Source organism: Leuresthes tenuis, unplaced genomic scaffold, assembly GCF_036924035.1.
Source record: "Leuresthes tenuis unplaced genomic scaffold, fLeuTen1.0.hap1 SCAF_4, whole genome shotgun sequence".
Lineage (NCBI taxonomy): Eukaryota > Metazoa > Chordata > Actinopteri > Atheriniformes > Atherinopsidae > Leuresthes > Leuresthes tenuis.
In genome coordinates this window covers 33,374,019-33,444,717 of record NW_027325358.1, presented here as the reverse complement: position 1 = coordinate 33,444,717, position 70,699 = coordinate 33,374,019, and the positions used below count along the sequence as shown (strand labels likewise).

Below are 70,699 nucleotides of genomic sequence, written 5' to 3'. Positions count from 1 at the left end.
GTCAGAAAGTGCTGAGAATTTATTTATGAGTGTGATCGTGTGAGTGAGAGACGTTTGAGAGTTCTGAAGGAAAAGTAAAACATCATCAGCATAAAGACTTATTTTATGCTCAATATTTTGGGGTTGGATGCCTTTAATATTTCTTTCTTGTCTGATAGCAGCTGCTAAAGGTTCGATGAAAATAGCAAAAAGTGAGGGAGAAAGTGGGCAACCCTGTGTTGTACCTCTCTGCAGACTGAAGCTTGGAGAGGTTTGATCATTTGTCCTGACACACGCATTTGGGGAGCTATATAATATCCTTATCCAGTTGATGAAGTGTGACCCAAACCCAAATTTGTTTAATGCTGCGAATAAAAATTTCCAGTTCACTCGATCGAATGCTTTTTCTGCATCTAGAGAGACTATTGTGGTTTCCAGGTTGTTGATGTTAGAATAGTCTATGAGATTAATTAGCCTGCGAGTGTTAGTGGATGAGTGTCTACCCTTTATAAAACCTGTCTGGTCAGGATGTATTATAAGTGGAGTTATTTTTTCTATTCTTTTGGCGAGGGCTTTACAAATTATTTTGAGGTCTGCATTTATTAGAGATATTGGGCGGTAGCTGGATGGAAGTATGGGGTCTTTTCCTTGTTTCTGTAGCAAGATAATGTTAGCAGAGTTCATGTGTGGGGATAATCTGCCATTCTGCTTAACTTGTAATACCATTTTGTGAAATGCAGGTGCCAAAACAGTCCAAAATTCTTTGTAGAACTCTGCTGGAAAACCATCTGGTCCCGGGGCTTTGTTACTAGGCATATGTTGAAGGGCTTCATGGAGTTCTCCTATTGAAAGAGGTGAATCCAGAGCCATTGCCTGTTCGGTTTGTAATTTTGGAAGGTTGATATTACTAAGAAACTGATCTATGTTACTGTCTGATGGATCATTTTGTGATGAATACAAGGTTTTATAGAAGTCCCTAAAAGCATTGTTGATTACATTGGGGTCATGGGTGACATTTCCTTTTGAGTCTTTAACAGAAGTGATTGTTGTTTTCTCTTTGTTTCTCTTTAGTTGGTTAGCTAGGAACCTTCCAGATTTATTGCCGTGCTCAAAGTTCTCCAAGCAAAGTCTTTGTATCAGAAACTGTGTTTGTTTATCAATAATTTTGTTTAATTCAAGTTTAGCTTTTCTTAGTTAATTCAGTGTGTGTTCCTCTTTGGAGGTACTGTAGACAATTTCTAATGATTTAATCCTGAGTTCTAAATCTGATATCCTTGAACTTTCCCTCTTTTTCTTATTTGATGAAAAAGAGATTATTTTGCCTCTCATAACTGCTTTTCCGGCTTCCCAAAGAGTACAAGCTGACATTCATGAAATATCCCTCATCAAGGAACTGCTAACTAAGAAATAATCTATTCTTGAATATGAGTGGTGTACCGGTGAGAAGAAGGTGTATTCTCTAAGAGTGGGGTGGTGGTAGGGCCAAGCATCACAAAGACCAAAATCTTTCATATACTGTTTAACAATATTCGTGGACTGCCAGTTCCGCTGACTTCCTGAAGCACTGAGTCTGTCTACTCCTGAGTCTAATACCATGTTAAAGTCCCCTCCTATGATGAGTGTGTTATCTGAGTGATCAGAGAGTGAAGTGAAAAAGGAGTGAAAAAATGAGGGGTCATCCACATTTGGACCATATATATTTGCAATGCATAAATTCATATTTTGAATAGATAAATTAACTATTAGAAATCTACCTTCTGGATCTATAACTGTGTTGTTTACGGTGAAATTTACTCAGAATTTATCAGAATGGCTACACCTCTTTGTCTGGAGTTGTAACAGGCTGAGTACACATGAGGAAACTGTGCTGTGGTGAGAACATCAGCTACAGTCTTTGATAAATGAATCTCCTGTAATAAAACAATGTCCGCCTGTAAATCCTTCAATTTATTGGAGATTTTTAATCTCTTCTCCCTGGACCCAGCTCCATGCACATTCCATGAGATAAACCTCAGCGTGGACATGCTCAGACTAACGCAGTGAGTGCTGGATGCTTGCTAAAAGCATCCCGTGCGTGTGTGTGCATATATGCTTCCATGAACATGCCATTGTTGGTGTTTCAGTTGTCAGTATGAGCTTGCTACAATATGTACTTGCGCTGTCGATGCTGTGTGGAACTTGATTATGTGCTCTGCTCAAAACTCTATGTGCGCCGTGCTTGTTAACATTACTTATTAAGGTGGAAACACAGCGGGTTGGGGAAGAAAGACAAAATAGAAAAACAGTGCAAAAGAGTGGAAATGTGAGATCGAAAAAGGAAAAACAAAAACAAAAAAACATACCCAAATAAACAAATATGAACTGCATACATCCTGTGCTGGTGAGACTGGCAGTGAGCTATATATTTTGCCTTGATAGATAACTTTGACTTGGATAGATTATTTCATCTTACTTATGTCATCTACAGTGAAATGATTCATACAAGTTAACGAATACAGATCACCTGGAGTTTAGAAGAGCCAAGGAGTGGTTTCCTGGTCGCGGTACAGCTGCCCGTTGATGAATAATTTATCCACCGCGATGACAGCTCGGGAGCCTCCTTCCATGAACTTTCTCCGGATGGGGAACAGAACCCTGCGTCTTTCCAGGATTTCTTTGGGAAACTGGTCGTTGATGCTGAAGTCCGTTCCTCTCAGCTCCCTGCCGCGTCCCCTCACCTGGACCTTCTGTTGATAATGCTCAAACTTGGCCACAATCGGTCTCGGTCGGCGGGCATCTGGTCTCTTCCCTCCCAGGCGGTGGACTTGGTGAAAAGTAATGTTTTTCACTACATCTACTGGAAGTTTCAGTTGATTTTGAATGAAGTTTTTCACTGCGAGTTCAGGATCCCTGTTTGCCTGCTCCGGGATTCCAGAAAACACCAGATTGTCCCTCATACTACGAGCCTGGAGATCAATAATTGATTCTTTTATCCTCTTGTTCTCATCAGAGATCCGGCTCATTCCCTCTGTGAGTGTTTTCACCGATCCTCTGACGGCTGCGTTTTCTGCAGCCAGCGTCTGCACCTGTTGCTGGCTGAATCCAACGACTCCCGTAATGCCTGGAACTCTCTGTGTAGAATCTCCAACAGAGACATACGGGCGTCGAAGTTGGATAATTTGTTATCGATCGATGTTAAAATGTCCGTCGAATCATTACCAGCTGGAGACGTCGCTCCGGGTGACTCTTCATTACGACTTCTCTTTGAAGTTGAAGCCTTGCTGCTAGCAGATGGGGTTTGGTTAGTTTTCCCCATGACGATCCTGTCAAAACACTCGTCGATGAAATCCGTGAGGCTCTCCAGGCTTTCTTCACTGTACTCCAGTGTTTTGTTTTTGTTTCACCCGATAATATATTTATTTAAACAGTAGTTATTGGCGTAATTATAATCTTACTATATTGTTTGCTCTATTTGAGGCGCGCCTTGTTTGAATCTGCCGATTGTCTCACACAATCTCGCGACACTACAGCATCACACCCGACACAGCCAATCACCAGTAAAAGTACAGACTTTTAAGATGAATAGTTAGATCAGGTGAAAGCACACAAGGCACTTGACAGGCAGGCAACTCTGGCACCCTGGAGCATTAGCAACAGATTAACTCCATAATGTTAAGACCAGGGCTCTGTGAGAACCATTATTAAGTAATTAAGTATATTAGGTGTTTTATGGTCTTTTTCAACATTCTGGCATCATTTTCTGAGGTCTTATTGAAATATATGAAACAGGATTTGATCAAAGTAACTGTTGGTTAAAGCACACTGTTTCTTGTCAGCCCTGTTTTGAAAATGAAGAATTAATAAAGATATCCCTCCAGTTAATTACTCTATTGAACCAAGAGGAAAATAGCAGTGTAGCTGTATGTTAGCAGCAGATGCTAGTAAAAATGCTTTTTAATCAACTGTGGTAGAACACTGATGTACACTGCTTATTTTGTAGTAATGCATATGTATCGTCAATTACTGCCATTAAACATCTTTTATATATTAACGTTGTGAAGCAATTGTACTTGAAGACCTGCGCCTTTTTCAGAAACATGGCAATAATGTAAGTTCACACACCGAGAGCAGTATGTGGTGTTCTGTGTAGTAATTAGAGCGAGTGTCTATGAAAACAGACCTTAGCTGGGGTTGTCTGAATTACAGAATGGAATAGTACACTAATAATATTATCCTTCAAAAAGTAACAACTATAACACCTTAGAAGTTGGTGTATGTCATCTGTATTACCTGAGGTGTTAGCGTTAGCTACTTCTGAACGAAAAAATAAAATAAAATAAACCATGATAAATTATTTTTAAGAGACTTACATTTCGCTCTTTTGAGTTTCAGGTAATGAGAGTTGGAACTAATCCATCTTTGTGGCTCAGTTTTTCAGTCCATTTTTAAACTGCACCAAATTGTTCTAATAGATGAAAAGTGGTTGCTGCACATACAAAGTGAGGAGGAGCGCAGCTATGAAAGACACACTCTTTACAAACAGAGGCACTATGAAACCTTAACAATTAACTCAAACTCACCTTTAACGGAGGTGACTATGAAAAGTTACAACGAAAAAATCACTCCTTGAAAACGGAGGAAAAACAAAGCTATGAAACTTACTGTGTAGAATAAATAAACTAAAGCTATGAGTAAGAATAAATTACAAAACAAGATAGCACTGCAGGAGGATTGCTCACTGCAGGCTCGTGGAACTATGGTTCAAGGTTCTAGACAAAAGGCTGGTAATGATGCTCATGGGGAGAGACAACATACTGGTACAAGACAAGGGAAACGCAGACTATTTGAACACATGAGGGACCAAGGGGAACAGGTGGAAACACTTGGGAATCAGGGAAGACAATGAGACGCAAGATACCTGAAACGAGAGGAGAAGGTCAGTGCTTTTTCAAAATAAAACAGGAAATGACGAGACAAGACATGGAACGGAACATAAACCGTGACAGTCCTCAGTTCAGCTGACAACATAACATTTCCAAGCACAGCTGGCTTTATCATTCGAGCAGGGTGGATGCAAGCTGGTAGCAGAGGTGGGACTAAGTCATTATTATGTAAGTCACGAGTAAGTCTTAAGTCTAGAGTCCATTCCCAAGTCAGTATTTGCAAGTCCCGAGTCAAGTCTCAAGCCAAGACTGAGAAGTCCAAGTCAAGTACAAATCCTCAACACTGAGTTTCAAGTCATCACGAGCTCTTCATCAAATACAGTTTTTTTTTTTAAATAAACATTTAAATATTAATCTTATTACCATTTATTCAAGCAGAGTATTTCACCAATTAACATACAGAAAGATGATGTTATGTTACTAATTTAATAGCCAACAACTAACACAAATCATGTACAAATCATTTCTCTTCCTGCTCTGTTCTCTCTCCTATCTTCGCTCTCCCTTATCTTCCCTGCTGTTTCTTATGTCTTGTCCTGTCTTGTCTCAAACTTTGGTGCCTCTCTCCACAATGCTCTCAAAATTAAAATCATGGAATTGGTCAACTGGTCCATCCATCCATCCATCCATCATCTGCCGCTTATCCGGGGGTCGGGTCGCGGGGGCAGCAGCTTGAGCAAAGAAACCCAGACGTCCCTGTCCCCGGCCACTTCCTCCAGCTCTTCCGGGGGGACCCCGAAGACATAGTCTCTCCAACGTGTCCTGGGTCTTCCCCGGGGTCTCCTCCCAGTGGGACATACCCGGAACACCTCCCCAGGGAGGCGTCCAGGAGGCATCCTAACCAGATGCCCGAGCCACCTCATCTGACTCCTCTCAATGCGGAGGAGCAGCGGTTCTACTCCGAGCCCCTCCCGGATGACTGAGCTTCTCACCCTATCTCTAAGGGAGAGCCCAGACACCCTGCGGAGGAAACCCATTTCGGCCGCTTGTATTCGCGATCTTGTTCTTTCGGTCACTACCCACAACTCGTGACCATAGGTGAGGATGGGAACGTAGATTGACCAGTAAATAGAGACGACGGGTCGGTGCAGAGCCCGCAACACTGCAGACGCCGCACCGATCCGCCTGTCAATCACACACTCCATTCGTCCCTCACTCGTGAACAAGACCCTGAGATTCTTGAACTCCTCCACTTGGGGAAGGATCTCATTACCGACCCGGAGAGAGCATTCCACCCTTTTCCGGCTGAGAACCATAGTCTCGGATTTGGAGGCGCTGATTCTCATCCCAGCCGCTTCACACTCGGCTGCGAATCGCTCCAGTGAGAGCTGAAGGTCATGGCCTGACGACGCTAACAGAACCACATCATCCGCAAAAAGCAGAGACCCGATTCTGAGGTCGCCAAATCGGACACCCTCAACGCCCTGGCTCCGCCTAGAAATTCTGTCCATAAAAGTTAGGAATAGAATCAGTGACAAAGGGCAGCCCTGACGGAGTCCAACTCTCACTGGAAACGTATCCGACTTACTGCCGGCAATGGGGACCAAACTCTGGCACCGGTCATACAGAGACCGAACGGCCCCTATCAAGGGGTCCGGCACTCCATATTCCCAGAGCACCCCCCACAGGACTCCACGAGGGACACGGTCGAACGCTTTCTCCAAGTCCACAAAACACATGTAGACTAGTTGGGTGAACTCCCATGCACCCTCCAGGATCCTGCCGAGGGTATAGAGCTGGTCCACTGTTCCACGGCCAGGACGAAAGCCACACTGCACCTCCTGAATCCGAGGCTCGATTATCCGACGGATCCTCCTCTCCAGTACCCCCGAATAGACCTTACCAGGGAAGCTGAGGAGTGTGATACCCCTATAGTTGGAACACACCCTCCGGTCTCCCTTTTTAAAGAGGGGGACCACCACCCCGATCTGCCAGTCCAGAGGCACTGTCCCCGATGTCCACGCGAGGTGTGTCAGCCAAGACAGCCCTACAACATCCAGAGCCTTGAGAAACTCAGGACGGACCTCATCCACCCCCGGGGCCTTGCCACCGAGGAGCTTTTTGACCACCTCGGCAACCTCAGCCCCAGAAATGGGAGGCCCCGTCTCCGAGCTCTCCGACTCTGCCTCTTCCGAGCATGTGTTGGTAGGATTGAGGAGTTCCTCGAAGTATTCCCCTCACCGACTCACAACATCCCTAGTTGAGGTCAGCAAAGCCCCGTCCCCACTGTACACAGTGTTGACTGTGAGCCGCTTCCCCCCCCTGAGACGCCGGATGGTGGACCAGAATCTCTTCCAGGCCGTCCGGAAATCGTTCTCCATGGTCTCACCGAACTCCTCCCAGGCCCGAGTTTTTGCCTCAGCAACCGCCGAAGCCGCAGCCCGTCTGGCCTGCCGGTACCTATCAGCTGCTTCCAGGGTCCCACTGGCCAAAAAGGCCCGATAGCACTCCTTCTTCAGCTTGATGGCTTCCCTCACCACTGGTGTCCACCAGCAGGTTCGAGGGTTGCCGGCACGACAGGCACCGACCACCTTACGGCCACAACTCCGATCAGCCGCCTCGGCAATGGAGTCACGGAACATGGCCCATTCGGACTCAATGTGCCCCACCTCCCCCGGGATATGGTTGAAGCTCTGCCGGAGGTGGAAGTTAAAGCTCCTTCTGACGGGGGATTCTGACAAACGCTCCCAGCAGACCCTCACAATACGTTTGGGCCTGCCAGGTCTGATCGGCATCCTCCCCCACCAGCGGAGCCAACTCACCACCAGGTGGTGATCAGTTGACAGCTCCGCCCCTCTCTTCACCCGAGTGTCCAGGACATACGGCCGCAAGTCCGATGATACAACCACAAAGTCGATCATCGAACTGCGGCCAAGGGTGTCCTGGTGCCAAGTGCACATATGGACACCCTTATGCCTGAACATGGTGTTCGTTATGGACAGTCCATGACTGGCACAGAAGTCCAACAACATAATCCAACTGAATCAGAGTGGTGTTATGTTGTTGGTCAACTTGTTTCTCAACGTAATTGAAAGAATTTTCTGGAGGAGAAGCTCTGGTTCGGGAGAACCTGTCTGCCTTGACGAAATGTTGGCCGCTGGTTACATGAGGGACTCCTGGGAGACATGGATGGTCGTTGTCGCGATTCTTTCCGTTGAGGACATCGAGGATCTTTACATATTCAGAACCATGATAACAGGCTATCTGCTGATTGGATTAGGAATTGCCCTGGTGTATCGGAAAATTCGGAAGTCGGAGACAGCGCTCCAAGGCGCTCCATGTATCGTTAATCTAAAGATTAATTTTTGATCAAGATTACTAGTGGCATTGCTAGCATTGGCTTTGAGGTGGGTTACACTCTTGATCTGCACAGAGCCAAACAACCGTTATGTCACCAATGTTTATAAAATTAATTGCAAAAGTCTGTGGTCCTTTGAATTCTGTAACTTCTGTTATAGGATACCTAAATTTGTAAAATATTAGGTGATTTTTGAAAAGTGTAAAATGAAACATTTCTTCTATATTTTATTAAATGCCTTGCACATGTGCCAATATATCCATGTTTTACTTTTTCAAAAGAACCAATAAGGAAATCAGCCTAGTTCTCAAGTTTTTTCACCATGCACGGTCATTACACACATCTTGTAACCAGCAAAGAGTCTTTCCACTCTTCTTAGGCTTAAAGGCTTTAAAACAGTTCTATCTCTTCAAGACATTTGGTCTAAGATCTTTCCAATGGGTTTTTTGACAGTGCTTCGATTGGGGATATTTGAAGTTCACCCAAAGTCTCCGGTTTGTGCCTTTTGAGGTAGTTTATTTGGATACTGTAATTTTAGGATCATTATAATCTTATTAAAGTAATCCTCTATTCTATCTTCCATATCCATATATGTGGTTGAGTCCATTCTTCCTTCTTTTAGTGAAACATTATACATACTCATGGCTGCAACACAAGCTTACTTATGTTGGATCCACCACCATGCTTTGCAGTTTTGTGAAATTCTGCACCCTTTTTGCCTGAAACTGATCGTTTCTCATTACAATAACAAAAATCATCACCATCAGTCGAAAAGATTTGTATTCCATATTAATCAGACTGGTTTAGTTTATCATTTGCAACCTTTTGATGGTGGTTGGAGGAAAGGCTTTCTCCAGACATCTCAGATGTGTAGGTCATATTTGTTCTAAGTACAACAATGTGCCACCATTTGAGAGACTGATCATCTTTATTGATGGTCTTTTCAAATCATACGGGGAATTTATCTTTCAAGCAATCTTATAAACATTTCTTTTTCAGAAAGTTCTTGGTCTATCAGACCTCAGCTTATCAAACAAATAAACTGATGTAGCAGCTACCTCAAAATACTTAGCTATCTTATTTAAGGTCTTCTCTTGCGTTACGCACCATCTGGCCTTACGTAATGATGACTGTGAACACTGAATAAGCCATATCCCAAACAAGATATTTTGCATGTGAGAACTTCATAAGTTTTTTAAGAGCTCTTACATTTTTGGATACCAAAATCTTTATTTTACCAAAGACAGTAATACAATAATCTTGCTTAAAATATTGACAACTATTAAAGATGTTCAATTATATAGTTCTGTGTCCATTCCTGTTTCTCTCACTTATTTTGCCCAGATAGGAACAATTTATCTTTATGAAATACCAACATGAACTTGACAGAACACTTGCAAAACAATAACTTTATTTTAAGTCATATTTTCTTACTTTATGAGTGATGGCAAGTTATGTTTAAAGTTTTTTTTCACATTCCTCTACATAGGACCAAGTATGTATGTTTGTTTCAACTCCATCCATCCATCCATCCATCCATCCATCCATCCATCCATCCATCATCTACCGCTTATCCGGGGGTCGGGTCGCAGGGGCACCAGCTGTAACAGAGAAACCCAGCAGCTGTAACAGAGAAACCCAGATGTCCCTGTCCCCGGCCACTTCCTCCAACTCTTCCGGGGGGACGTTCCCAGGCCAGCCGAGAGACATAGTCTCTCCGACATGGTCTCCTCACGGTGGGACGTGCCCGGAACACCTCACCAGAGAGGCTTCCAGGGGGCATCCTAACCAGATGCACGAACCACCTCAACTCATTAGGACCTATTTGGTAGATTTTTTCCTATGTGGATTTGGTAATGAACAGGTTTAATTAAAGGTGGTAGATAATCTACCACTGGAGTGGCAGAGCCTGACAATTTTATTGAGACGGCTAGCCATCCCTTTCAATAGGATGACACAGAAAATCATGTTACATTATTGTTTAACTTGCACACAGCAATAGGGTCATTAATTTCTTATATTTTTTATTTATTCTTTTGTTGTTATTATTAAGATATGCGGTTAGGATTGCCATTGAGAAGAACACCATGTTTATATCTTCTTGATATGTTTTTTTTAATCAGTGTAATTGTATTTTCAGTCTGGTCTCTGATTTTATTTACTTAACATATTTATTTTCATTGACTTGTTTTACTGTGTATTTATCAGTTTATTTAATCTCTAATGTAGTACATACATTAAATATATTTTTCTTTATATTCTATTTAATGTTATTTATGTTTATGGCCAGTTAGTATCCTTGTAGGAGTTTAGACTCATATCCATTTCTCATAGCAATTCAGTATACAGTCCTTTAGAACTTAAAAGAGGGTTGGAGCTTGGGTATGGTGAGGATGAGGTGCAGGATTGGTATTAGTTTTAATGCATAGACTGGCCCCTTCCTCCAGTCAAAAAGAGATTTCCCCACTGCTTGCCTCACAAATTATTTTACAATTCTATTATTTGTTTTGGTTATTACATTTAAACAAGTCTTAGCTTTACCAACCATGCCTGCTTATACAGATCACCACATCATTAAAACCACCGTCTGATAAAGGGTGCAACACTGTTCATCTCCTTACAATGCAATGTTTTGCTTGGAAAGTCTGCATCCTTGCAATCACATGGATGTTACTGTGACTCCTGCCATCCCCATATATTGGGATCTGATGGCATTGTGAGAAGCAAACACAATCTACCAAAACCACCAGAATCCAAAAGCCCAAATGATCAGTTGCCCATGTCGTGATATCAGACACTCCAAAACATGCTCAGATGTTCAATGTCCACACAATATGTTGAATAACTGGCTTGTTTTGACGTAAAAGGGGAGCCTACTGAATATTGTGAGAGAGGTCATAATTATATGACTAATCAATTCATATTAGCAGTTTCCATTTGTTTAATATTCTAACATGAACACTCATTTCTGACCTGCCTTTTTATTAGAACTTCAGCAGAACTTCCTGGGTATTTTTAGAAAGACATGGCTTGATGGTCTGTGATGTGTAATGAAGATGGAACCCAGTTTTTTTCTGTGTGAAACAGACATGTTATTGGGCTTCAGTGAGATTATCATGAGGGAGAAGGCTGAATGATGGAATATATTGTGGGGATAAAGAAAGCCATTTTAAAGTATAAATCATAGATTAATGAAATATAAGATCCAACATAACTACAATGACAGGAATGATTATAGTGACCGATCACTCTCTTTGCATCAACAAAGGTGAGTGTTGCATTGAGACTGTATTAAAAACGAGAACTCATTATTTGTCATTGTGTCATATAGAAGCGCAGACACAGAAAACCTTTTTTTTTTGTGGAACCTCCCATGGGAAATGGGTCATCACAAAAACATCCAGTGTTTTTTTAATACCATGATTGAGGACTTTATGGACTCATGCTGCAACACATACACATGTACAGTGGAACACAACACACAATAAGTGCTGTTTGTTTTACGGGTGGCAGGATTTAAGATTTGTTTTTTATTTTAGAGCTTCTGTGTGCATGAGTTTGTGTGTGTGTGATGATAAGCTGTTATGTAGGCTTATTCTTACTGCTGCTGATGTCATTTTAATCTTCCCTTTGAGTCAACGTGTGTGTGTGCATGTTGGGCTTTATCGCTTCATGGACACAAATTGCTGAACCCCATGTTTGAATGGTTATGTCAGGGTTATAGGCCGTGAGGTGAAGGCTGTTTTCGTTTCATCTCATCCATCCATTTTCTATACCGTCAATACGTTGGTCGGGTCACGGGGGGGCTGGAGCCTATCCCAGCAGTCATCGAGCGAAAGGCGGGGTACACCCTGGACAGGTTTAGAGTCACCAATTAACCTAACATGCATGTTTTTGGACGGTGGGAGGAAGCCGGAGTACCCGGAGAGAACCACGCATACACAGGGAGAACATGCAAACTCCACACACAGAAAGGGGATCCTGGATATGGACCGTGAGCCTTGCTGTGCAGTCACGTGGTAATTTTAGACCAATCCGGTTCTTTCTTTTAGTAAACAGACTGTCAGCTGAAAGCTTCCCTGACCTTGTTCAATTTTACGATAAGGAAGACCACCCTGGAAGTTCTCAAAATTGACCCGTCTCGGGCGTAATCAGGGCTACATACATTGTAATGATGATATAGTATCAACAATCAAGAAAAATAGTGTTTAGTGACAAAAAACGTCTTATAGCATGACACATTATCTTCCTGAGACCCCAGTCTTAGTTTGGCTTGCATTTTAGATTTCTTCCAGCTATTTGTGTGTTTGGAGGAACCAACAAATAGAATTTTAAAATATGTACATATTTCTATATATTTTTTTTAAATATTATAAATATTTCATTATATATGATGCAGATAAAAGCATAATTTTAAATAAAGCAAAATCTCTTCCGACACCATCAGATGTCAACAGGTTCCAGTTTTTACAGATTTCAGGATTCAGACAACTAAAAATGTGACCGCCGCGTCTCAGGTTATAATACCTAATTATAATAATAACCCAGTTATTCCAATTGAGTTATCTTTGCCATCTCAAAAAGCATTGTAATGTAATGATGCAGCCCAATTTACATAGAATTAACTTAATATGAAATGGGCTTCCTTATCAATGCCAGACCTAACGTCATTTGGGTATATTTAATTGGCTCTTTTAAAATTTGTACTGCCTTTAGATGTATGCAGAAATGTAACCCCCACCCTCCTTTAACATGAATTTATGTCCAATGAAATTGTGATTGCGTACAGACTTTGCTTGTTCACAATAATGAAGATAACTTATTTTTTTCCTTTTCCAGTCATTCATGTAAGCAATTGAAACGAATGAAACAGCAGCACACATCTATAATTTGGAAACAAATATTGTTCTTCAAATATAAGATATCAAAAGATAAGATTAATAAGATTCCCTTTATTTATCCCACAATGGGGAAATTTTCAGTGTTGCGACAGCAAAGTGTACTGAGCAGAGTTTAAAGTTAAATATACAATAGTAATAAAATATATAAAATGTACAAAAAATAGTATGATATACTAAAAAAAAACAACAACAACCAGTATTTAAAAAAAACAAAAGTATATTTACAAATGTACAAACACACACACAGTTCCATGATGGAGGCCTAATCCTGTGTGTCTGGACAACCTTCCTCTGGTTGGTCATTCGAAGCACCTCTTGGTTGATCATAAGTCTTTGGCAGATGACCTTCTCGCAAAACAACTGGTAACTTAAGACATAAGCTGGCTCATTTCTGAAAACACAAATAAGACGAGAGAATATGGTTATGGTTTATATGCACTTTTGTGTAACGATAATACATATAACAGAGCAGGAAAGTATAGAATGCTTCATTCATTGTGTGTCCTATTCAAAATAGAATAAAAATTAACTTGCCGTTTCAAGTCTCGTGACTCTCGTCTTGCAGGTTGAGTCAAAAAGCGGGTGTACTGTTGGTAACAGCAACGGTGGTACTGCACCTCGAGAGCCACACAATCCTTTTCCTTAATATGCAGTAGGATGCTATGATCCTCTTTCAATTCGGCAGCCTCATGCAACTTGCCTTGAAATAACAAAGGAGAACAATTAGACTGGAAACGTGTATGTGTGTAAGGGGCTTCACTGGTGTGATGCATAGTTCTTCTATGTTCTTTTCAACTTGATATGGCTATGTTTTATGTTGAGCAATCACACTGTGTTGATAGATGAAGAGTAATTTGTCTGTCTGAAGTGAGCCGAATTTTGATAAACTTTCACGATAATACTTATCTTATCTAAAGTCTTTGCACAAAAACATTAGAACACACGGCCTCAGAGCAGGTATGTCCAGTTTGTGAAAGCATAGGAGTTGATGTGACAAAACACCACAACTCTGTTTTAATGTCATTACCATCCCCCACACCTCCCACGTGCAAGCACACAGCTGAGAAATGCCTTACCTGCTGTTAGAGTTTCGGCTTTTGTTAGACTGACCATCTGCCGTTTGCCCGCTTTGGTGAGGTAATTGTCAGCTTTCTTGCAAATGAAGCAGATCGCAGGAAGCACAGAGCCAGAACTTGGAACAGGCAGACTGGTCCTAGAGCGAAGTTTTTTGGTTGGACTGGGGTTCGTCGACGGGAGAACTTCACTCTGGGATGCACTCGCCACATTTCTCCTCTCAGTCTCCCGGACGAGCCGTCTGCCTGCCTTTGACAGTTTTGGTAAGTGTTAGCAACACTATAGACACCATCCAAAGAAAGGCAACTTTCGACGCAAAACATTTAATTTTTCACCCTTCACTGACGCTACATGCATATAGCACTATTTTTACCCGTTTTTTTCCCCGAACTTCCAGCACTTTCTTCGCTGCTACTCGTGGAAGGCGCCATCTTTTCATCTGTGTTGACGAAAAGCTGAGACCGTATTGGTCCAGTTGGTCTTTACGTCACGCCGTGCAACTGCCGATAAACCTACGCTCTAATTTTGCGGTGAAAATATCAAGGCGCAGTCATGAAGCCAGTGCGACAGAAACTGCTTCACTACACGCCTCTTGCGGTGTTACATGCGCCGAACGACTTACTTTCCGACAACTGGGAATATGCATATTATTATGGAAGATCCTGTAGATCTAATTGAGTGGAACAGAATCTTGTTTCTGAAGCTCTTTTCTGTGTTGACCTTACGGCCTATTAAAACTGGATTGGGGTTAGTGGAGGACATAGTGCAATTGTTAGGGTTAACGAATGCAATGTCTCAGTGACAGTGTCCCCAAAAACCGTTAGGCCTACAAGAGCATATGAGAATTTCTTGTAGAAGTACACAATGTGGTTTCAACGTAATGAGAAAAAATGTGCACACAAGTGACCACATGCAAACGCACACGCGCAAACACTTACAAACGTTACTGTGTCAGTGTGTCAACTGAGAGGATAAAGAACTCGTGTGAGAGACAGATTATGTAACAACAACGTGAATAATAATAAAATAAAGCAGCTGATCATCATCAGCTGGCAACTCGTTAACAAGCCCAAAACTGTGCTACATTGTTGGAAATAAATTTAACATAAAATGACGTTCCCTGTTCAGGAGGGCGGGACGTTTCCGTAGAGGCAATAAAGAACGTTGGTATCTTGATTGACACTCATGTCGTCCAATCAGTGTTATTTTTATTACGACAACCGTGCTGTTGGACCTTAGCAGTAGTTTTGTGGTACTGACAAATATGTCGGCCTCAGGGAGTCTCTTGTCCGCCAACGTTATGGGGATGTGAAAAGAGCTTATAACTGTTTTTGATTATTTCCCTTGGTTGGCACTTTGTGAACTTCCGCTTTTCGATACACAGCATTCAGGCAAATGCTTGATGCTCAAGACAGTTAGAAAACTAGATAGCTTCTGACATTAGCTAATAGTTATTAAGCTAGCTGTCTCTTGTGAACAAACGTTAATCGTATCGGTGGCAGGCTAGCCAGAAAGTCATTTATCTGAATTAGCTTAGCGCTTGAATAGCTTTCCACCAGGATGAGACGTGCTTTGTGACACTGTCGAATGATTATTTTATTTATTATGATGGATTTGACCATTCGGATCTGCTGATTATAATCCCAAAAGGACAAAACACGACCAAGACTGACACATCCCATTCAGCTTTTTGGATCCACAGTCATTGTAACTCCTTCTCAGGTGAGATGAATTGTTAGCCTGCTGCTAGCCAGTGCAAGTACCTGAGTAGCTTACGGCTAGTTACTGTTGCACGGAGAGAATGTCATACTGCGGCGTTATACTGAGCCTTAACATCCACACGATGTTGAAAGGATGAATCTGTTTATCTTATATGGAATTCACGTAAATTATATGCAGTAAGTTAACAATTGAAGGCTGAATCCTCTTGTAGAAAATTCCATTATCGGCTTCTGTTGTGACTCGGTAGTATTATCTCCAACATATATTTTTTTCTATTATTATGTTCTCTATTACCAGTTATATAAACGTTAGTGTATACTAATATTTATGCTGTTGCTCCACTTGCTTCTCAGCCCAGTGTAATGTTGTGAATCCCCACCCCGGCTTCTGTACGATCAACGGCCCAGTGTGGGCTGAATGTCGATCTCGTGTACATAATGCAACATTATGCCAAATTTTGGGAAACTAAATTTAGCTTATCGGATATCCAGCCTCTTAAGCCTGTCACGCCCATATGAAAAATGCACCCCACCGCTTTCAGAAACAATTGAACTCATGACGTTTAATTTGTGTTATACTCAGCCCTCACGTTTATTCGTGCAGTTCGGGTGCTGTTGTATATGTCTTAAAAGAACAACCCTGTCGACCGAAACGTGTCCACCGACCTGTTAAAGCGAGCAGTGCTGGGCCGTTTGACTGACTTGGTGACCTGGCCCAGGTATCGGGCATCCTCTTTTCAACACACGATATATAAACCACTCCGACCATTTTGGTTCAGCGATACAAAAATGATAATCCAGACTTGGACACTTAATGTTGAACAATTATATGTTGATATATGTGGGTAAAAGCCATCCTTTTGCCGCCGTGGTGCATACCGAGTAACTACCGTCACTGCTGCGGACCGTACACACCCAGTATTTCTGTATTTACGCGCTGGCAACGCTGTCGATCGTTTTATATGTAAGGATGTGCAAGGGGAATTTCCTACTATTTGAAACATTTCAGAGAGAAGAGTCTTCCCCAGGTGTAAGGTTGCAATGTCTTGCAGATGAAGTGCAGCATTGATCAAATAACATTATCAGGCAATTACTGATATCTCTATGGAGCTTGAATGAAAGGAATTATAACTTTTTAATCCACTGACCACACTATACTCTGAGTGAATTGAAGCATTTTGTAAAGTAAAGATGTGTTATATTGTGATTGATTGAATGGTTCGCACCCCTAAATTGAGTTCTCGGTTTCAGCGCATGTAAAAGTAAATTTGTATGTTAATGCCAATGAATGCTTGTATATGGAATATTGCAATGTTACAGTCCTTAATGTTGCCATTGGCATATCATAATGTTCCCCATGTCCTGACTTGGCCAAGTTTATAAACTTGTTGGCTAATACATTTTCGAAAACAAGGTGCACACCTTTATGTCTAAACAGAGCTTGCAGTTGAAGACTGTTCAAAGATAAACTGCTTGATACAATAAGACATTAGATGATAAATATCATTTTATTTTTTGAAAGGCTCATCAGTAACTGTATGATACATTATTCCTGATTTAAAATGCAATGATAACCTACATTAGAAATAGCATAACAAATTTAGTATGCTAGTTGACAAGTAATAACAATATTGGTGAACATCATGTATATTGTATGTAAAATGCATCTTTAGATCATTTGATGTGAACATTACTGTTACTTCACTCCTGATTTCATAAATGATTTAAGTGTTGTTTTGATGCAACAAAAAGAAAGAGGTCGATTTAGTTTCCTCTTCACTGCGGTGTCCTCTAAACCATTCACCCCTGTCATTTTCCTACTGAGCTGCAAATGAAACATGTCTGTTGGTCAGGAAAACTGGTCTTAATAAGGAGCCTTTTTCTACTAACGGGCAGAAGCGATAACATTTGTTAACTTGGAAGCACCTTAGTCTTCTACCTATGAAAATTCCAAATTAATTGAAAGTTTAAATTACTGACAGCATCGTTGGTTAGCAGGAGTGTTGTGGTAAACAGAATTCACATTTTGGTATGAACTTCACCTTTGGATTTTAAGTAGAGCAGTTTTCAAAAGATGGCAATATTCAGAAGTGCTCAATGCTGTTTCTTGTGATGGATGTAACAGTTAAGCTAGTCAAGTGCTGCATACTGTCAGCTAAGAGCAACTCTGAGCTGGTCACTTTCAAGTGTAGACTAAAATAATTAAAAGTCCATGACGATTTGTTTAAAATTTTCATAATGAAATTCAATAAAGAATGTGTGGCAGAAAGCACTTTCCAGATTTCACTTTCACAAAAGACATTTAAAGCGGAACTCCGGTATTTTTAAACCTAGACCTGTTTCTGTGATGTTTTCCCTCTCCTCATAGAGAGTACAGTCTCCCTGACGTGTGCAAGTATCAAGCTGATAAATGTCGCAAGACCAATCATGTGAAACTTGTCAATGACATTATAAATGCAGATGATACCGACAACTGCATATCATAAAAATGTAATCAAGGATTTTGTTAATTGATATTGAATTTTTTAATTGAAAATAGATTTAAATTGGAATTCTATTTTGTTTTTTATTTGTTAACCCAGCCCTATGTACAGCACATCTGTATGACAATGTGCAACAGGCAGTCAGTTACTTGGCAAAATAATATCTGAAGGAGCTACTGTATTGTGTATGACATGATGAATTGATGTGATCTCAAAATACAATTGTAAATGTGCATTATGTTGTTTTTTTTTTCGGTTTTCATGTAAGAAAAGCTAACAGGGTACACTAAATAGGCTATAGGCTTTCTGTCAGAGCAGATTATATTAATGTTCTGTAACTTTCTTGTTTGTTATGGCTGTCACGTAGTCATGGACATCAATAGCAGCTGAGTTGGTGAGAAAAAGGGAGAGAGGAGCAAAGTAATGATGACGAGAGGTTCCATCTATCATGCTGAGACTGAACTGGTACACTAATCTGTTCTTTGAAACAAGATTGAGAGAAGAGCCAGACAGTAACTCTGTTGAGATTAGTGTTCCACAGCAAAAGTGCTGGAGTTGAAGACATACTGTCCTATGACATCACTGTTTTACATGGTCACAAAATACATGAAGACAGGGTTATGTCATTGTCAAGTTTATACAGTTTACCCTGAACTTGAGCAGTCTTTAAACATTGTAGGTTTTTACTAGACCAGCATGTTCTACAAACGGGGATCAACTTCCCAGACAGTAGCAATTTGCACTTGCAGGAAAAATATGGCTTTACAATGTTTTTTAGGCCTTCCACTTCTTTCATCCTCCATTCTTAGTTTCCTCACATTATTGTTAGCGTACTGCTCACAGTGTCAATATATGCTAAGTTTTAACCTAACAGATTTTTCCCAGTACCCTTTTTGCCACAGTAATGCATTTCAAAGGTTACCATTTTGTCAACTGACATGCTCACTGCTAGTTACATAAATAGAAATAAAGTTGCAGTTTTTTAATTCTGTTTGCATCATAACACAATTAAAGACGAGAATAGAAGAAGAAGAAAAAAAATTACACACAATTTTGGGCCCATCAATGTGACCAAGGAAAAAAAGTTTGTTGCATTGCACACATTTATGGTACCATGTGTAACCAAGCTGGTCTCACTCTAGCCCTGTAAGTTGTCTTTTGGCTGTAGACTCAGCATTGGCTCATTTGTTGACTGAGTTGATTTTTTTATTTTTGTTTGTTTTTGTTTTAATGATTAATTAATTCATGTGTTAATGTTATTTGGTTTAATAACCAAACCACATTCCTCTAAAACTTGTCATTTACAAGGACTGAGCTCAGAATAATTTAACAAGCAGGCATTGTTCAAAAAAATTAAAAGACCTTCAGAAAGCTTGGAGAAGTATTGCTGTACTTAGCAAAGGAAACTTTTAAAAGATTACACAGAAATTCTGGCTTAGAAGCAAAATATGAAGAAAAAGTTATAGCTGAAGACTTTTTCCACTGTACTGTATTAGAGCCTGCTCATCTGTTTTTTTGTTTTTTTTTCTTTCCTTTACTGCTGTAGGTGCAGCATCGGAGTGGAAATCACTTGTTTTCTGATCCCGGACAGCCCACAGAATTCCTTTAACACCTGTTTCATTCACATATATAAATTATCATCATCATCATCAGTAAGGAGACTGATTGGCACTGTGGGGAGGAAAGTGCCTGTATCCTCTTAAGGAAGGATACTCCATAACTTCAAAGCTGAAGATACAACTGCCCTTTGGAAAAACCCTTTGTTTTTACCTTTACGACAACTCCTGATTGATACAGTTGTTATTAGGAATTTGTTCCAGAGAGGCTGTATCCTCCGAGGGATTACAAGAGAGTGTTATCCAAGCCTCAGTGCTTGATTCAGGGGAAGGAGGTAGGGGGAAATCCCTGGAGAAGAAGGTAAAAAAGAAAACTGCCTGTTGCCTGGAGGCTGGCGGTTATGTAACTAATAGTCACTGTCAGCCACTAACACAGTGGAACAAGAAAACTAGTTGAGGATAGGAGTAGTAATCTGCTGCCATTGCTAGCTGATATGAGATAATATTCTTTGTTGGAATTCCAGATCAACACTGTAGTTATACCTATTTCTCAGCAATTTCATGTACATGGATAGTAATGGATGATATACTGGAATTTTCGCTGTTGTATTTTGGAAAGAACCATACAACCACTTCTTGCTCTTTGCCTTCCAATGATATCCGTGGTGCAGGTGAGGTGGTTTAAATCGCCCACTGGCGGGGTTTGGAGATGTCTCGACACAGGAAAACCAGACTACTGCATTGGCCTGCGTACAGACTTCTGTTTCTAATACAATTCCTGGACTGAAACCTTTTTTTCTTTGAGAGAAAGGGTCTGCCATATTTTCCATTTGCAAGACTTTTTCTCAAACTGCCCTGAGGTCTTATCTTGTTAGCTGTTGACTAAACATTTTACTGAATATTTCACTGCAGACTTGGCTACCAACAAATCCAACACCAATATCTGATTCTGATTCTAATCCAAATCAAGGAGAGGAAGGAAAACAGTACCAAGTCAGAATATCATCCCAGCTTTACTCCTCTTTTCATTTATTTCTGCTTCATTTCATTTCGATCTATTGCTTTTGCCTCTTCTCCCATGTCTCCAAGTCATTTACCGGAACAAGTCTACCTCCACCTACATACCTCACCATATCCCCATCTGAAGACCAATCCAGCTAGATCTGTACACATCAGGGGTGATGCTCTTTGGTCCATCTTTGTGCCAGGATTCTATTGGACTTTAATAGTATCAGATCACTGAAGAACTTAACAAGAGGGTCCAAATACATTTTTTCCACATCTATGTTATAGGCATTTTTGTTTTTATTGTACTTTTTAAAAACACAATATTGATTTTTATGATTTATGAAAATAATTTACTTTTGTTTTCGTTATTTAACTTATTTGTAGCACAGTGGTAGGCAACTACATAAAACTAGATCCACTCCAGAGAGTTGTTCAAACACCCTCCTCTGGCTAATAAATGGCTTATGGCTTCCCACCTGTTTTTTTTTTTCTGTCAGATAAGGAAACAAGGCTTTTACAGCAGAGATACTCATAAACTCCTTCTAATCTAACACACAGTAGATGAGGGTTGATGTAGGAATACAAGGGTTCACCCTTACTCTCAATAGAGTTTGGCAATGCGGAGTATTTTCCTATTTTCCACCTAAATGAGGAAAGCCCCAAGTATTTCTTCATTGCCTTGGTATCTGTCCTGTCGTTGTTTTTTTTTTTTTTTTTTTTCCCAACTTATCACTCATTCATTCACACCAGAACATTTATCTTTGAATAACAGATTCTTTGACATAGCAGTGTGTGAGAAATCTCACCAGTAACCCTGCACAGGAAGTGATGCCAGGTAGCAGTAGTAAGAGTGGAGGACGAGGTCCGTCCTCGTCACCTCTCCATCATGCTGTGGTTCCACCCAGCAGACCTCTGCGACCCTCCCGCTATGTTCCGGTGTCAGCAGCCACCTTCTTCCTCGTTGGCTCCACCACGCTCTTCTTCTGCTTCACGTAAGTGGCAAGGTTTCTTTTTTATTACTTTTAGTGGCACTGAGTTACAGGCCAGTTTAGGCGCATCCACGCAACATGTACATGGTCAGGATTGGCACCCCGCAGTATTATATGTACTCCTCTTATACTGTCTGTTTGGAGGTTACGCTTACTATATGTGCAGTAGCAGTAGTCATTCCTCAAGTTTCCTCAAGTTTTTCACACCTTACTGTCTGTCTGACTGTTGAAGACCAATTCTATTGAAATGAAAAAAACTAGGTCTCTGCCTACATTTTAAACCTCATGTGCATTAGCGGCTGGTGTTTACTGTATGATATGCTATATATTGCTGGGTGATAAAACAATCTTAAAGTTGGATTGAAAGTCTGTTTAGTTGGGACAAAGCCAGTAAATTGCTAGCCCATGTTCCCGTGTTCACAATCGGCATCACAACAGATCCCAAGGATCCGTACGTCTCCATGAGTGACTTTTGGCCCCAAGGTAATTAATAAGGAGTTTAGAAATTTTTTCCAATCTCTCTATTCCTTTGAAAATGAGACAGAAACTTCAGAATTACACGTTTTTTTCAACTCACTCCCTATGCCTCTGATTAATCAAACATTAATGAGACAGTTAGAATAACCGATCTCTCTTAAAGAATTTTCTAATGCTATAAAATCCCTCCAATCTGGTAGAAGTCTTGGACCTGACGGCTGTATAGCCAAGTTTTATTTAAAAAAAAACTTTTTCCCAAAATTGGCCATACTCTACTTGACATGTATAACGAATCATTCGCTAATGATATTTTCCCGGCAACTCTTTCTCATACGACCATATCTCTTATTCTTAAAAAAACTAAGGACCCCTTTGATTGTGCATCATATTGCCCAATTAGCCTTTTAAATGTAGATTATAAGATTTTAGCTAAATTATTGGCAAAACGACTTGAATCAGTTATATCATCTGACCTAACAGGATTTATTAAGAACAGATACTCCTCAGACGCTTATTTAACATCGTATACACCAGTTCTACCTCCAATGTTTCTGAGGCTATTGTGTCCATTGATGCTGAGAAGGCGTTTGACCAGGTAGAGTGGAGGTACCTCTTCTATATCCTGCAAAAATTCGATTTTGGCCACAGTTTTAACAACTGGGTAAAACTTTTGTACTCCTCCTCAAGCTTCAGTGAGGACCAATAACATTCTGTCAGAACCCTTCTCTCTGCACCGATCAACGTGACAGGGATGTCCCCTAAGTCCCTTGTTGTTCGCTTTGGCCATTGAACCTCTTTCGATAGCACTCCATTCTAATTCTGTCATCAAAGGCATACTTCGATACGTCCTATACATGGATGATTTTTATTGTTGTACCTGTCTGACTTCTCTGCATTTACTCCGGCTGCTCTTAAAAGGGAACTCCGGTATTTTTAAACCTAGACCTTATTTCTGGCATGAAATACATTTATGTACTCACCGAGAACAGTTTGGTGAAAGTCGGCGTCCTTCAGAAGATATTTAGATTACTCGAGATCCGTGCATATCCATATTATGGGAGAGAACGGGGGCATTGACAATACAGCCTCTAAATAAGGCTTTATCTGTCTTTATTTCACCAATACTTTAAGATGAATGAAGGAATGAACGTGTACTATTGCACTGTTCGCTCATAGCTGCTGTGTTGTTGTTATTGGTGGCTATTGGGGGCTTATAGAGGGCTTTCTACACACTCGTCTACTGGGATGACGTCATCAACGCGCGCTCCTATATATATATAAGTTAGTTAAAAGTCGTTGAAAAGACGTCTTTTTTTCAATGGCCTGAAAATAACGGGTTTTCACCTTTCACTTTTCAACTAAATGTAGACTTTGTTTGGACTCATACCATGACGTCTTTTTAATGTCTTTTCAACAAATTTTTGCTGGGTGGGTTGCAAACAAGTGACAGGTTGGTGTCTAATACTATCCTACATACTGAATATACTTTTTACTTTGCAGTTTTTCTTAAAAAAAATCAACATGTCTGCTTTCTGCACATATTAAGTTGCAGGAACATTAAGATTACTGCCGGATTTCGCTGAACTTTAATTTACCTGTTAAAATCCCACCCACTGTGCGCCGTCTTCGGTACTCTTAGATGAAGCGGAGTCCAGTGGTGGAGATTTTGAATTATGCCGCTCAGCCTGTGTGGCGTCCACAAGCTGATTTGAATGCTGAGAGGAGCAACTTTCTGCTCTTAAATTGATTTTGTGCAAGGTCAAATAATTAATTAAATTAGTCCTGTTTCTGTCCTCGGCAGCGATGACTTTTTGGCATATGTTGTATCGCGCACTATTGGCGTCAATCTTGGCGAAATGGAGCCACGCTTTAGAACTCGGTGGAATTGTTTAACCAGTTCGACGACACATACACAACTACAGTTCCCAAAGCAGATACATGTGAACCCCATCTGTGGGCGTAACCACATTTTCCTGCATGCAGAGTGTAACGTTAATACAGCCAATCGAGGGTAGCATGATCAGTTCTTGATCATGTGATTAATCTCTGGGTACTGAAACTTGGCACCGAAAGATGAGGCATGTTTTGATACTCGGTACTACCGAAGCATTTCGGTCGGTGCCTTCAAAGAACCGAGGTTCGGTACCCAGCCCTAACTTTGGGCGAATATCTGGTTACAGACTAAACTTAAATAAAAGTGAATTGATGCCAGTCAATGATACTGCAAAAAAGTCCCCTCCACACACTCTGCCGTTTAAAATAGCTCAGGAAAAATTTACCTACTTCAGTATTCAAGTTACTGATAAATTTCAAAACCTCCTTGAGGCCAGCTTCACTTCTTTGTTAGCCAATACCAAAACTGACTTTGATCGCTGGTCTTTACTACACCTTTCTTTAGCTGCAAATATTAAGTCCATCAAAATGAATACTCTTCCTAAATTTTTGTACCTCTTTCAATGTCTGCCTGTCTTCCTTCTGAACATTATTATTATTATTATTATTATTTTTTTAAATGAATGGTCTAAAGACCTCTTTCATCTGGAAAGGAAAACCCATAAGAATACGAAGATCGGTTTTGCAGAGACCCAGATCGGCTGGAGGCCTTGCTCTTCCAAATTTTAGATATTATTACATGGCAGCCAACCAATTATTCAGTACTGGCTACAAGATGTTAATACATTTTCCTCATTAACCTGGCCTAGGATGGAGGCCGCCTCAACGACGCTAGTATCTCTATCTTCACTTATTCAGTCCTCCATAACAGAACTCTACTTTAAAGATCTCGAACCAGTTTAGACGCCATTTTGGTTTTCAGATGACATCTTTTTGCAGCCCGATTACTTCAAATCCTGCCTTTCAACCACCCCTTGTTAACAGCTCCTTTCAAACATGGTCCAATTTGGGTATCAAAAAGCTCAAAGATCTTTATATCGATAATACATTTTCTACATCCTAGCAACTATCAGAGTTTTCGTCTCCCAAAACATAATTTTTGCAAAGTATTTGCAAATTAGGAGTTATGTGCGCGTCCTGGACCCTCGGTTCCCAGCTCTCCCGAGCAAAACACCACTCAACATGTTTCTCACCACTCTCCCTGCAACTAAGGATGCTTTAACTTCCATCTACAAGAGAATTTCTTCCCTTCAGGCTGGTAGTATTAAATCTTTGTGGGAGAGGGAGCTTGGGGAGGACATTCCAGAAGAGATCTGGGAAACTGTACTTCACAGGGTACATACCTCTTCAGTATGTGCCAAACATGGTGTTATACAATGTAAATCATTTATAGGGTTCATTGGACTAATGACAGACTGTCAAAAATGTACAAAGACACTAGTTCTCGTTGTGTCCAATGTAACCAGTCACCTGCAAATCATACTCATATGTTTTGGTGTTGCCCCTCACTGGCTGTGTTCTGGGATCAAATCTTTGTCACAATATCTGAGCTTAGTAATACCAAGATTACTCCCCACCTCTTCATTGCATTATTTGGAGTCCTTCACGCTACCGTGCACATAACCAAAATAAAGAAAAAATTGATTGCCTTTGTTACTTTGCTAGCAAGACGACAAAGTTTACTTAAATGGAATTTTGCCACTCCTCCCTACACATACACAATGGATTTATTCTATACTATACTGCTTGAAAATGGAGGAAATCAGATATACCCCTGCAGGTTCTTTGAACAAATTCAATTTTATTTGGTCACCCTTTGTTTCCTATATCAGGAAACCTCATTTACCTATAGTCCCACAGTGACTCTTATAAAACTGTAGGGAGCTAAAATTGAAAAAAAAAACAAATACGGCAAATGAGAATATGTTTGCACTCATTTACTAAGGTTTAAATCTGCTCACCCTCTTTATAAGTGTAATGATCATTTCACCCCTGCCGATGCCAAAAAGTCTTGTTTGGCAGTTCATCTCTTAATTAAGATATTTAATTTTCACATGGTCAATATATAAGTTACCTACCCAAGAGTACATCTTAATTTTAATATGAGCAATGTTAGTATTTTCATTCTTTTATTTTTGTATGTCTATATACCTGTATGACTGTAAGCATATATGTACGTGTCTTCCTTTTTTTTTGTTTGTTTTTGTTTTTTTCTCTTTCCCTGATGTTCTACATAAAAATTGCAAGTGCACTTATTGTATAATTTATGTTCCTGGAAAAATTTAATAAAAAAACAAAACAAAACAGAAATTCAGTTTAGTCCAGTCTTGATGATGAGCATTACACATTCTCAATTGATCCATCGATAACGCAAACAGGCTGTCTCTCAGTACAAACAGAGGCAACAATGGCCCATGTGTCTGGCCATCATGTCAAAATATATGTCTGTTAATTTCCGCAAAAAATTGGCTAAGCTACCAGAAAGAAATGGGAGTAATGCATGTAGGGGAGAATCTGTATACCTGACGAGAGGCATGAAATGTTATCCTCCAAAATGTTAAGTTAATTTTTTGTTTTGTAAATTTTTACAATCTAACTTAGCGATATCATCTTCTATTTTGAGCTGTGTGCAGTGCATCTGTTCAGCCCCTGTCTCTCTGTCCCTAGCGGAGAGCCCACACACACACACTCTTGCAACATCAACCCGTCCACTTTGTATGTACAGATATACCAGATCAATATGTGCGGAAGTAAGGCTTTTTGAATTACACCTTGGCTATCTGTACTTTTGTTGCGACATTTAAGCTTTTTCAGATCCTTCAAGAAACTTTCTCATAAGAGGCACCAAGCAAAGAATATAAGCTAGCAACTTCAGGTTACCTGTTATGGCTGTTGGCAGAAAAAAGAAAAAAACTTGTGAAATTGTGCTCACACTCACTTTATCGAGGAAAAACTACAAAGAATGAGCATATTAGAGGTGATGTGGGGGTCCAGTGTCTTGCTCAAGGACACTTTAACACACAAATGAAACTGGGATCGAACCATCTCTCTTTCACCTGGAAGACAACCACTCTATTACAGGAGTCACGGTTGCACTCACAGATGGGGGAGTGGCTTTCGAAATCCCAAAATAATCATAATGTGTGTGTATACAGCTTGTTGAAGCAGTCAATTACAACTAGATTTTAGTTATAATATTAATATATGCTTTATTACCTCATTTTACTGGCAATTGCGCTGACGTTAAATATAAAGTGTGCTCATACATGAAGGATTTATTTTAGAAGTGTGAAGCTGCATGTTGACGTTAACTAGAATGAAGCTGCACTGGAAGCGTTCTCTAGCAGTTAGGGCTGTTGCGATATATATGTTTTTACAATAATTGTGATGTTAATAGTATGCGTATGATAATATTGTAATATGATCTAATGAAAAGAATTGCCTGCAAGTTACCATTTAGTAAGGTTTTTACAGATCCTTATCTCCTTTTTATAAGTGTAAAACCAAGGTGAACTAGTTGACAGCAATATGTTTTTCTAGTATATTAGTATCAAAGTTTCCCGTTGATATTGTGATAACATTGTTATTGTGAATGCTTTTAGTCATGATAATTGTGTCTTGAAAATCCGATGTTGTGACAGCGCCGCTTGTAATAAAGTCAGTCATGAGTAAAGTCATATTATTAATAATACAATAATTTCCTTTATTTGTTATAAAATGTAGAACGATTGTCCCCAGTTCATGGAGTAAAATAGGAACATGTTGTTCTTGGGTGTAATAAGAACATAAATGTAAATATAGCTGCAAGCAGCGATACGGGGTCTAGCAGAATAGCAGGTAAGCCTGCGGCTGCTCAGGAAGGCATCATGAGTCCATAGACCAAGTTTGGTGTTTGAAATGAACTCGTCTTCATCCAGGGATTCCAACGGTACCTCATTTGTCCAATTTGAAACAACGGCTCCAAAGCTATGAGCAAAATGCAGTTTTTCTACTTATAGCGCCCCCACTGGGTGGACGTTCACCAGACTTCTTGGGCCTCTTAAAGACTTGGTCATGAGTCTGTGTTATAAGTTTGATGTCAAAAGATTAAATGGTTGCTGAGATATGGCCTCACGTCCTGTTTGGCGCGTCATCGCTGAGTTTGATTGGCTGCTACGGGCAAACGGTAGCGAATTAAAAAATACCACTTGAAAGCTCATGTGAGGCTCAGTCTGAAGATTCTATATGTCAAGTCCCGTAGAAATCAGACAATCTGGGTGACCTGTAATGCGTTTTGAAGGATTTTGATGGAATTCACAATGGCGGACAATCCAAGATGGCGCGCATGACGTCATGAGATTGATTGACCTCGGCTATATCCAGGGACTCCAATGGTACCTCATTTGTGATATTTGGACAAACAGGTGTAAAGTTATGAGCAAAAATGCATATTTGCTAAATATAGCGCCACCTATAGGTCAAAGATCACTAAAATTCTTAGGCCTGTTAAGGATCGAGTTATGAGTCAGTGTCATAAGTTTAATGTCAAAAGACCAACCGGTTGCTGAGATATGGCCTCACGTCCTTTTTGGCGTTGTCGCCGTTAACTTTGATTGGTTGTATTGGGTGAACAAAGTCGAAATTGAAAAATCCGCTTCGTATCCTTTGTGCAGATTCATCCAAAGATACTGTGTGCCAATTTTCATGAGAATTGGTCAAAATTTGTGACCTGTGAAACTTTTTGAAGGTTTTCAACAAAATCCAAGATGGCGGAAAATCTAGTTAGACGGAAAATGACGTCATAGGGTGCGTTGGACTCGTCATGATCATGATTGTTTTTGAAATTTGGATCAACGAGTCAAAAGTTATTTAGCTGAATGGGCTTCAAACTTTGACGTGTTGGTGGCGCTAGAGAGTTTTGAATTTGGGCACGAAATTTGTTGAATTTGCTAATGGGACTGTCCTAATTAGATGTGCCAAATTTCACAACTTTTTACCATTGCGTTAATGGGGCTGCCATAGACTTCAATTGCAGCGGAAAGTAGAAGAATAATAAGAAAAGCTACTAAAACAATAGGGTTCTGCAGCTTCGCTGCTAGACCCCTAATAACTATCGAAAATGGGCCAGACTGTGCTTACTGGTAGCATGTTTTGCAATACAATAAGCTACTGCATTTGTAACATCACAGTGTCTCTTAGATTTTTTTTGTCATATGGCATGGCGCTGGATAAAGCAGACGGTCTTCTGTTGCTGCTGTTGCCCCTACTGGAGGTAGTAGCTTTCATGCAGGGGATTTGAACCCAGGTCACCCACATGAAAGGTGGCAATCTTACTGCTACACTATCCATTTCCATGATGAAAAAGATCAGTAGTATTCCTTATCTTTGTTGAAACATGTACTCTACATAATTTGCAGTGCACACTACTATGTTTCGTGTCGGACTTCAAAAAACAAAAATACCTCCACACCACCAAACTTTTCGGGCCCTTCTTATCAACAATTTCATCAACAATGACTGTGTCTGCTGTCGTTTCTTATGAGGGAGCACTCATTTTCTTTTTTTATAACGCTGTAGCAGCACAAACAAACATACCACGACAAGTTGCTGGCACGGCTCTATTCCAGCCACATGATTGGTTCAGATCGGTGCAACTCTCGTCGTCATTGGCTATTCGTATTGTCTGTCAAAAGATGGACGAATGTAATCTATCGAAAAGCATACTGACCATGTTTCTTATCTCTATCGATGAAAAGTTATTCCTCGATAGTTAATGTTATCGTTTTATCGCCCAGCCCTATAAAGAGTATATAGCACACATGCATTCAATACAAGTGGAAGTTCATTATACATACCACACTGACCCACCAACTGATCATATATTGAGATGTTTATTTATTTATTTATTTTTTTTTTTACATTTCTTTAGTATACTTCAGACAGCTGCAAAGAATGCCTACATCACACTCAGCTGTATGGTACAGGGTTATCAACTAAGAATGAACTTTTTCCCCTATGAGGAAGTGGCAGTTAGTGGACATAATTCAGCTTTAGGTAGGTATGTCCATAAACATGCTACTATAAGCAAATAACTGCATTTAGGAAAAAAATACAAATAACATGCATGTATATGCTAATTTTGGTACAAAAATGATGTATACCGGTTTCATGTTGTTCTTCCGAAACATCAGTGTGGCTTTCTGTCTGTGTGTTCGTGAGAGGGAAAAAAAAAAGCCGTAGTAAGAGTGACACATGAAAATGGTAGAATTGACAGGTGTGAGTGTGTATAGCACAGCCCGCCTCTTGATTTGTATTTGTACATATATGTGTGAGAAAATCTAATCTATGTGTCGGGCAGTCAGCTCTGTGCTTAGATTAGTGAGGAGAAATTAGGCCAACATCTGTCACCCTGACAAAAGCCCATCATTCAGTCTGTCACTCTTTCTTCCCTACTCACTTGGTCACTGTTACATTTATAGACTTATATAGACTTAGTAATAACACAGAAGTTCCTAGGAAACATCCTTTCAGACCATGAAGTTTTACATGAATTTTGAAAATGACACCCTTGTTTTTTTAGATGGTTTTCATATACAATGCACTTCTTTCATAACTGAACAATATACCAGAAAACTTGATTCATTATAGTGATATAATTCATCTTTCTGGAATGTTAAAGATGCAGTTGATATGGTCAAATGCAAATGTGCCCCCTTAGTGGGTCTTTAGCGTTATTCCACTCTTAGCTGTGTTTTGCCTCGCAGCAGCGGTTAGTGATTGAGTCTGAAATCCATTAAGTAGTTGTGAATCCTGAGCAGCAGTTGTCACATGTGGCTGACCTGGGTTGGGATGTGTACAACAGTTCCTACAGTGTAATGCAAGGTTTGGTTTGTAGATGCAAAATCATGAAGGGATTAACATTCATTCCCAAGATTCTTCTGCTTTGGTCAGCCCCAAGCAGATCTGGGTCACACATTTTTAAAAATGCTCATTGCTCTTTATTTAAGGGGTGAACTCTGCTTGTTACAGAATCAAGATTATTCTATGTAGAAAGTCAGTGAATGTTAGAACTTGCCATCCCTTTCTTTGTTAGAAATTTCTCATCAGTCATGAGGAAACTGTTCATATTGGAAAAACGTGTGATGGGAGGCTGGAGCCTATCCAGAGTGTCAAAGTCATTTATTGGAAGGTTTCTATACGAAAACATGGCATTAACCATCATAAGTTTAGGACTGTGTATATAATTATAAATAAAGTGACTAATGATTTTATCATTATTTCTCATCTCAGAGAAATATAAATTTTAATGCTTTGTGGACTCAAGAATATTCAAGTGGCCAGCATTCCTGAGATGAGTTTGGGTATAGCCTTTAGTAGACACCTTTTATATAAACAGTCCTCTCTTATACATTGCATTTTTTTAAAAACTTTGTCTAGGCTCTATAAAGCTCTTGAGTTTCTGGATTGGACCGCTGACCTTCCATTTCAAAGATGACCACTATATCTGAGCCACACATGCCAAGGCCTGCATAATCATTAGGCAGCACCATATCTAAATTGTCATTGTTACACTTTTTCTGATAAATACAGTGAGAGAAGTAAATAGAGAAAACATGTTTACTTGTTAAACATTCAGAGTTGACGTGAAGTAATATTTTGGGCTGACTGAGATTTGTGTTTACTCTACAATCAATTTATGTATTTATTTTAAAGATTATGCTCTACTTGGCTTGTTAGACTTTGCTTGTTAACAAAAAGATCAGGATGTTGTATTGAGTTCCATTATGACACATTTACACTGTACTATTATTTATTGAACTCTTTAAGTTTCTTTAAAAAAATACATAAAATCCTTTCTGAGTCGGGTTTTCTAAAAACTACAGTGTTCTCCTAAAAGTTACGCAGTTCTTTATTTGTGATGGTGAAACACAGTGTTGTTCATGTTTCAGATGTCCGTGGCTTTCAGAGCGTTTCTCAGTTGCTGTTCCCATCTACAATGGAGTTATTTTCTTATTTGTTTTGGCTAACTTCTGCATGGCTACATTCATGGACCCTGGCATCTTCCCTAGAGGTGAGTGATTTGTTGGTTGAAAGAAGATATGTTCTCCAAATTTTTTTTTTTTTTCAAATGAATTACCGTAATTAATTCTTGTATCACAGAGATATAAAAAAAAAGAAAATTCTGAAAGCAGTCTATCGTTTTGATAGATTCATAGCAACATTAATAATAAACACGTAAAGACCACCTGTAATAGACTCCCATGTCCAGTATAGGCTTAGTGTGGAATATTACTTGCAGTTTTTTAGGCTTGTGTGGGCATTATTACTGACATCAACAAATTAATTTGCATATCAAAATCTGGGTCACTTTGAAGAGCTGTGGACTGGAGGCTTGGATCATTACAGTTCGCAGGAGTGTGTAGCAGCGCCCTTGTTGCAAATAGAAGCTTGTGTTGTGGGATTTCCTCCTAGTGACACTAGTGCTTGCCAGACTAGATAATCCCAAATAAGTCCATATGAAATTGGGAGAAAAGTTCTTCAACTTCAAAATACTGGCTGAAGAGGTGCTGGTAACTACAGGGGGCATTGTGGCAGCAGCGCAGAGGTTCAGCCTTCAAGACTAAATTAAAGCAAAGCCACCTTACAGTGGCGAAGTTTATTGACAATTGCCTCTTTGCAGTCTCTCTTGATGCGTTTGATTATGCACAAGTCATCACCCTTAACTGGTCCTCATGGACTTAAAGTGTAAGTTCAGTGTAAGTTTGTGCAGTTCTATGAAAATGCAGTCTTCATATTTGCCTGTTTAAACATAACAATCATGCTGTTTTTGAACCCTTCATTGTAAATCTTCTGCTTGGTGTGATGCAACATACAGATTGCGAGTTCAGTCTGTGTTAATGTTCATATTTTCTCTGATGACACTTTAAATCCATAATGCTTAAGTTCTATATTATTTATTGCTAGAATGGAGCAGTTTCTGAAAATTAAATGATATCAGGAAACAATTTTTTAGCGGTCTTTGCAGTGCAAGCCATATCCTGTTTGTGTATTTTCTGCATAGCCGAAGAGGATGAGGACAAGGAGGATGATTTTCGTGCACCGCTCTACAAGACTGTGGAGATTAGGGGAATCCAGGTCAGGATGAAGTGGTGTTCAACCTGCCGTTTTTACAGGCCTCCCCGGTGTTCCCACTGCTCCGTCTGTGACAACTGTGTAGAGGTGTGTCCACATGAACACAATATACCTTGTGGTATCTTGTTTTTTGTGCATACTGTGAATCAATTTCCAAAATCTATCCCAGGACGGACCACGTTATCATTGTCATACATCAAGAGTCTAATCTGTTTCAGATATTTTGACAGAACTCAGTTAAGCAATTGTTTCCTGAAACACAGCTTTCCTTTGACACACTCGGTTGGACAAAGGAGTGTTCGTGTTGATCTACTGCATTCAGAAAGTTTAAAAAAAGGAATTTGTGGAAAAAGGAAGAGGTGTCTTGTCGTCACCTGTTTCAACCAGATACCCAAGATCCTATGTGTAGACATCTTCAGATGCATGATCTGCCCTCAATATATTCAAGCTCCAGTTCTTGTTTCCACCCCACGGGCACTGAGGATCAAGGCCTTATACAGATGCAGTTAACCTTGATTTATACTCTTGGGGTTACGTAGTGTATATACTACTTAAATCAACATGCATATGTGTAGTGTACCCTACACATTTGCCTGGTAGTTGAGGTTTATTTTATTTTAGACATATAGCGCAAAATCGCAATAAATGTCATCTCAAGGCACTTCAATAATACAGTCCAATTCAAGCCAATTAAAGTCCAATTCATTGTAATCATAATCTAATTAAATTCTAAATTAATCCAATTCATATATACAGAGCCAATTCAAAAACAATTTCTCAGCTAAGGAAACCAACAGAATGCACTGAAACTTCGCTTTGGTCCAATCCCCCGTCCTGAGCATGCACATGAGGCATATGAACCTCTGGCAGAACCAGACTCGGGAAGGGTGGCCATCTGCCTCGACCAGCTGGGGTTTGAGAAGACCGAAAAGAAGGGACAACAAACACCATAACACAATTCAAAGGACATGTTAAAGACAACAATAATATCAAATGTACATAATGTCACATGAGAAATTAAGGTGGGTGGCAAAATGAGGAAAAGCGTGACATACACTCCTCACAAAAAGTTAGGGATATTTGGCTTTTGGGTGAATTTTCAAGATGAACCTAAAATCCTTTATAGCCTTTATAAGTGAATTTAATTTGACCTTCTGTAAACTTTAGAATGCACATGTCCAATTGTTCAATGTTTCAGTACCTTTTGCACAAGTTGCTGTTCTCTAACAAGGAGCTTAATGGCAAAATTCACAACAGGTGTTTGATCCATGAATCAACCAATAAATTTCCTGGTTCAATTAGAATTTTTATTTAAACAGTACTCCTCATCATGCTGTTCACATTTTGACATCATGAGACCAAGACGACATCTAACCATTGATCAACAGTACCTTTCCATTGCAAGGCTTCAAACAGGATGTTCTAAGATGAATGTGGCCACTAAGCTAAGAGAGTCGCAGAGTGTCATTAGCAGGTTGCAACAGAGATATAGAGAGACTGGAAGAGTCACAGAAAGGCAAAGAAGTCCTTTGGCCACATGCTACACTGATGAGCGCTTCATTGTGAACAGTGCCTTGTGGAATCGGATGATGAATGCCACTCCAGGTACATTTAAAGGAGTTGAGAAGCACCCAAGTGTCACGTCAGACCATTCAAAACCGTTTACATCAGCGTGGTCTGCATGCTAGATGACCTAGGTGCGGTACCTCACCATACCACCAGCCACAGTCATCGTTTTGCATGGACCAGGGAGTATTTATGCTGGAAGAGGGACCAGTAGGACTCTGTGCTATTCTCTGATGAAAGTTTATTCACGCTGAGCAGAAATGATGGCCGCCATAGATGTTGGCGAGCGCTATGCATCAGCCACTGTTGTCACCAGACGAGCCTTTGGTGATGGTAGTGTTACAGTGTGGGCAGGTGTGTCTAGTCAGTACAGATCTGCCCTATATTTTGTGAATGGTACAGTGACAAGCCCATACTACCTAAATAACATCATTAATCCAGTCATTGTGCCCCTGCATGAACAACACAGGCCTAATTTCATCTTCATGGACGACATGAAGTTGTCATTTGTTTGGTTGCTGTGCCATGCGCTGGTCTTATCCGCAGCAAGTCTGACTAGCTCTGAAATTTTTATTTATTTTTATTGAGATTTTTCGCTGTTTGTAGTTTTTATTTGTTTTTACTTATTTTATTGGACAATGTGCACTCCTACAAATAGAGCAGTGTACAATAGAGGAGAACTGTTGGCCTGTGAAGAACTGGACACGGGGAAAAAAAAATCATATTCCGACTGAGCTCAGGAAGCTGTACTGTGGATGCAGAGCTGAGGCTAACTTAAAGGCAAAGAGGCACAATAGGAGGTGAAGGTACAAGCCTTTTCTACCCTCGGTGTTGATAGGAAATGCTAACTCACTGCCAAACAAGTATGAAGAGCTGGAAGTGCTTGTTCGGAACCAATGGCTGTACAGGGAGAGCAGTTTGATCTGTCCGTCTGAGTCCTTGCTGAACAACAACACACCGGACTTGTGTGGATATACCCGGCTTCACAACCATGATCGGATAGAGATCTGGGATAGAGGAGGGGCATTTTCCTATTTTTTTTAATCAGCGTTGGGCTAACCCCTGTAATGTAATCGTTAAGGAGAGGGTAGGCTGTCCAGACATTGAACTTCTGTCAGTTGGTGTCCGTACGTTCTATGCACTGAGAGAATTATCATACTCCTACAACAGCGTCTGCCTGAAGCATACATTATAATCACAGGGGATTTCAATTACGTCTCTCTGTCTTGTGCCTGACTGGTTTTGTACAGTATGTGGACTGTCCAACACGTGGAGATAGGACATTAAATATGCTCTATGCTAATGTGAAGGAGGCTTACGGGGCAGTGTCTTTTCCACCACTGGGTAGATCTGATCACAGCATGGTCCATTTTCAGCCCACATACAGACCTTGTGTATAAAGACTGTTACCACCAAATCTTTCAGGAAGTGGTCACCAGAGGCAGAGATGTACTGAGAGACTGCTTTGATGTCACGTACTGGGCTGCACTGCTGGAGGAGGAGGAAAAGGACATAGATATGGACAGGAGGGTCAGCACCATCACGGACAGCACCATCACAGACTACATTAACTTCTGTTGGGACACTGTGATTCCAGTGAGCATTATACAGTGCTTTCCTACTAATAAACTGTGGTTCATCAGTGACATCAAAGACCTCCTGAACCAGAAGAATAGGGCATTCCAGGACAGGGATAGTGAAAAGCGGAGGAGTGTTCAACAGGAGCTAAAAAAAATATTACATTGAGCTACGGTGGAGTTAAAAAAAAGAAAAAGAAAAGGTCAGCTGGAGAACAATAACACCAGGGAGGTGTGGAGGGGGATGAGGACCACCACTGGGTAAAAACTGAAAAAAACTGTGAAAGGTGATGTGGACCAATACCTTCAACAAATATTAGAACATGTTTAATAGTGTGGCTTTTTCCACCTCTGTTGCTGCTCCCTCCACTTCAACCACTCCAGCTGCTACCTCCATACTGCCTCCGCTGTCTAGCTGCAACTCCATCTCTGCAGTGGCTCCCACTGCCAGACCTCCTCTGCCCAGCTATACCTCCATCTCTGCGGCAGCTCCCATCACCAGGCCTCTTCGGACCAGCTATACCTCCACTTCTCCATCAGCTTCTTCCGTCTGGCCTCCTCTGCCAAGCTGCACCTACACCTCTGTGGCTTCTTCCACCACCAGGCCTCCTCTGCCCAGCCACACCTCCACTACCCCATCTCTCCTCCATCCACCTCAGTGATGACTCTTTCCATACGTGAGAGAAACATCAGCAAACTCTTCAGGAGACAGAAGCCCCGGAAAGCTGTTGGACCAGATTCTGTCTGTCCATCCACCTTGAAGCACTGCGCTGATCAGCTGTCTCCAGTGTTTTTAACACCTCGCTGGAGACCTGTCACGGGCCAACCTGCTTCAAGACCTCCACTATTATTCCTGTTCCCAAGAAGCCAAGGTCCACAGGACTTAATGACTTCAGACCCGTCGCCCTGACCTCTGTGGTTATGAAGTCCTTTGAGCGCCTTGTGCTTTCACACCTGAAAGAGATCACTGACACCCTCCTGGACGCCTTACAGTTAGCCTACAGAGCCAACAGGTCTGTAGACAATGCAGTCAATCTGGCTCTTCACTACATCCTCCAGCACCTGGAATACGCAGGTACCTACGCCAGGATCCTGTTTGTGGATGTCAGCTCTGCCTTCAACACAATCATCCCAGGTGAAGCTATTCCAGCTGAGTATGCCTGACCTCTCCTGCAGGTAGATTACAGCATGTGAAGCTTGGGAAAACATGTCTCCGACTCACAGCTCATCAGCACTGGCTCCCCCCAGGGCTGTGTTCTTTCTCCTCTGCTCTTCTACCTGTACACCAACAGCTGCACCTCCAGTCATCAGTCCATCAAGCTCCTGAAGTTCGCGGACGACACCACTCTCATCGGACTTATCTCTGGCGGTGACGAGTCCGCCTACAGGTGGGAGGCTGACCATCATTACCAAACCGCGACCTGTTGCAGGGAGAACAACCTGGAGCTAAACGCTCAAAAGACAGTGGAGATGGTTGTGGACTTCAGGAAGAACTCAGCCTCAGCTACCGCCATCACCCCATCTGCTTCCCAGACATTTCCTGGCAGCTTATTCCACAAGAGAGGGGCCTGATAACTGAAGGCTCTACCCCCCCTTCTATTTTTAGAAACTCATTTGCTCATTTGGGGAAATACACACGTGGACAAAATTGTTGGTACCCCTCAGTTAAAGAAGAAAAACCCACAATTCTCACTGAAAGCACTTGAAACTTACAAAAGTAACAATAAATAAAAATTCATTGAAAATTAAATAATGAAAATCAGCCATTACCTTTGAAATGTTGATTAACATAATTATTAAAAAAAAAAAACTAATGAAATAGGGCTGGACAAAAATGATGGTACCTCTATAAAAGATTGAAAACTATTTGACCAGAGTGACATGATTAACTCAGGTGTGTCCTTTAATTGACATCACAGGTGTTTCCAAACTCATAATCAGTCAGTCTGCCTATTTAAAGAGAGACAAGTAGTCACTGTTTGGTGAAAAGGTGTGTACCACACTGAACATGGACAACAGAAAGTGGAGGAGAGAATTGTCCCTGGACATCCGAAAAAAATTATAGACAAACATCTTAAAGGTGCAGGCTATAAGACCATCTCTAAACAGCTTGAAGTTCCTGTGACAACAGTGGCTCATATTATTCAGAAGTTCAAGACCCACGGGACAGTAGCCAACCTCCCTGGACGTGGCCGCAAGAGGAAAATTGATGACAGATCGAAGAGACAGATCGTTCGAATTGTATCCAAAGAGCCCAGGACAACCTCCAAAGAAATTAAAGGTGAACTCCAAGGCCAAGGTACATCAGTGTCAGATCGCACCATTCGTCGTTGTATGAGCCAAAGTGGACTTCATGGGAGACGACCAAGGAGGACACCACTACTGGAAAAAAAAAATCATAAAAAAGCGAGACTGGAATTTGTAAAACTGCATGTCGACAAGCCACAAAGCTTCTGGGAGAATGTCCTTTGGACAGATGAGACCAAACTGGAGCTTTTTGGTAAGGCACATCAACTCTATGTTCATAGACTCAAAAACCAAGCATACGAAGAAAAGAACACTGTCCCTACGGTGAAACATGGAGGAGGCTCAGCAATGTTTTGGGGCTGCTTTGCTGCATCTGGCACAGGGTGTCTTGAATGTGTGCAAGGTAAAATGAAATCTGACGACTATCAAGGCATTCTGGAGAGAAATGTGCTGCCTAATGTCAGAAAGCTTGGTCTCAGTCGCAGGTCATGGGTCTTCCAACAGGACAACGATCCAAAACACACAGCCAAAAACACCCAAGAATGGCTGATAGAAAAGCGTTGGACTATTCTAAAGTGGCCTTCCATGAGCCCAGATCTGAATCCCATTGAACATCTGTGGAAGGAGCTGAAACATGCCATTTGGAGAAGACACCCATCAAACCTGAGACAACTGGAGCAGTTTGCTCATGAGGAGTGGGCCAAAATACCTTTTGACAGCTGCAGAACGCTCATTGACAAATACAGAAATCGTTTAATTGCAGTGATTGCCTCAAAAGGTTGTGCAACAAAATATTAAGTTATGGGGACCATCATTTTTGTCCAGCCCTATTTCATTAGTTTTTTTTTTTTAAATAATTATGTTAATCAATAATTCAAAAGTAATGGCTGATTTTGATTATTTAATTTTCAATAAATTTTCATTTGTTACTTTTGTAAGTTTCAAGTGATTTCAGTGAGAATTGTGGGTTTTTCCTTCTTTAACTGAGGGGTACCAACAATTTTGTCCACGTATGTATCTAACAATGAGATCTTTAATATGTGATGAAGCTTGTTCATTAAGACCTTTGTGAAGGGAAGAATTTTAAAGTCTATTCTGAATTTAACAGGGAGCCAATGAAGGGAAGCTAAAACTGGAGAAATATGATCTCTCCTCTTAGTTCTCATCAGAACTCTGGATGGAGCATTTTGGATAAGCTGAAGGCTTTTCAGAGAATTTGTGGGACAGTCCAAAAATGATAATTACTGTAGTCCAATCTTGAAGTAACAAATGCATGAACTAGTTTTTCTGCATCACTCTGAGACAATATGTTCCTAATTTTGACAATAATATGAAGGTGAAAGAAGGCAGTCCTAGAAACCTGTTTTATATGTGCATCAATTGACAAATTGTGCTAAAAAATAACTCCAAGGTTCCTCACTGTAGTACTAGAAGCCAAGGAAATGCAATCTAGAGTAATAATATAGCTAGACAATTTCTCCCTGACGTGCTCAGATCCAAAGATAACGACTTCAGTTTTGTCTAAATTTAGAAGCTGACAGGTCTGAGTCATCCAGGTCTTTATGTCTTTAAGACATGCTTGCAGTCTGACCAATCTATTGGTTTCATCGATAAGTACAGCTTAGTATCATCTACATAGCAATGGAGATATATGCCATGCTGTCTAATAATGTTACCTAATGGAAGCATGTATAAAGTGAAGAGAATCGGTCCACGCACAGAACCATGAAGAACTCCATGACTTACTCTGGTGTATGAGGAAGATTCGTCATTTACAAGAACAAACTGGAATCTTTCAGATAAATATGATTTAAACCAGCCTAATGCAGTTCCTTTAATCCCAATAGAATCAATCGTATCAAATGCAGCACTGAGATCCAACAGGACAAGTACACTGCTGTGCAGCTCCCCAGAATCTGTTTGCAAAATGTCACACAACGTAGGACACTAACAGGCTCTTTTGTTGGACCTGCCAGTCTTCCACACTAAAATCTCAATTGTCAGTCTCTATACCAGTAAGATAGAGATGATAGAAACATTTCCTATTATTGTATACTGTTGAATTATACAAACAAATGCCTTTCAGACCAACTCTCCATCTGCACAGTCTTAATCCTAATCTTCTTTATGTAGGATTTTGACCATCACTGTCCATGGGTGAACAACTGCATCGGCAGGAGAAACTACCGTTACTTCTTCCTTTTCCTCCTGTCTCTGACGGCTCACATCATGGCCGTGTTTGGCTTTGGCCTGCTCTTTATCCTCTACCATCGCCAGAGCATGGATCGCCTGCACTCCATTGTCACGTATCCTTTAATGTCCCATGCATTTTTACTCCCCATTTTATACTACCAACTGTTAGGTTTCTAACAGTCAGAAGTTTTGTTTGTATCAAATGTCTAATAATGTGCTATCGGATAATTTAGTCAACATTCTAACACAAGTAATTTGCCTAGCCTAATGTAATCTAATATCACCACCAGGCTAAACTATCTATTTATCCTTTAGAATTAGTTACATGCAATGGTCACTCTCACATGAAATCTAATAGGATACCCTCTGTGAGCCTTTTTTGTTGAATGTAATATTCGGAAATATTCCTTGACTCCTTGTGCCTTCAGGCTTGCAGTAATGTGTGTAGCAGGCTTGTTCTTCATCCCTGTTGCCGGCCTCACTGGTTTCCACATAGTACTAGTAGCCAGAGGCAGGACAACCAATGAACAGGTAGATCACTTTTTATTTCAGTGTGAATACATCAGAGTCAGGTAAAGTGGTAAAGTGATCCTACAGATTAGTCACAGAGGTCCTGTAGTAAATGCACTGGAGAACATTATATAACTACTTATCACCTCATGTGCAACTTTCTTCTTGTCTTCTCTTTCTTTAGGTGACAGGGAAGTTCAGAGGGGGTGTTAACCCTTTCACCAATGGCTGTTGGAAGAATGTTTCTAATGTCCTTTGCAGCTCACAGGCACCTAGGTGAGTGTTATTTTTCTTTTTCATTTCACTAGTTTCAGATATTACATAACTTAGCAGTTCCTCATTTGTTGCCATTATTCTTTGAAGTATACACCACCAAGCATCAGTGATGTCAGCAATGGCCAATTAATGCCGATTAACAGCTTTGCTAATATTTCAGTTGGTTAATGCGCCAGAAAAGCAGGATGTGCTTCTTGGTTTTCTCAAATCAAAGCATATACCAGTGGGTCGCCAGTCCATCACAGGGCCTAAAACAAGTAAATGAAACTGTCTAAATGGAAGGCAAACAACCTAAATGTAAATTGTGAAACAAATATTCAAATTTTGTTCAGTTGTGGCAGCAGAAGTCTCGATTGTATGACGAGGGCTCCACCTCAGACCAAAAGATGCGTCATGGAAGGAAATAGAGTAGGAATTACAACGTTTTAGTAAGAAGCAAACCAGTGACTTTATGGATACACAAAATAGTAAAAGAGATTAGTAATTTTTCAGTCGTTCAATTCATGAAACCTTCTGTACATAAGCGTAACACTTCAGATCTGTGCTGGTCTTCACAGTCGCAGCCTACTACAATTAAGTATGAACTTCACCATACAGTCTGCACACATCAAACATTAAATGGTAAATAGACTGTACTTGTATAGCGCTTTTCTAATCTAGCTGACTACTGAAAGCTCTTTAACACTACATGCCACTTTCATCCATTCACTCATACAGCATGCCTTAGTCCAGAGAGCTACACAGTACCTCCTACTACATTCATACACATTCATGCACCGATAGATGCATCGGTAGGCAACGTAGGGTTCAGTGTCTTGCCCAAGGATGCTTCAACATATGGCCCAGGGAAGCCACAGTCTAACCTTCTGATTGGTAGGCAAATGTGCTTCCTCTTGAGCTACAGCCACCCTACGTGTTTTTGCAGAGTTTATCACATGCTTTGCTGTGTAGCTTGCAGTGTACTTACATGACTGCATGTCCACCTTAAGATGCTGACTGATTTCTGTGAAACACATCACTCTCTCATATAATTGTATGACCACTAGTACACTTTGTGTGCAGTTTAACATTTTTTTTAACACAATAGTAACCAGTAATTTTATTTCAAATGATTAGCTCATTTTCCAATAGAAAATGTTCCAACTTGAATGAATTAGGCTTCATTAATGTTACTGGGAATACATTTATTAGCTGCCTCAAGGAACCTAAGAAATGTTTTATATTTGTGAATTGCATTGGTGATAAAGAAAATCTTTGCATGTGAGTCTCTAGTCTGACACAGTTTTGTATGTGTAGTGGTTGGTATTAACAATGTGGTGTATCTGCAGGTACTTGGGCAGGAAAAAGTGTGTGCAGAGTGTGAGTGTGCAGCCTCCATTCCTGCGTCCTCAGCTGACAGAGGCTCAGCTGGCGGCAAAAATACTGGACAATGGCATACAGGGGGACCTGCACAGGGTAAGAAAAGCAGTGTCATAAATGCTACCCTGTTATCATTATGTGATTCATTGGCGGGGTGGGGGTTAGTTAACAAATGTTATGCATTCATTCTGGGCTTGAACTTTAAATCTGCTCTTGATTACTTTGCATATAGGTAGATCCAGATGGCAGCAAGAGCTTTAAAAGCACTTGAAAATTCAATCTCTGAAATCCTGTAAGGTGGCATCAGTAAACACAACACAGCCTGACTTATATGGGGTATTCAATATCTTATGCTAATAATTTAGACAGAAAGATGACAGAAAGAAAATACATAAAAGATAAGTTTGATCTTTAAAAAATACAAGAAAATTTTAAAAGACACAATATTGCTGAGCTTAAATGAATACTCATTGAACATTGTTGTATCAGAATTCTTTCCTCTCGCTTAAGGAGCTAGTTTCTGTTTTTTAGCTCCACTTTAATTATTTAAAATGTTCAAAATGGATCAACAAAGTAGTGTACAAGTAATTAATAATACAAGGGAACATTGCCACTCAGACGAGGCTATTCTGCAGGTGGGAAATAATCTGCAGCTTGAGCTGTATCTGTCAAAAGGACATTTATTCGACTGATCCTTTTCTATCTGTAATAATACAAATAAACGTAAGTTCTAATGATTTGTTCATATATAATGTTTATCAAACAGCAGTCAGGCTCAAAAAGATATTGTTCATTTATTAATTTTTTTATGTATATACACTGCTCATAAAAATAAAGGGAACACTAAAATAACACTTCCTAGATTTCAATGAATTAAATATTCCAGTTGAAAGTCGTTATTCTTTACATAGTGGAATGCGTTGATCATTGTAAATCCAAATTATTATCCCATGGAGGTCTGGATTTGGAATCATACTCAAAAGGAAGCTGTCTGAAAGGGATGTTCGGGTGCTAACCCAGATTGTATCCAAAAAACATAAAACTACAGCTGCCCAAATCACGGCAGAATTAAATATGCGCCTCAACTCTCCTGTTTCCACCAGAACTGTCCGTCGGGAGCTCCACAGGGTCAATATACCGTACTTTCCGGACTATTAGCCGCACCTGAATATAAGCCGCAGAAGCTAAATTGCATTATTTGTACATATACAAGCCGCACCTGACTATAAGCCGCAGGTTTTTTATGTTTAATTACCATATGGTTCGTGCACAGAGGGGATTGTTGGGAAAGAGACTGTTTGGGGAAGCTTCTATTTATTAACATTTCAACACAAGTTGCATAACGTTTTCAACCATTTAGTGCAATAGTAGCTACAGAAGATACAGAACATATAAAGCTACAACAACAAATAAAATGCCTGTAACACGACAGTAAGTCTAAATTGCAGTAACACGGCTGCTTAAAATATACGGTTATCAGCCTACCAGAAAAGTTATTACCGTAATCCTCCTCTTCATCAACATCATCAACAAATAAAGTGCCTGTAACACGACAGTAAACCTAAAATTGCAGTAACACGGCTGCTTAAAAAAACGGTTATCAGCCTACCAGAAAAGTTATTACCGTAATCCTCCTCTTCATCAACATCATCAACAAATAAAGTGCCTGTAACACGACAGTAAACCTAAAATTGCAGTAACACGGCTGCTTAAAAAAAACGCTTATCAGCCTACCAGAAAAGTTATTACGGTAACCCTCCTCTTCATCTTTGGTGAAGTACACGGCTGTAACCAGAAAAGTCAAGTCATTAATCCTAATCTTCGTCTTCTTCCTCCGCACTAAAACCACAAAATTCCTCATCTTCCGTGTCGGAAACAAATAGGTTCAGGGCTTCGTCAGCCACTCTCCCCTCTCTTTCGATGTCGCTCTCAAAACCAACGAACTCCTCTTCGTCACTGTCGGAATCGAACAGCCTCAGAAAGGCCTCAGGTGTGGCGGCGTCCTCCTCTCCATCACGCAGCAGTCCAGCCTTTCTGAACCCGTTGGTGATTGTGGATTTTTTTACACTCCTCCACGCCATCAGGATCCACTCGCAAACTTGTGCGAAGGTGGCTTTTCTCATGCGACCCGTTTTGGTGAACGATTTATCACCCCTCGTCATCCACGCCTCCCACTGAACGCGTAGTGCCACTTTGAACGCACGATTGACACTGATGTCGAGTGGCTGCAGATGCTTCGTTGTGCCCCCAGGAATCAAAGCTGGAACAGAGTTTGTGCTCTTGATGGCTGCTTTAACCGAATCTGTTATATGCGCCCTCATACTGTCCAAAACTAGCAAAGCTTTTTTTTGCCGAAAGTATCCTCCAGGGCGTTTGACGTAGCACTCATTCAGCCACTCCTTCATTACGCTTTCCATCATCCACCCTTTCTTGTTGACTTTAAAGGAGATGCCGTTTGGGATCTTTTCTTTTGGCATTGTAGTCCTCTTAAAAATCACCATTGGCGGAAGCTTCACTCCAGATGCTGTGCAGCCAAGAACACAAGTGAAATGTGTTCGCTCATGTCCAGTGGTTCTCAACGTGACGGACGATTCACCTTTCTTGTTAACAGTCCTAGTGAGAGGCAGGTCAAATGTTAATGGCACTTCATCCATATTTATGATCTGGTCCGGTCCGATGGAGTATTCCTCTATCTTTCTTTGTGTGAATTCGCCAAAGTTTGTTATTTTTTCCTGGTAGTCGGGAGGGAGTTGCTGGCACACAGTCGTCCGCGCCCTGATGGACAGTCCCTTTCGCTTCATAAATCGGAAACACCAGGATGGTCCACCTCTAAAATGTTCAATTTTCATTTCGGTGGCGACTGCTTTGGCCTTCAGTCGGATCTGCACGGTCGAAACACCTCGGCCGTCTGTTCTTTGTGTGTTCACCCAATCTTCGAGAACGTCTTCAAGTTCAGGCCATTTGCTTTTGTGACCTCTGAAAGCTTTTTTTGACTTTTTGCATTGAGACAATTCTTCCTGCTGGCGTCTCCAACGTCTCACCATTGACTCGTTGATTCCAAGGTTACGTGCAGCAGTTCTATTTCCTTCGTTTACTGCTAAATTGACTGCCTTTAACTTAAAAGCTGCATCATATGCATTTCTACGTTTGTTTTCCATAATGAGGGTGTCTCACAAACTGTCTTGCGCTCAAAATGGCCGTTTTTCTCGCTGTCGTTCTGTCTCGTACCACTCCGGTAGAAGTCTGCTTCCAGAGGACCTCCGCGTTCCCACACGCGGCTACTTGTGTGTTGAAGCAAATGTGACGTCAACATGGTGGATGGTAAAATCCATAGATTTAGGTATCCCCCTAGTGGCCGTTAGCTGTAAAAATCCATAGATAAGCCGCACTGTTATATAACCCGCTGGGTTGAAAAATGGGGGAAAAATGGGGAAAAAGTTGCGGCTTATAGTCCGAAAAATACGGTACACGGCCCGGCTGCTATCACTTGTGCCAATGCCAAACGTCGGTTTCAATGGTGCAAGGAGCGCAAATCTTGGGCTGTGGACAATGTGAAACATATATTGTTCTCTGATGAGTCCACCTTTACTGTTTTCCCCACATCCGGGAGAGTTACGGTCTACCACCCAGACTGTTGCATGCCCAGAGTGAAGCATGGGGGTGGATCAGTGATGGTTTGGGCTGCCATATCATGGCATTCCCTTGGCCCAATACTTGTGCTAGATGGGCGCGTCACTGCCGAGGACTACCGAACCATTCTGGAGGACCATGTGCATCCAATGGTTCAAACATTGTATCCTGAAGGCGGTGCCGTGTATCAGGATGACAATGCACCAATACACACAGCAAGACTGGTGAAAGATTGGTTTGATAAACATGAAAGTGAAGTTGAACATCTCCCTTGGCTTACACAGTCACCACATCTAAATATTATTGAGCCACTTTGGAGTGTTTTGGAGGAGCGAGTCAAGAAACGTTTTCCTCCACCAGCATCACGTAGTGACCTGGCCACTATCCTGCAAGAAGAATGGCTTAAAATCCCTCTTACCACTGTGCAGGACTTGTATATGTCATGCCCAAGACGAATTGACGCTGTATTGGCCGCAAAAGGAGGTCCTACATCATACTAATAAATGATTGTGGTCTAAAACCAGGTGTTTCAGTTTCATTGTCCAACCCCTGTCTGTATATATATATATATATATACTCTTTTTTAAAAATATTTTATGCTTAGTTAGTTTTAGTATTATTATTTGTATATTCTATTCCTTTTCGAGATTCAAGAGGCTATATTTATACCGAGGGAAATTGCTGTGCAACAGTTATGGAACAAGGGGTAAAGTACTAAATAAAATAGACAAATAAAATCAAATAAAGCTAACATAAAATAACATAAGTAACTGCTGTACAATATGTGCGGTGTGCAAATAGCAGCCTCAATAAAGAAAATAGAATGAAATATAGCTGCAAGCAGCGATGGCGGGGTCTAGCAGAACAGCAGGTAAGCCTGCGGCTGCTCAAGAAGGCATCATGAGTCCATACACCAGGTTTGGTGTTTGAGATGAACTCGTCTTCATCCAGGGATTCCAACGGTACCTCATTTGTCCAATTTGAACCAACGGCTCCAAAGCTATGAGCAAAATGCAGTTTTTCTACTTATAGCGCCCCCACTGGGTGGACGTTCACCAGACTTCTTGGGCCTCTTAAAGACTTGGTCATGAGTCTGTGTTATAAGTTTGATGTCAAAAGATCAAATGGTTGTTGAGATATGGCCTCACGTCCTGTTTGGCGCGTCATTGCTGAGTTTGATTGGCTGCTACGGGCAAACGGTAGCGAATTAAAAAGTAACACTTGAAAGCTCATGTGAGACTTGGTCTGAAGATTCTATATGTCAAGTCCCGTGGAAATCAGACAATCTGGGTGACCTGTAATGCGTTTTGAAGGTTTTTGACATAATTCAAAATGGTGGTAAATCCAAGATGGCGCGAATGACGTCATAGGATTGGTTGACCTCGGATATATCCAGGGATTACAACGGTACAACGGTACCATATCATTTGTGAAATTTGGACAAACGGGTCCAAAGATATGAGCAAAAATGCATTTTATAGCGCCCCCTATAGGTCAAAGGTCACAAAAATTCTTGGGCGTCTTAGGGAACGAGTTATGAGTCTCTGGTAGAAGTTTGATGTCAAAAGACCAACCAGTTGCTGAGATATGGCCTCACGTATTTTTTGGCGTTGTCGCCGCTAACTTTGATTGGTTGTAGTGGGTGAACAACATTGAAATTGAAGAAAAAAACGAGCAACTTTTGTGCGGATTGGTCTAACGAAACTCTGTGCCAATTTTCATGAGAATTGGTCAAAAAAGACCTGGAAAATTTTTTAAGGTTTTCAACAAAATCCAAGATGGCGGAAAATCTAGTCAGACGGAAAATGACGTCATAGGGTGCGTTGGAATCGTCATGATCCAAGAATTCTAACGATACCTTGTTTTTGAAATTTGGATCAACGAGTCAAAAGTTATTTAGCTGAATGGGCTTCAAACTTTGACATGTTGGTGGCGCTAGAGAGTTTTGAATTTGGGCACCAAATTTGTTGAGTTTGCTAATGGGAATGTCCTAAAAATATGGGCCAAATTTCACAACTTTTTACCATTGCGTTAATGGGGCTGCCATAGACTTCAATTGCAGCGGAAAGTAGAAGAATAATAAGAAAAGCTACTAAAACAATAGGGTTCTGCAGCTTTGCTGCTAGACCCCTAACAAGCAAGTGATTAGGAGAAGTGGCATTGTAAAGTGGCATTGGGTAAAGTGATATAGGGTAAAGTGACATTGGTATTTGGCCTCAGGACGCACTAATCCTCCCTTGATGAATTTGAGAGTATGATGGCCACAGGCAGAAAGGACTTCCTCTGGCATTCAGTCCTACAAAGGGGTGGAATGAGTCCGTTGCTTCTTCTCTAACTTTTACTTAGTAGTGAAAAGGTGCCTACATATTATTCAAGTGATTGAGTCTTGAAATTTATGTTCCTGATTTTTATGTAATCTTCCTTCTTTCCAGTCCAAGTCCAGTCTTGAGATGATGGAGAGTCAGTCATGTGATGCTGAACCTCCTCCTCCTAAACCAGAGCTGCGTTACCCCGGAATCACCAGGGGGAACACAGAGGGTAAATATTTTTGATTCATGTAATACAATAGTTTTAGACATAAATCTGATTCTGTGTTGATTTTTCAATGACCCATGTTTACTGTTCTCCTGCAGAGTGCAGTCTGCTGAATAAAGCACCTCCCACCCCAACTATGTACAAGTACAGGCCCACTTTTAGCCCCGGCAAGAACCACACAGCACTCACTCATGCTTATGCTAATCAGGTAATGTTCCCACAAGCAACAGAGATAGCCAGAGGTATATAAGGAGAGTTTAGAGAGCACATTTATATATAAAGAGAGAAAATGGTTTGTTTGTTTTCTGTTCCATTTTTCCCTGCTTCTGCTTCTTTTATCTCTTTAATTTAATTAATCTGCATGTTTTTTTTTCTTTTTGATTTCCTGTTGGCCATTTTGGTTTGGTTTCTCAGTGGATTACTGTTCATCAGTATCAGTAAGTGATTTTTATAAAAGCGTTTTCCCCCTCTTGTCCTTAGTTTGATTTTTTTCCATCTGCCTTTTGGTTTGCTCTGGACATGGGTCATACTAAAATAACCTTAGTTACTGACTAGAATAATCTTTCTTGGCTGCACTATATTGATTGAGTCCCTCATTTGAACAGTAAATCTCTATTTAAATGAGGGATTTTTTTTTCTCAAATCAAGAGATTGTAATAGATTTGGTGTCATTGGATCTACTTAGTATTTGCACCCACATCCGTTCCAGATCTTCCCACCTGTACAAATATTGACCCTATTTATCCCATAATTCCTTTTTAGTTTGTTTCCATCTTCATATTGTTTTTCCTTTCGAATAGAAATGTGTAATGGTGAGGTCTTTAGATTTTTTCCATGTCTGTCAAAAAGCAGTTGCTAGTCTATAACTGAGATTAAGTATCATTTTACACATATTTTTGAACATTTGCTGTTTCAGTAAAAGTTTTTACATTGAAAATATACATTCAGCGACTCTGTACACTGAGCTAAAAGTAAACCTCAAGGTAATGAATAGAACAATTTAATTTATTAAAACACAACGGAACAACATTAACAAAACAGAAACACTCAAACACTTAATTGAAGGGCTGGGCTGGGCTGTGCGGGGCTGAGATGGACAGGACAGTTTAGGGGCTGGGAAAGGCAGGACCTGCTAGGGCTGGACTGGGCTCAATGGCACATTGTGCAGCTGTGGTCAGAGCACTTGATTTTCCTTGGCTTTGTGAAAAAGAGTTTGATTTTTGCTACCCAAGCCAGCCGTGGTGAGTAATGCACTTCTGGTCATTTTCATAAAGAAAAAAAAAAAACACCCGTCTTTTATTATAAAGAAAAAGAAGGATAAAATCTGCGCTTTTATTTTATAAACAGGAAGGGAACCTCCCCTCGCCATAGCTCACTTGAAACTCTGTTTGAAATTACGCCATAGCGCTGGTAACATCAAGTTTTAAAGCTTTTTCGTGTGAGAAAGTAGCCGTTTAGTTCCCCGTTGTGCCGCCAGTTTATCCATATCACGCTTGTTTGCTCATTTGCTCAATCACAGGATAAAATTAAGCAGAATAAGTACAGATACATATTTAAGGAAAGGAAATACAGTAATACAAAATGAATGAATCGTAAAAAACTTAATAAATGACTAAATAAAAAGGAATAAAAAAAAGAAGAACATTAAAAATAAAAAAATTATTTTAATTAGAAAGAAGTATATTGCTTTTTTTTATTATTACCGTATTTTTTTGGGCTATAAAGCGCACTGGGTTATATGGCGCAATATCAGTGATTGACTGCTAATGGGTCTATTTTCATACATAAAGCGCACCGGGTTATAAGGCGCATTAAATTAAACAAAACTCAGATAAGTCAAACTTTATTCAACTCACTTGTTGTACTCCGTGACTGATAGCGTTGAGTTTTGAAATCCGCTTTGTAAACATGTCTCTTAACAGGAGCCATTTTTGGGGCAGCAGGTATAGAAAATTAATGAATGCACACACCTTAATGTTGAAGCACAGATCGTATTACTCGGCGGGGCTCGTGACTACGGTGGTCGTAATGCTCAAACCATCAAGCAGTGTAGCTTATCAAGGCCGTGCTAAAACATTTTGACAGATTTTTGAGCACCGTGTACCACATAAAAACGGTTCTAGGTCAGAAAGCACAACCAAAATTAATTCATACATTAGGCGCACCGCGTTTTAAGGCGCACTGTCGATGTTTCTGCCCAAAAAATACGGTAATTAATTTAAGGCATTCAATCAGAGATTTTAGTTCTGACAAAAAATTTGTAATATTAGGTTTAGTTTGCTAACTTTTGCTTGTGAATGAAAAAAATTGCATATATGATTATAAAATTAAGCATCTGTAGAAAATTGCAATTTTCAGAGTTACTGTAATAGCAGATAATATCCTTTAATCTTAATGTGCATACAATATTAGTTGAACGGAAAAAGTGAGATTCAAGGTTACTCAAAAAACTTTTGGGATATGTCACAACTAAAAAATAAATGTGACGTTTCTGAGGTTTTTTTTACATTACAAAAAGTAAATTTAGCAATAATACAGTTAATGGGATATATGTTGTAATATGTAAAATTTTAAAGTGTACTTCTTTGGCTTTGTTAGAAACACAGTACTTGTGAGGTAAGAGCCAGGCCCTTCTCCAGTTTATGTTATCAATTTGAGCTCTCCAATAAAATGTACCTCTAGGTACAACACAATTTTTTCTATGAAAGCACTGGCATATATGTCTGTTGTTAAATTTTTTTATCTGTTAATTTAATTCCTTCCCATGTAGGCATGGGTAGAGCTTTCGTAACTTCATTCAAACTCAAATGACTTCTTAGAAGCTGAATTAACTCTTTGGGAATAGCATTGGTTATTTTGTTAAATTCTCTGAAAGGAACAGGAAAGCTATGAACAAACATAAAGTGCTCATAAGATAATATATTGCCAGTATTATCAAAAAGATTAAGGAGGTGGTTGATGTCTCTTTTAAACCAATTAATGTGGATTTGTTTCTAATTAAGATATCACAGTTATTCCAGTGGAGGGCCTTGTGGGGTGAAAAATTGTGGACAAAAGCCAGTTTTCAAGCCAGAAGGGCTTGCTGATGAAATTAGAATAATTTGATGGGTAATTTGCTAGGTAAAAAGTTAAATTTCAAGAGGTTTCCTATGAAGTTTAGTGATTTGTTTTTCCAAATGAAGTTTAGAAAAATTTTGTTAATTTCTATAGCTGTTAAATCATTAACAAAAAGAGATAAGGATGGATACACAAAGCGAGAAAGGCCTGTCGCTTTAGAGAGAAGAACTCTGCCAAGGACAGACAAGTCCCTTTGAAGCCAGGAATTAAAACTGGTTTTAGTTATTCTGTTTGAAAAATTTAAATGCTGCCTGGCAATAAGATTTTTAGTTACGAATACACCTAAATACTTTATGGTTTCCTTTACTGGAATATTACAGATCACAGCATCATTGCATTTATGTGGAGACAGAATTTCACATTTGGACAAATTTAGTTGACGCATTTGAAAATTGGTTAAGCTGGTTAATAGAGTTAGACAATTGATGTTTATCCTTTAAAAAAAACAGTTGTGTCATCAGCAAGTTGGAAAATTTTTAATTCTCTACCAAAAATTGAGATGCCTTCAAATTGTTTATCTATTGTTTATTGTTAATTGTTTATTTATTAACTGGCAACAATTCAATGACTAAGATAAATAAAAAGTGTGTAATAGGGCAGCCTTGCCGAACACCTCTTTTTAATTTGGAATCTTTTAGTTTTATTCATATTGATTATCACAGAGTTGTTAATTCTCTATAAAACATATTGACAATATCAACAAATGTTTGCTCAAAACCAAATGTTATAAGGGAGTGTAAAAGAAATGTATGCTCAATTGTGTCAAAGGCTGTATAAAAGTCTGGAAACAAGTTAAGAGCATTAGAATTTACTTCACTAGCATAGTCAATTAAGTCCAAAATTAATCTAATGTTATTGATAATATGACGATTTTTCATAAATCCAGTCTGGGTTTCGGCAATTATAGCATATAGACCTTTCTTTAGTCTGTTAGTGTATGTTAAGGCAAGTACCTTATAATCAATTGTTAAGAGAGTTATCCATCCATCCATTATCTACCACTTATCCGGGGGTCGGGTCGCGGGGGCAGCAGCTTTAACAGAGAAACCCAGACGTCCCTGTCCCCGGCCACTTCCTGCAACTCTTCCGGGGGGACCCCGAGGCGTTCCCAGGCCAGCCGAGAGATATAGTCTCTCCAGCGTGTCCTGGGTCTTCCCCGGGGTCTCCTGCCAGTGGGACGTGCCCGGAACACCTCACCAGGGAGGCCTCCAGGGGGCATCCTAACCAGAAGCCACCTCATCTGACTCCTCTCAATGCGGAGGAACAGCGGTTCTACTCTGAGCCTCTCCCGGATTTCTAAGGGAGAGTCCAGACACCCTGCGGAGGAAACCCATTTTGGCCGCGATCTCGTTCTTTCGGTCACTACCCACAACTCGTGACCATAGGTGCATATGGGAACGTAGATTGAGCAGTAAATAGAGAGCTTCGCCTTCTGGCTCAGCTCCTTCTTCACAACGACGGGTCGGTGCAGAGCCCGCAACACTGCAGACGCCGCACCTATCCGCCCGTCAATCTCACACTCCATTCGTCCCTCACTCGTGAACAAGACCCCGAGATACTTGAACTCCTCCACTTGGGGAAGGATCTCATTCCCGAGCCGGAGAGAGCATTCCACCCTCTTTCGGCTGAGAACCATAGTCTCGGATTTGGAGGCGCTGATTCTCATCCCAGCCGCTTCACACTCGGCTGCGAATCGCTCCAGTGAGAGCTGAAGGTCACGGCCCGACGACGCTAACAGAACCATATCATCTGCAAAAAGCAGAGACCCGATTCTGAGGTCGCCAAATCGGACACCCTCAACGCCCTGGTTGCACCTAGAAATTCTGTCTATAAAAGTTAGGAACAGAATTGGTGACAAAGGGCAGCCCTGATGGAGTCCAACTCTCACCGGAAACGTATCCGACTTACTGCCGGCAATGCGGACCAAACTCTGACACCGGTCATACAGAGACCCAAACGGCCCGAACAGAATCGGTGACAAAGGGTAGCCCTCACTGGAAACATGTCCGACTTACTGCCGTCAATGTGGACTGAACTCTGACACCGGTGACACAGATAACAGCCCCTATCAAGGGGTCCGGCACTCCATATTCCCGGAGCACCCCCCATAGGACTCCACGAGACACACGGTCGAACGCTTTCTCCAAGTCCACAAAACACATGTAAACTGGTTGGGCGAACTCCCATGCACCCTCCAGGATCCTGCCGAGGGTATAGAGCTGGTCCACTGTTCCACGGCCAGGACGAAAACCACACTGCACCTCCTGAATCCGAGGCTCGACTGTCCGACGGCTCCTCCTCTCCAGTACCCCAGAATAGACCTTACCAGGGAGGCTGAGGAGTGTGATACCCCTATAGTTGGAACACACCCTCCGGTCCCCCTTTTTTAAAGAGGGGGACCACTACCCCGATTTGCCAGTCCAGAGGCACTGTCCCCGATGTCCACCGAACTCCTCCCAGGCCCGAGTTTTTGCCTCAGCAACCGCCGAAGCCGCAGCCCGCTTGGCCTGTCGGTACCCATCAGCTGCTTCCAGAGTCTCACTGGCCAAGAAGGCCCGATAGGACTCCTTCTTCAGCTTGACGGCTTCCCTCACCACTGGTGTCCACCAGCGGGTTCAGGGGTTGCCGCCACGACAGGCATGACCACAACTCCGATCAGCCGCCTCGACAATGGAGTCAAGGAACATGGCCCATTCGAACTCAATGCCCCCCACCTCCCCCGGGATATGGTTGAAGCTCTGCCGCAAGTCCGATGATACAACCACAAAGTCTATCATCGAACTGCGGCCAAGGGTGTCCTGGTGCCAAGTACACATATGGACACACCTATGCCTGAACATGGTGTTCGTTATGGACAGTCCATGAATGGCACAGAAGTCCAACAACATAACACCACTCTGATTCAGATCGGGGGGGCCGTTCCTCCCAATCACACCCCTCCAGGTCTCACTGTCATTGCCCCCACGCATTGAAGTCCCCCAGCAGAATGAGGGAGTCTCGTTGTGGGCAATAAGTATGCCCACACCTGCTCTGCGCCTCTCACCACGGGCAACTCCAGAGTGGAAGAGAGTCCAACCCCTCTCAAGAGGGGTGAGTCCGACTATGTCTAGCCGGAACCGCTCAGCCTCGTGCACCAGCTCTGGCTCCTTCCCCAACAGAGAGATGACATTCCACATCCTAAGAGCTATTTTCAGTAGCCGAGGATCAGACGGCGAAGGCCTCCGCCTTCAGCTACTACCCATCTCACATGGCACGACAATTCCCACGGGTGGTGAGCCCGTCGGAAGGGTGACCCACGTCATGTGTTCGGGCTATGCCCGACCGAGCCCCATGGGCACAGGCCCGGCCACCAGGCACACACTGCCGGGTCCCACCCCCGGGCCTGGGTCGTTCTGTCTCACGAGGTGTTGAGGCAAAAGAATTCCCTTGGGGGCAGGCGCACATTATTAGATCCGGGAGGGAGTAGGACAATTTGGGAAATAGATAGACAGAAGTTTCATGGTGTGTAAATATGTATTTAACAGGTGTAAAATATATGTGGGTGTTTATTAGGTTTACTGTGGGTGTTGATGGTTGTTAAAATTATATATATATTTTCTAGTGATGAGTTATGTAAATATTGCTGTAGATATAGGTATGTGTGTGTCTCTGATTTTACCTGGGTTAAGTGGTATAGTCCAGCTCAGGATGTATATAAGTAGTCAGTCTGCAAATATCTGTGTTGATGTAGATGGTGAAAATTATTGTTAAGAAAAATAAATAGATCCGGATCATCAATCTTGGAATTCTCCTTATTGCCTCCATGGCCACTCGAGCAATATAACACCCCTGCTGAATGATTAGACCCATGACTAAAATAAACTGTGTTTCCCCATTGTGATTTTCAGAATTTTGTATCTGATTCACAGGAATGAGTTTCTAGAAGTAGTATTAAATCTAACTTCATTCTTCTGCAAAACAGAAAGACTGCTTTTCTTTTAGTTATGTCCCTAATACCTCTGACATTCAAAGAAACAATATTAAAGGAGTTAAACGAAAAATCCAAAGAACAAAAAAAGAGAAAATATTTTAAAATAAAGAACCTTTACTAGGGGAAACAAACAAAATAGAAATATATATATATTCTTTAGAAGTGCTGAAGAGAATCCACCAAGAAAGAGGTGGTGATTAACAACCCTATAAATTGGTTGACCTTTCTTTTTTCCCCCTTACATTTTCAGCTATATTTAAATTTTTGAACAAGAATAATAATGATTTGGACAAAGACGATCCTGTAGGCCTGGAGCGATGACAACATGTAACACAACAGCAAAGACTATAACTCTGTCCCTATAATGTATATGAAAAAACAGGAAGCATCATTGAATCCTTAATAAAAATGTAAAAAGAAACATGTATAATAAAATATTGCGTCTTGTATGTAAACAGAAGGCTTACAGTCTATCATAGATCAAAATAGAAGACCGAAATGTAACGCAAGCAATAAAACGTGCCATAAAGCATAGTCTGTGTGTATTGAAGTTACATCCGGACAGACAATTTTTTTTCCATTTATAAAGACAAACGGACCACGGAAGGAGGCTTACTTCCCCTCTTCTCCATCCTTCTTTACCAAGGGCCAAAGTTTCTCTCTTGCTTCCATATCTTCTGGAAAACGCATCTCCGTGATCTTCAATCTGTTGTCGGGAAGAGTCCTTGAACCCTTCGCTTCTCTCCTGACGGCATCGCAAACTCATCTCAATGCGAAGAGGACGATTGGTGACCTGTTTGATCCATCCTGACATCTCCCCACACGATGTACAAGGTCGATGCCATTATCCAGGATGGTGCAGAGTTTAGGAGCCATTTTGCCAAGGATGTCGATAATTTTGGACCTCATGTCTGCTCCATCATCTTCTTTCAGTCCATGCAGCTTAAGTGACCATCTTCGGCTGTACCGCTGACAATCAGCTATGTCTGTCTTCAGTGCCTTGTTTTCTGCTTTCAGTTTTTGAATCACGTCTTTCATGATGTCCAAAGATTCTTTTTGTTGGTTAACATCTAAAGCTGAACTGTTGACGTAAGCTTCTCCATCTACATTGAGGTTGCCTCTGTTGTTCTTTTAGTGGCGGAGACTGTGTGGAAAGTTTCGTCTTGTTTCTTTGAGAGTACATGGATTGCTTCCAATATTTCTGCGTTTTCACCACCACCAAACTTTACCTTCTTTATTGGAGGTTTAAGCGGCGAGTCAGGAAGAGGTGTTGCAAGGCACACTTGTAGTGGATTTTGGTTAGCTTCAAACCAGCTAACATCTTCTGCCTGTCCCTCTCCTGCAGTCTGACTCTCCACGGGGAGGTTTAATATGCTGCTGCTAACATCCTCCATAGTTGTAACCAAAGATTTCCTGCCTCTTCGTTTACCCATTCAAATTAGCATTCCTTCAATTTGTAAGGCAATTAATTATGTGTAACTTAACGCAGGTATTGGCTATTACATTGGTTGTTTAACCAAGAACCACCTGATTTACCTGACCGAGTGAAAAATACACGTCCGTCTAGGTAGACGCCATCTTGGCTCCCAACAGCGCATCATGCAGAAGCAGAAGGAGCCATTTTGCTCCGGCCACACACGATATTCTTTACATACGGACGAGGTCCTCAGCGTGGACGTTTGTGGCTATCAAACCACAAATGCCATAACAGAACACACTGACCCGGCCTTCAGACTTTGGAAAAGATTCTCCTAACTTTTAATCCCCCCAGGAGTTCGATCATATGTGAGGTGTGTAAACAAAGTGCATTTCAGACCACAAACAGGTGGCGCTATAGATGTCTCACTATGCGCATATGTACAAAGTCAGGGCAGAGTCCCCGGCAAGCCTATGAAGTTTGGTGAAGATCGGACAATGTATGGAGAAGTTATCAGTGACTGATTTGGCCACCAGTAGGTGTAGCTAACTAGGGCTGCAAGCAGCACTGACCGGGCCCTCGCACCCCTGTGCACGTCGGGGTAGGCGTTGGACTCCATCCGATGCGCACCACACAGCACAGCCATCCATCAAGTGTAGAGTAGGATGTGAGAACTCCAGTCAGGCGTAGAACCGCCGGACGTAAAAAGTGATTTTTATGACCACCAGCAGGTGGCGCTATAAACATGTGTAAGTTTGATCATATGTATGCGTTCTGGGTGGAGCCCAAGTGCAGCCTATGAAGTTTGGTGAAGATCGGACAATGTATGGAGAAGTTATAAGTGACTTATTTGGCCATCAGTAGGTGGCGCTATATAAGCATGTGTAAATTTGGGCATATGTATACATTCTGGGTGTAGCCCAAGTGCAACCTATGAAGTTTGGGGTACATTGGATAATGTATGTTGGAGTTTTGTTTTTCATGGCGAGCAATGGCCAGTCGTCGAAATTTGAGGTTTAGCCACAGCCACACCCTTTAAGGTTTGAGAAACGTTTCCAAGACTTTTTTTATCCCCCGTGCCTTAAGAGTAACCTGGCCAAGTGTGAAGCCTGTAACATGAAATGCGTAGGTGGAGTTCAATCATATGCGAGGTGTGGAAACGGGCAAAAATGGCGCCAAAACGCATATTCCACTCAAAATGGCCGACTTCCTGTGGACCTGGCACCATGGTGTCCATAGGCTTTTTTGTGCGTCTGGGCATGACGAAGGCGTGTACCGAGTTTCGTCAGGGTACGGCAAAATGACCCCATTCGTTTGGCGTTATTGCAATGTTGTAGGTGGCGCTCCTGAGCCATTTTGCACCGCCAATGTTCGTGAACCCCAAATTGCGACGTTTCCCCCGACGACTGGTGTCCCTGGCAAAATTGACGTGGTTTGGAGCAAGGAACAATAGGGCCTTTGCAGTTCACTGCTCGGGCCCTATTTATGATAAATAAAAACAAAAACATGTCAGCAGTCACTGTTAAAAAGCCTTATGGCTGTGGGGACAAAGAACATCCTGAACCTTTCAGTCCTGAGCCCCTCACTGCAACTGCTCCTCTGTCCTGCCAGGATGCTGTGGAGAGGATGTTTATTGTTCTCCAAAACATAATGTAATTTCCTCCTCATCTGCTGCTCCACCACAGCACTGAGAGGGTCTAGCCTTCTGCCTACAACAGAACTGGCCTTTTTCACCAGTTTGTCCAGGCGCCTACAGTTTTTGTCTGTAGTGCAACTCCCCCATTAACTCCACCGAGCACACATGCCATTACAGCCGTTTCATCTAAATACTTCTGTATGTGGCAGGAGTTGTACCTGAAGTCCGATGTGTACACGGTGAAAAGAAAAGGAGCCAAAACAGTACCCTGTGGAGCCCCAGTACTGGATTTCAGTGTTCCTCTGAAGAGCCTCTGAAAAGGGAGTACTAGTTGACTAGCACAGTCCCTCAGAAGCCTAGGACAGTCTCAATCTGGGCCTGCAGCCCTCCCTGACTGAAGTCTCCTGAGTTTAGCTCTAACCTTCTTTATTGATAGAAACGAAGGGAGCTGCCCAGGTTGTAGCGGAGGGATGGCGACAGGAGTGATGTTGGTATCCATCCATCCATCCATCCATCATCTGCCGCTTATCCGAGGGTCGGGTCGCGGGGGCAGCAGCTTTAGCAGAGAAACCCAGACGTCCCTGTCCCCGGCCACTTCCTCCAGCTCTTCCGGGGGGACCCCGAGGCGTTCCGAGGCCAGCCGAGAGACATAGTCTCTCTAACGTGTCCTGGGTCTTCCCCGGGGTCTCCTCCCAGTGGGACGTGCCCGGAACACCTCACCAGGGAGGCGTCCAGGGGGCATCCTAACCAGATGCCCGAGCCACCTCATCTGACTCCTCTCAATGCGGAGGTCTGTTCCACGGCCTCCTGAATCCGAGGCTCGATTATCCGACGGATCCTCCTCTCCAGTACCCCCGAATAGACCTTACCAGGGAGCCTGAGGAGTGTGATACCCCTATAGTTGGAACACACCCTCCGGTCCCCCTTTTTAAAGAGGGGGACCACCACCCCGATCTGCCAGTCCAGAGGCACTGTCCCCGATGTCCACGCGATGCTGCAGAGGCGTGTCAGCCAAGACAGCCCTACAACATCCAGAGCCTTGAGAAACTCAGGACGGACCTCATCCACCCCCGGGGCCTTGCCACTGAGGAGCTTTTTGACCACCTCGGCAACCTCAGCCCCAGAAATGAGAGGCCCCGTCTCCGAGCTCTCCGACTCTGCCTCCTCCGAGCACGTGTTGGTAGGATTGAGGAGTTCCTCGAAGTATTCCCCCCACCGACTCACAACATCCCTAGTTGAGGTCAGCAAAGCCCCGTCCCCACCATACACAGTGTTGACTGTGAGCCGCTTCCCCCCCTTGAGACGCCGGATGGTGGACCAGAATCTCTTCGAGGCCGTCCAGAAATCGTTCTCCATGGTCTCACCGAACTCCTCCCAGGCCCGAGTTTTTGCCTCAGCAACCGCCGAAGCCGCAGCCCGTTTGGCCTGCCGGTAACTATCAGCTGCTTCTAGGGTCCCACTGGCCAAAAAGGCCTGATAGGACTCCTTCTTCAGCTAGACGGCTTCCCACACCAATGGTGTCCACCAGCGGGTTCGGGGGTTGCCGCCATGACAGGCACCGACCACCTTACGGCCACAGCTCCGATCAGCCACCTCGGCAATGGAGTCACGGAACATGGCCCATTCGGACTCAATGTCCTTAATTGCCTTACTCAATGTCAATGGATATGGTTGAAGCTCTGCCGGAGGTGAGAGTTAAAGCTCCTCCTGACGGGGGATTCCGACAAACGCTCCCAGCAGACCCTCACAATACGTTTGGGCCTGCCAGGTCTGATCGGCATCCTCCCCCACCAGCGGAGCCAACTCACCACCAGGTGGTGATCAGGGCCCCACCCTGGCTCCGGGGGGAGGCCCCGGTGTCCCACATCTGGGCCAGGGATGACGAGGTCCAGGACGAGAACCACGTCATTACGTCACTGTATACGTCAGTTACGTTAAACGTATTTGACAACATAAATAAGTTAATTAACTAATGGCCAAGACCGTAGACCTCCCTCTTGAATGGTAAGCTAACTGTAGCTTACATAGCTTGCATACGACTTTGTCTCGAGGCTCTACAATTTTTCCATCAGCCAACCAAAATCCGATGTATTTCCAGACAGGGCTTTTCATATTTTTGGGGGATAAAATCACTTTCTCTGCACCTGCGGTCAAGTTGAGCTCTGAACTTTCTTCCATCTTCACGTAAGTCAACTTTCATCAGTGACGCTGTGCCAGACAGTGCGCCCACTCGCAAAGCAGACAGCCGCGGCTGCACGGATGTTTTTTTTCCACATTCAAATATTAATTTTCACCTCTGAATGTCTGTTTTTAAAACCTATTTGAATATATATTCGAATTTAGAGTATTCTTTGACAGTCCTAGTTTGCATACACCTTGGCGGAAACATCGAAGCAACAACAACACGAAGAAGAAGCAGATACAACAACAATGGATGACTTTGCATTTGTACAGCTGCTGCTTCTGGCTTTATGGTGCTTCATTGGGATCAGAAAACGGCAGAGCCAATATGTTTGTGTTGATCGACAGGTTTTGAGTGACGCCGATTATGTTCTAGGAGACAAGTAATATCCTAATAACGCTTTGACTCTTACTTATGTTAGCCTTTGTTATGAGCTAACTTTAGCTGGCGTTATGTCCCTACTGGAATCGTTACCAATTCACAAACATATTAGGCCACCGGCGATTTTTAAGTCACCGCTCATATCTACCACAGCTCTCGCGGTCTTGCTATTGTTGTTGGTCTTAACAAGTCCGTCCCCCCGCTGACGTAAATAGTTCTTTCCTCTAGCCCAGCAAAGAGCTGGTGCTTCGCTGGAACCGTTTTTTTTTTTTTTTTGGCCCAGAGCCAGTTCTTTGTCAGAAACAGAAAACCCGATTCCACACTAAGCACTGGCCCCGAACCAGCCCTGCAACCGGTTTGGTGGAAAAGGGGTAACAGTGTCCCCACAGAAGTTAATGTAGTCTGTAATGGTGCTGACCCTCCTATCCATGTCAATGTCCATTTCTTCTTCCTCCATCAGTACAGCCCAGTCTGTGACATCAAAGCAGTCTCTCAATGCATCACTTGCCTCTGGTGACCACTTCCTGAAAGATCTGGTAGAAACAAGTCTTTGTACAAAAGGTCTGTATGTGGGTTGTAATTAGGCCATGCTGTGATCAGATCTACCCAGTGGTGGAAGAGACACTGCCCTGTAAACCTCCTTCTTGTTAGTATAGAAGAGATCTAATGTCCTTTCTCCACGTGTTGGACAGTCTACATACTGTACAAAGACAGTCAGGCAGGAGGATAGAGAGACATGGCTGTGATTGCAATGAATGCCTCAGGATGCTGAGTCTGTATCCTTGCAACGGCATCATGGATAAATATCACACGCCGTTGTAGGTGCCGCCCTCGGTAGAATGTAAACAACGATGACAACTGTGTATGGGAACTCTCTGGGTGCATAGAACGCGCGGAAACCAACTGACAGCAGTTCAATGTTTGGACAGGATACCCTCTCCTTAACGGTCACATTGCAGTGGTTAACCCACTCTGATTAAGAAACAGGATAATACCCCTCGTCTTTCCACTTACCGCTCGTACCGCTGTATGTCCACACGAGTCTGATGTGTTGTCATCCAGCCATAACTCAGACAGACAGACAGATCAAACTGCTCTCCTTATACAGCTGTTGGTTCCGCACAAGCGCCTCTAGCTCATCACACTTGTTTGGTAGCGAGTTAGCATTTCCCACAATCACAGAGGGCAGAAAAGGCTTCTACCTCCACTTCCTGTTGTGCCTCTTTGCCTTTAGTTTTGCTCTAGCTCTGCCCCACGGTACAGCTTTCTTAGCTCAGTCGGAAGTGGATGTTTAATTCCGCATCCAATCCTTGACAGTGCCAACAGCTCCTCTCTTGTGTACACTGCTCTACGGGGAGCAGTGCACATTGTCAAAAAATAAAAATTAAATTAAATGTAAATAAAAAGCAGACCACTAAAAATGTTTAGATTAAAATTAAAAGTAAATGTAATTATATAAACAACAAACAAAATTCAGAGCTACACAGTCTTGCTGCTGATAAGGCCGGCGCATATAATAAATAAAAATATGACTTGTAGCAGCCTAATGCAGTTCCTTTAATCTCAATAACATGTTCAAGTCTCTGTGCTGTGATGGATTGTATAAAAAAATTTTTTTTTTTTTAAATAGATTGTATTTGCAGGCACAAGACCTGGTCACCTTGCTATTATCTCATCTACCATGAACTCGTCGGGATACCAAGTAGTTCTCGAGTCAAATATGCATCTATTTGTCTGACAGCTAAAGCTCGGCTGAAATGGGGTTATGCGATAGGACAATAAAGTGCCGCTGCAGAATGAGGACGAGGAAGACGATGAGGAGGCAGAGTTGCTGGAGCAGGCGAGGCGAGGGAGAGGCAGGACGAACACAGCCGCTGCATCACGTGAAGAGGAGGAGAGGATTGAACACGATCTCCCTAATATGACGCAGAGTCATTTCTGTCCAGCTAACAAAGCTCCTTTGTAGTTTTGGTGCATAAACTCAAACCGAAAATCAGCCGTTTTCAACAGGGACATAGAGAAAATGTTTGTTTAATCAGATCAGCTGATCTCCGTAACATGTATGGGCTTACAGCCACCAAACAACATTTATCATTTCCGTTAGTAACACTGAGCTAAATTACCTTTCCAGCTGAAAAGAGGCAACTTTTAAAGCCTTTCTCCCCCATCAGCGACCTCCATTTGGGAAAGGCGTGCCGATATTTACTCACGTTTTACCCTGTCTTCTGTCTCTAATCCTTTTGGACTCGTCATGTTTTCATTTCTTTGATGAGGACTCGTGGTCTTTAGAGATTTGTTTTGCAGAGCAGTATGTGTGGTTCGCCATGTCTATTCAGAAAACTTCACAAAATTGAAAAACTTCCAAAATATATTCCGACTGCTTCCTTGTGTCCTTCTTCCTCTCCTTCTACAACGTCACATCCGCCTTCTTCTTCTGCAAAGTAGCAGTGAATCGCGCTTGCGTCACCCTTTGTCCCTTCTAGGTCACTGTAGTCAATATGGCGACGCAAGTGTCCTTCCGTGTAAGCCTTTGTGTAGAGCAGACCACGATATATGTAAATAAAAAGGCGAAATCTAAAGTAATAAAAACGTAACTACTCGTTTCATAGAGTGACTATATTGCACTAACAACATAGTTATATGAATTATATTCCATTTCTGTTAATAAATCACCATAAATATTACACACTGCTCCTTTAAATGTCATGTGTTGTTGCTCATCTAAATGTATATTGACCTCATTTTAGCCCCTGTTAAAACTAGATCATTTATGTATCAGTGTGGCACTGACTGTAAATTGTCAGTCAGCCAAAGCTACATGTGTAGTGAGCTGAATAGAGACCTCAGCCAACCATGAGCAACCATAGGAAGCTCCAAAGACACAATATATCACAAAACCTTAGATAAAATTAATACAAAAAAACTGATTAAGTTCTGTTGATTGGATGAGGGAACCATTATCTACTTGATGCATGGGATCTGTGCTGAGCCTTATCTTTCCGTAATTTTTCAAGTTGAATTCATCTCAGTACTGGTTTGAAGGTCTTCTTGTCAAATAAGACTTAATATTGTCACTACTGACCTGTAAGCCAAAAAACATAGTAATGTAGGTAACACAGGTTACTATGCCAGCATGTTGACACTTGAGGGAGTTATAATGCAAAAGTGATGGTCTAACTCCCAATAAGCTCTCTGCCTTTTTTTTGCTGAGCCTCTTATTTCTTCCTCTGCCCTTTCTCTTTTACCCCCCCTACCCTCTTTTCCTGCCTCCTTAGTTAAGTCGAGGTGAGAGTGTTGGCAGTGCCAGGGACTCCTCTTCCTCCACCTCATCCCTCCTCCAGGCCAGCCAGCAGCCTGGGTTTCGCTCACAGCCCAGCCTGGACCGGAGGGAAGCTTCATCGGACAGAGTGGGAGGGGTTGTAAGAGGAGAGAGGAGGGAGGTAGTAAGAGAGGTCGGAGGAGGTGGGATCCCTGGCTACTCCCTCGGTGGGCGCTCATACCCCTCCTTCTCAGATCCCACCGTCCTTTCAGGAGTGGCATCACGATCTTCCAGCTCAACGCACACATCAGCAGGTGCTGCCCATGTCTCAGAAGCGACTACAACTTCAACCAGCTTCAAAAGCTTAGCTAACCAGTCACCCCCACCTCATCACCCCTCTCGCAATGGGAGCCTGTCCTATGACAGTTTACTGGCAAGTGGTGATGACTTTGACAAAGAGGTGGTGACTGCTCCTGCAGCCCCTGAGGTTCCTTCTGGGAGACCCTGCACACCAGCAGCAGTCAGCTACAGCTCCCCCTTCCTGTCACAACAGAGAGATGCTGAGATGCAATCCCAGTCTTCCCAATCACCCCATCACCACCATCGCTCTTCGCACCACCACCATCACCCCTCCTTCCTCCATCGCTCCTCTTCCTCCACGTCCTCCTCCCCGCCGCCTCCCCCAGAAAGAGAGTGCCTGCTGGGCGAGTCCCATCCTGGCACTCGCATTCCTTCTGCCAGTGAAACCTCTGCTCCCCTCTCCTCCTCATTCCAACCAACCCCACACCATCACCACCATCACCATCATCACCACCACCACTCCCATCATCACCACCATCACTCCTCCTCCTCCACTTCCCACCCTCCTTGCTTCGCTGCCCCCCACGCACCGCCCCATCATGCGTATCCCTATCGCACCCGTTCCACAGACACTCCCCTGGGCTCTTCATCCACCTCTACAACCCACCCACCCCGCTCACAGCACCCTCCGCCTCTCGGCAAGTCCCTTTCTTACTCAAGTGCTGCCGCTGCCGAAATGCAGTACCGACTGGTCCGCAAGGCCTCTGCGTCAGCTGGAGCAAATGCAGCAGGTGCAGGAGGAAGAGGAGGAGGAGGTAGAGGGATGGGAGGAGGAGGAGCAATACAAGCACCAAAGTGAGTATGACTTTCACCTTTTGTCAGGAAGATTGGTTTGCTGCTAACACTAAAAAAAAAACCACCTGCTTGCCTGAAAACTTGACGACCTGATTGATTGCTCCTCCTGCTCCTCCTCCTCTTCTTCCCTTCTCTCCTCTTCCTACTGCCAGATTTCCTGTGAGTTCCTTCTTCTTTTCCCTTTGCTCATGTTCCATTCACCTGTGAGCTTTGTCACTGTTGTGCATTTGTTGTGTTTTTGTCTTATGTATTATGATCACCTTCTGATTTGCTATCATCAGTTGTATAGACTCTTTACAGCTTTTTACCAGGCAGTCTATTACTTATGAATTTAGAGGTACAAAAAAACATCAATTCAGAGTGGAAAAACTACCAGTAATATTCGTAGCACTCACACAGTGAAATATGGCTAAATATGAGAAGATAATATTACTATAACCAAAATTATTGAAAAATAATTGTTTTGTGTCACCATGATATTGGGGAGAATTTTCCATGATTACATGCATGTTTTTCCCCAGAATAAATTATATCACCAGATCTCATTGTAGTTTTTTTTTTTTTTTTTTTTTTTTTTTACTGCAGTCGTGACATTTTGCATGATGACTGTTCCAAATTTATGTGCGTTTATGTCTTAATTGCTTTTCCATCTAGCTCACTGTCCTATGCTGTTATATCCCAGTTTTTTTTTTTACTACACAAATGTGTCATTTTGTTTTAGCATCTGTTTCCATCAAATGTGAAAATTTCTTGTAAATTTAGTGTGAATCTCCAGAGCAACATTTTGAGAGTTTTTACATCAAAATGCAATATAAAAAAACAAATACAGCCATTGGAAGATGATATTCAATCTGGAAAACAAGCCTTTCATGCTCATCCCAAATATTTTTGATATAACTATCTATAAGCCCAGATCTACTCTGTCTGAGTGGCAGTTTTCTGCGATACATGAAGTCTGTATAATAAAAATGCCGTACAAGAAACTGACAAAAGCCATTGCATGAGCTTGTATTGTACTGCATGTACTTGGGCAGCTGATTAAGTCATTGATGTGGTGATGCCACTGTGCTACACACTAATACTGTAATAATTGCAAATAGAACTTATTGGTGACAGGAATTAAACAGCATTCTAGCATTAGATATCTTCAATCTACCTTGTGGTCAACATTTACTGCTCCTTCTTAGAATCAGCTGTTTCATATCCATTCTTTCATCTTTCATGATATTAGAGAAGCAGCAGGATTGCTATTTCTCAATGAGGACCCAACTATCTCAATTTAGCTGATTGGAACCAAAATACAGTTGTGAATTCCAGTTTATTTATCATGTATTATTTGAAACCGTTTAAGTGTTTCTGACATCCCCATCTCATCCTCAGATTAAACTGGCACTTCCTGTCCTGAACTATCATGCATACTGTTTTTTTTTATGTTTTTGTTTCCCTAAAATCAGGGATGAGCTGATCCAGATGAAACCTCTGAGTCAGACCAATGGTGGCAAGCCCTTCTCCTCCTCCACCTCCTTCTGTTCTGCCCCTTCATCCCCTTCTCGCCCAGCGACAGGGCTCGACCGACCTGGAGTGGCCCAACCTGGTGTGGCACTGACACAGAGTCTTGCCCACAAGCCTCAAAGTGGTGGAGTGAAGAAGGTGACTGGCGTTGGGGGCACTACCTATGAGATTTCTGTGTGAATGGCAGCTGGCCTGCAGGTCAAGGACAAATGAGACAAAGTACAGATTCTTCTGAGATTTGGAACCATTTTGTCCGGATCTCACACCTCATAAGTGGTTTGCCTGTGGAACTACACTGAACTGGACTGTCCTGCCTTCACACATCCTCATCAGTAACTTTGCAAGTTTTGTGTTTTACTAGCACTGGGCTTCAAAAATATTTTTTTTATCATTCTGGACCAAGTAGGAACTATATGGCTTATTTCTGCAGGTTTTTATCCTCACTCAAGCTCAATAGATTGGTAGAAGGCATTAACACTGTACGGTCAGGGTGTTGAATTAAATAAGTATCGCAGTGCAATGCACTAGCACTGCCAGGTTTGGAGCTGGAGCCCTTCTGGGGTCACCAACAACCTCTATAATAGGGTTTTAGAACTATTGCTTTGCAAAGGTTCATATGAGCACTTTTGGACTCAAGGTGGTTGAATTAGGCATTTTATATGTTGAATACAGTTGTCACATGCTCACCAAGGTCATTAATCACAACCCAAGAGCGTGATGATGAAGTCTTTGAAACCCGATCAAAGCAGAATTCAGTCAAAGTAAAGGGCTTTCGTGGAAACTAAATGTGTTATCAGTGAGACTCAAGTCATACCACATGAAGTAATGATAGTTTTAACACCATTTCTGGCCCCAGGAGTCAGTGAAAGCCCTCTTTCCATAGTTGTACTCACCAAGTGCAGCACGGTGTGATTGCATTGGACCAGGGACACGAGGGGTGTTTGTGTAACCATGCATGAAGTCAATGTAGCCCAGACAGAATCCCTGTATCTTGTTGTCTTTCCCTTAATGGTCTCTATATTTCACAGCCTTCCAGTCAGACATGAAAATGCAAAATCCAGTCTGAGGACAGTAATCTTTGATAACCTGTGGACTGCTGACAATCTCACAGTGGTCAGAAAGACAGTCACCAGTTAACTTTTCCATTCATGTTGCTGTGTGACTTGGTTTGCCTCTTGATGGGGTAGAAAAGTGTGACATTTAAGAAAAAAAAAGTGCTGATTGCCTTTTTTCCAATTAATTAACTGATGTATTCCTAGATGTGAATATCTTTCCATGTTTGTACAGGATGATGTAATTTTAAATGTGGATTTCTTTCTTTTTTTAAAAGTGCCGTTCTTATTGGATTGGAGCATGCACTATTACTACAAGCTGCTGTAGGCCACTGATTTTGGCTGGAAAAAAAACAGGAAACTAAAGTGAATATTGAAAATGTGTTCTGGTTCTAAAGGCAGCAGTTTTCTAGAAAATTAATTCCTTGAGCAACTGCCTTGAAAATTAAAGTGTTGTATTTTTTTTTTTATTTCACCTATTTAATTTGACATTGTTTTATATGAATTTATATGGAAATGTAGCTATTGAACTTTTTACTGAGTCAAAAGATAGGATGTGTTTACCAATGTCAATTACAGCATCTGTATGAAAATACAAAAGAAGCCCTTCTTAAACAATTGACACTATACAGAATCTGAATCTATTTTCCAAGATCATGTCTGATGATGGCAGGAGTTTGTTGACTGGCCAGCTTGTTTATAAGAGGGTCCTATAGTAAAACTGTTTCTTATGATTTATGAAGGTATTTACTTGTGCGACTTCATTTAACATTAAATTGTTCTGTAATATGGTATTGGGCCACTGTTAAAATCAGAATTTTCAGTTCTAATACTCAATATTTGTGAGGAAAAATTAATTTTAGGAAAAAAAAGATTTCACAAAGATGGTAATATTTCAACACTGAAGTCATAAAAAGTCTGAAAATAAAATGGTTGCATCTAGACAATATGAGTAATGGCATTGATTCCATTTTTCAGTGTTTGCCAATTTACTGTTTCTACTATATATATATTTTTTTTTTTTCTATTTAATTTTTTTCCTCTCAGTCGTCTGAATAATTTATACCTTCAGACTCGAGTGGGGAATTTAAGGTAAAATTCCCTTAATTTGTTTAGTGAAATTGCTGAAAATACATTACAAAAGTTATACACATTTGTGTATTTTTTTAATAAAATGTCAAGTGTACCATTGATAAATTGAGCTAAATAAGTAAAAGAAATATTTTAGGCAGTAGTGTGTTTTTGATAATACAGATATACACCTATCTGCAATAACATTATGACCACTGACAGATACAGTGAGCAACACTTCTCATTTTCTTACAATGTCCTGCTGGGAAAACCTGTGAGGGACAAAAACAGCTTTGGAAGGGCTAAAAATCGTGTCAAAGAGCCTCAGGTATTCCTCTGACATCTAAATGCTCCAGATACCAATCTGATGGGAATCTGTGGGAAGTAAGCCCAGCACACAAAGATCTTCCCTACAACCCTAAAAGGCCTAAAGGATCCTTTGCTAAGGTCGTGGGACAAGACACTCCAGGACAACTTTAGATGTTCTTTGACCACGTCTTGACTGCTCAGAGCCTTTTGGGTAGGATGAGGGGAGCACACTGTATATTAGACAGGTGGTCTCTTCCTGTTAACCCTTGTATGCTTCAGATTTTTCATTCAGATTTCATTCATTTCTACTGAAACTCTATAGATTAAAGAGAA

At 41.6% G+C, this 70,699-nt stretch overlaps 1 protein-coding gene and 1 long non-coding RNA gene across 3 annotated transcripts; one reads left to right on the top strand and one right to left on the bottom strand.

Moving 5' to 3' along the window:
- Positions 1 to 13,204: 13,204 nt before the first annotated feature.
- On the bottom strand, positions 13,205 to 14,624 carry LOC140305118 (uncharacterized). 2 transcript variants are annotated; one of them, XR_011915337.1, is made up of 4 exons: positions 14,548 to 14,624; positions 14,177 to 14,423; positions 13,635 to 13,800; positions 13,205 to 13,491 (listed from the first exon to the last, which is right to left on the bottom strand). It is a non-coding gene; the product is annotated as an uncharacterized lncRNA (long non-coding RNA). The 2 variants fall into 2 exon arrangements; XR_011915336.1 differs by having other exon boundaries at positions 14,177 to 14,612.
- Positions 14,625 to 15,413: 789 nt separating this feature from the next.
- Positions 15,414 to 69,938, top strand: zdhhc5a (zinc finger DHHC-type palmitoyltransferase 5a). Its single transcript, XM_072383536.1, has 12 exons — positions 15,414 to 15,896; positions 19,925 to 21,934; positions 32,230 to 32,351; positions 33,342 to 33,499; positions 40,936 to 41,108; positions 41,424 to 41,526; positions 41,690 to 41,781; positions 43,110 to 43,236; positions 49,203 to 49,308; positions 49,404 to 49,513; positions 65,284 to 66,422; positions 67,877 to 69,938. The coding sequence occupies exons 2-12, from the start codon at positions 21,771 to 21,773 to the stop codon at positions 68,112 to 68,114; spliced, it is 2,532 nt and encodes an 843-aa protein (XP_072239637.1). The 5' UTR covers positions 15,414 to 15,896; positions 19,925 to 21,770; the 3' UTR covers positions 68,115 to 69,938.
- Positions 69,939 to 70,699: the final 761 nt, after the last annotated feature.

Coding starts and splice junctions, on each gene's coding strand:
- zdhhc5a (XM_072383536.1), top strand. CDS start 21,771: ATGCCAGGTAGCAGTAGTAAGAGTGGAGGACGAGGTCCGTCCTCGTCA. Junction 41,527..41,689: donor GCAGGACAACCAATGAACAG/GTAGATCACTTT, acceptor CTCTTTCTTTAG/GTGACAGGGAAGTTCAGAGG. Junction 43,237..49,202: donor TACAGGGGGACCTGCACAGG/GTAAGAAAAGCA, acceptor CCTTCTTTCCAG/TCCAAGTCCAGTCTTGAGAT.